We start from the raw sequence: 72,089 nt of genomic DNA on the forward strand, positions 1-72,089 counted from the left end.
ACAGTGACTTTTGTCAAATATTCAATGAAAATTGCAGGCCAATTTTACTCATAAACAAAGGTGAAAAAACCCTAAACCAAGTATGTTGATCCAACCAGACATGAGTCATTTATATGTCTATCTCAAGAATGAGAGCTTGATTTAACATTAAAAACAATGAAGCTAAACATTAAAAAGTTAAAGAAAACCTTTAGGTCATCTCAAAAGATAACCACTAACAAAAAAAATACTGTAACAATAAGCAGAATTAAATTTCCATAAATTGATAAATATACAGCAAACAAAACAATAGAGAAAAACAGAAAACATTCCCTCTTAAATCAAGGAGAATATAAGTGCCTAATACATTTCATCTGACACTGTATTAAATGTTTCAGCAAGTTCGCTATGCCAAGAAAAATAAAGATTTGTAACAACTGGAAAGGAAGGAACAAGCTTTCATTATATTCATATGACAGTTACATATGGTAAAAATACAAATAGAACCTCCTAATAATTTTTTTTAATATCAGGTTTTTTAAATACAAAAGCAATACATACAGATAAATTGTATTTATTAAGTAGCAATAAAATTTATATAGCTACTTTGCAGGAGAAAAGCAACGAAGCTTTGTATTGATGGTCATTCCCAGCTCATTCAAATTGTGAATATCCTACTATAGATGAAAGGACTGCTTTTTAAAAATTAGCCATGCTAGTGACATTCTGTAACATTTCTGACTTCTATTTCTTTGCCTCAATTTTTCACTTATGAATGATTCACGTGTGACGCTGCCTCTGTACTACAGAATCCTTTTTCTAAAATTCTTCTCAAAATAACGATTCCAATCGTGGTTTCACCTACATGTTTTCCGCCTAAAACATTGTTTTGTTTTCATTTTATAACAAGTTATTTACTCTTGGGATTAAATTTTCTTCAAAACATCTTTGCTTTCAGGGCTGGATAAAATGAAATTCTTAGTGTATTTCATTATTGAAGCAGAATCTACCAAATCCCCATAGTTTAAACTTGTTAGCAAGGGTGTAGTTTCATTCCGCTGCTGAGCTGTATAGCCCACCATCTCCAGCTGTGATTTGTTTTAATGCTAGCTTCTTCAAACCTTCAACCTTCTACTTGCTGATAAAATGTTAGTCACCATGTGGCTTTCTATATTCTTATTTTAGCAAGAAGAATTTTTTTTCCCAAATGACATGTGGTGTTCTGTTTTATTTTGTTTTGTTTCCTTTTTTGTGTTATTAAGGAAAAAACTGCAGACGGGTACTTTTAATATTTGTCATTAAGCTTTAGGTAATTTTGTAAAGAATAGAGTATTAAAATGGCTCTAAATATCACAAAAGAATCAGAAAGATTTATCTTCTTTTTCTGAATGCTTAACAGATAGATATCTTTCTTTGATGGTAATTTCATATTTTACTTATTAACTTCTCAAGACATCATATAAAGTTAAGTTGATATTCATGGTTCATTAAGTATTTGTAAATAAATACTTCAAGCAGTATTTCCTTTGGAATTTATGAAATTCCTCAATGCTTTTTCAGTTTTCACTTCGACTACTTGACAATCATTATTGCAATTTTATTTTTATCATTTGCTTGTTTTTAAAAGGTTAGTATTGTCTTTAATCTGTTCATTGTTTGAAGCAATCTGTGTAAAGTATTTATTCGTTTTGTGGGGGATAATTATGATCTGTGAATGTACTTAATTTGGTATCTGAGAGCTGTGAAATATCTCAGTCCCCTAAAAGCAAATTAGTACAATAGAGCAACACATTTTCAGAGTTCTCACTTTTCCCGGAAATTACCTGGGGCACTGTATCTGACAGGAGAACAACACATGACCATCTGATATAAGGAACTAATGAGAAAACCACCGTCAATCCATTTATATATTGATAAGTCTATAATTTATAAGTTAAAATAATTAAAGAAAGAAATACTAACTTTTCCCCCTTCCTTCCAAAATGTTATCTTGCAACCTCCACTTTGAAGACCAGCTTTCAAAAGATATTTTTAGGATTTCCCTCTGAGGGACTTCCACGGCAATTTTTGAATATCTTTAAAATAGCCTTTATTACAGTGTCACTTATCTCTCCTTTCCTCATCTAGTGGAGTTCCTGAGAACTGATGGTTTGACACATTTATTATTATAATATCTCTGGTTTGTAACTCTATAACAGGAATACAGTAAATGCTCAGTAACATGCATGGAATGAAGAAACGACCATAGAGTAGATTTCATAATGGGTCTAGCTAAAAAGTTAGGCTGGTTGCATTCAGGTAAAAGCTATAATTGCAATTAGCACTAGCTGTCTTCTGGGCTTAAACATTTAAACAAAAATATGTCTGCTTGATCCATAAACTTTAACAGTTCCCCAGATGGTGGAGCTAATCTCTGTAGGACAAGGTAGGACTAGATTATATGATTCTTGCCACTATAGTTTCATCTGTCTATGCAGACCGATTCTTAAAATGTTTCTGTCCATCCTAATAGTGATATAATTTTAAATATGTATGGCAGGTCTGCTTTTCTAATGGGAATCTCTTCTCTTTAAGGCATCTCTTTTTAGGACTGGACTTCAAGCTCATCCTCCCTCATCAGCACAAGTTTGGGCACATAGTGCTTGAGATATTAAATCAGTCCACAGTGAGTGTTCTGATGAATGAGGAGCAATTGTGGAGAAGGCCATCAATGTTTATTTCCTTGAATCCTAAAGGCAAGTACAAGAACCAGGGAAATGATTTCTGTGTATTGTCCTTCCTTCTATATTCTGGCCATCCTGCCCTCCAATTGTTCAAGCATAACTATGCATGACTGAGTTATTCATTGCAAAGTGATAGTCATTATTCAACATATACTTACTAGTTGTAAATACAATATGTCACAAAATATTGCCTAGTTCAGAAAAAGCAGGTAAACTTTGAAGTGACATTTACCAAATTTCAGAATTGTCGCATCACCACATCCATCTGTGAGTTGGGACTCACCTCTTTCAGCCTGCTCCTTCATATAGGAAAGGTATATCTAAGCATCTGACCCTAATAGTACTTAGTCAATGAATATTAGTTTCCTTTTTTCATTCAAGAACTCTTCATAGACACCGGAGGTAAAGGTATCTCCTTATATGTCAGCCATTCTTTTCTCTCTCTTACTGACTTTGTGGCAAGGGCACAGTTGTTAAGTGGGTTTGCTGGTTGGCTCTCACATTCAGACGGACACATTTTTGGAGGGGTAATTATGAGGATGCTGTTGAGGGTGGTGGAACTCTCACATGTGCAAGAGGGAGAGTTTTTTCTTTGCACTCCAGCCTTTTGAAGGCTGGAGCCTGTTAATGCACAACTTGGCGTGATGTGGTTGTAGCCGCAGTAACCAGAAAACATCATCTATGGAGTCAGAGGCAAAATTAATTAAAGGAAATCTATCTGCCTATATATTAACCTAAAAATTAGGAATATACTTAGTCCTGAGAAAACCCACTTCCATCTGAAAAAAGCGTTTAAACCTGTATTTTGTTGGGAGGATAGTTGATCTTATGCATCAAAAGATATTTAAAATTTGGTAATGGGCGGGCCACAGTGGCTCAGCAGGTAAGAGTGCTTGCCTGCCATTCCTGAGGACCTGGGTTCGATTCCTGGTGCCTGCCCATGTAAAAAAAAAAAAAAAATTTGGTAATAAATTTCTAAGATGTGTATGTATTTTACTTATTAGTTTATATTATATGATATTCCTGAATTGTAGATTTAAAAAACTATTTAATATTTGCATGTTAATCATATAATCTTTATAACATGGTTTCAATCTCTGTGAAGAAAAATAATTGAAATATATGAAAACTCTTGAAAAAAATAAATCTCAGACAGAATTTCATGTTCATTAGAATGTGGGTTACAGTCCACAATTTTTCTTTCAGAATAATGATTTCCCTACCCCTGTTTGGGTAAGACATTTCAAACATATTTTTAAATTTTATATGGCTTATTAACACTCATTTCCTTAGAAGAAGTATAAGCATATAATTTATTTTCCAATTTGGGATGCTTCTGAGAATAAAAGTTGTCAAGGTGGATAAAATTTCTAAGCTGGAACTAACTGTCCAGAGCAAACCTATCTACCAAGTGCTTTGTTTCTCAAACAGTTGAACAAAATCAGATTGATTCTGATTTTATCACTCGTGTAGCTAGAAGGAAGAGAAATACTGAATTAACTCAGGTGGGCTCCAATGAATTGACCGACGAGTATTTCTGTTTTCTATCAAATAGGGCCAGATATCCTAGTTTTAGCGCTTCATTTCCTTACATTTGTCATCACTTATTTTATTGCTTTTCTGTTTGTTTACATCTTCCCTGAGGATGCAACAACAAAAAAATGTGGCTGACAGTAATATGTTTGAACAAATATTAAAACTACTGAAAACCACTTCTTACTATGTTTCTTTCCAGATCTCAACATTATTAGGTTTATAATAAAATTTATTTTAAAATATCAGTGTAGGCACTCAGTTCAATTCAGCAATACAAGAAATATAAGAAAATAGAAATATCAGAAAATATATTTAATCCAATGAATTTAAAAACTTACATTTCTCATTTACAGAAAATGTATTGTTTTTGTTATACTCTATAACAAATGGCTATACCACAATACTCTAGTTTTCTTTCTACCTCTTGACTACTTTGAAGTTGGACTCTTTTACTGTTTCCTTTTCATCTCCTTAATCTTTCAACATTTGCGGGCTTTAGAAAGTAGTTCTGGGAGATCTTCCTTCCTTTTATTTTATTGTTTTCTACCTGCATGATCTGATCAATTTTCATGATCTTAAATATTGCCTAATGAATGACACCCCCTTGGACTTCAAAGTGTCCACCTGCCAAATTATATATCCACTTTGCATTGCCATCTTGAAATTATTAGATCCCAATCTAATCTGAGTTACTGACTGTCCATCCTCCATCCCAGTTCAAAGCCTTCTTTCCCCCCTCCTCACCCCACCTCAGGCTTCTTCATCTATATTAACAGCTCCTGCCTCTTTACACTGCTCAGGCTAAAAAAAACGTTGGTGTGAACCTCGCCTCCTTTCTTTTTCTCATACCCTGCATCCACTTTATCAGCAAATTCTGTTAATTCTATCTTTAGGTTTTGTCCAAAACTAGATCACTTCTCATCACCTCAAGCCACCACCCTGGTCCAAACTTCTATCTTCTCTCCCTAGTTATTGCAATAGTTTTCTAACTGATTTCTCAGCAAGATTGATAATACAAAATGGAAGATCATTTCACTATTGAGAGAGCTTTCATATCTTTCAGAATGAAAGCCAAAGCCTTCCTGTGGCCTCCAAGACTCCATGTGAGCATACGCTCTTTGGCTTCCCTGAGATTGCCTCTTAACCTTGGTGCTAACCTCCAACATCTCTCCTCGCTCCTTCTGCTACAGACACATTGACCAATGTGAGATGTGCAACCATCTCTAGGCTTTTGAACTTGCTATTTCCTTTTCCTGGAATACTTTTCCCCAGGTATACCCATTGCTCTCTCCAAAGCTTCCTTCAGAAGTAAACTTTTCAAAAGTGAGGCTTTCTCTGGCTAGCCTTTGCAACTCTTCACCTCCTCACAACACAATCAACTTCCCCACTCTATTTCAATTTTCAGTGCTTATCACTATCTAATATGTTATATATTTTCATATACTTATTTTGTCTTTACCTCTATGATAATGCTCCATGAATACCCCAAATTTTATCCATTTTGATCTCTGATGTAAATTGTAACTAGCATACAGTAGGTGCTTCATTATTATTTTTAAATTAATGAATGAATATGTGATCTTTGAAATACACTGTTATAGTAGAAAGAAATAGTTAAGCAGATCATACTTGCTGATCATTAAATTTAGCAAAACCTGCTCATTCTTAAAAGCAAACCATAGGACTTTTACTTTCAAGCTTTTTTTTTTTTGAAGGAGAACTTTTATTTTTGTGTTACAGAAAAGTCAATTGTGTACATTTAATCCAGTTTAGTGGCAAGTCTTTTAACTTTTGCCTTCTATAGCTTGGTGACATGAGTCACAGATTTTGAACCGAGGATTTTGCCTCCCCATTGATGGTGGAAACCATCATACCTGTCATTGTAACTGGTCCTCATAGCTTCCACCAACTTAGCTAGTACGCCTTTCTCTTCTGAGTTGACCTGTGTGAAGGCTGCAGAGCTGCAGGTCTTTCTGTGGACCAGGTGTCTTAGCCTGGCCTTTTCTCTTGATGATGTCATAGAGGACCCTGATTTTGTGACACAAGGAGAGCAGGAAGACGACCAGCTCCATGGGGTCTGTGTCATGTGCAATCACCACCAGCTGCGCCTTCTTGTTTTCCACCAATGTGCAGGCAGTGTTCATCCCTGCTCAAAACACAGGCAGCCCCTTAGTTGGGACATCCCCTTTACCAGCAGCTTTCTTCTCAGCCTGGGCCAACAGCTTCTGCTTCTTCTCTTGCCTTGTCTCTGGTCTGTACTTGTAGGCCAGCTTAAAAAGTTGAGTTGCTGTTTGGGGGCGGGGGGTCCAAGGCCTGGGTGAATGGTTGATGGGGCACTTTCAGCCACTTTGCCACTGCAGACAATGGAGTGAGGCCATTTGACAAAGTGGGTGAGATTCCTTTTGGGCTGGATGTCCTGTCCAATGACAAAATTCTTGGGACTTTTCTCGAACAGGGGTTTACCACCTTCTTAGCCTCCTGCTTCTTCATGACAGCAGGAGCCGAGGTGACCTTTTCCCCCGTTACCTTCTTTCCTTTGGGCCCAACTGCCTATGTGCCAGTCTGGGAGAATGCAGATTCACTCCTTAATTAAGTTTTAACTGCTGTCTTTGGAAATTCTGCTTTAAATCATATAAAAAATATCCTAGAGTCATTCATATATATATATATAGCTAATTCATTCTGAGCTTGACAATCCTGCTGCTATCATAGTGTCAGCAGAAAAAAAGCTGATGGTAATAAATTTGGTTGAAACTCATTGCCAATTTCTGATGAAACTGCTTTTATTGGACTGAATTGTAATACTAATAAGAATTAGCTAAGAACAAATACATGGCCAAAATGGATCAAAAATTGTTGCAAAAAGGTCCCACTAAAATATAAATTGTGTAGACACAAAAAATGTACATTTAGGTTATCATTAGATTAAAAAAAAAAAACTGATGCTGAAAGATTTCCCAAGTGGGGGGTTAATTTAATACAGTTCTGAGGCAGACTATGATAGAAGCTTAGAGGGGAAAACTAATTTTAACTAAGATTATAAATGACCCCGAGGTAAACAGTGTGTGTTCTGGACCTTTAGAATTTGGAGAAAGGGTTTGACTCATTCCATCCTTGATAAGGTATGACGCCCATTTTCAGCTTTTTAAAATCACTGCACGCATTTTATAAAGGATCAGTCATAAAAATTCAAATTACATAAGCATGACAGATGGCTGTGGCTTTGTACATTATAAATTATATTTAAAATATGCAACAAATACCATGAACAGTGCACAGCCGTCTCCTATGATTGCAGGACAAGGTGATTGGCTCACTGAAATCCACAAATAATCAGAAATCTCATTTGTACCAGACTTGTAAACTACTACTTCACCAAACCCTGTATTGGAGTAGCCACTATAAAAAACCAGACTTCCCTCTGGGGGTTCTGGTTCTCTTATAAAACCTTAGAGAAACAGAAACAGGGAGCCCAAATCTTCTGCAAACTGAGTAATTGAGAGTCGAAGCTTGTGTTGCGCTGTGCCGGAGGGTGCTGGTTTGTGACTCTCTCATCCACATTTCAGTGACCACATTTCAGAGTGGGACTATAAATGTGTCACAGTGTTTCCAGTAAAGCTAGTTATTAGCCTTCAGAGAAGCATGACAAGTACAAGAGATTTTGTTTTTCAATGAAACTGCAGCTATAGGGCTTTAGCTTTAAGTAATTTTTGCACATGTTCTCTGGTCAATATTTTTAAAAAATGGAGATATAACTATTTATTCAACATTAGTTTGCACTCATCCAAATGTAATTTTCTCAGCAAATAAGTAGTGCCTTAAAAAATTGGCAGTATAAAACTCTTTCCCTGTGAGGGTTTGACACTGTTTATATAATCCATATTCTTTGTTTTTCATAAGACATAAACATTTACTTATAGTTAAGGGACTGAAGTAGAAAAAGCGACAAAACAGATAATCAAAATGTAGCTCTTTCTCTATCAAAGACTTGAGTGGTTTACAATTTACAAAGGATATAAAAAAGTAACCTTTCATTTTCAACAGATTCTTTATCCCTCTTTCATAAGGACAAGGAATATTTGTCAAAACTTTGTTTAACCAAAGGTCTTTCCCTTTCTTGCCAGTTGCTCCACTTGAGACTTTATTCTTATTCAAAAGCTAAACACAGTGGACAAACAAAATTTCCATGCAATGTGCTCAAAGTATGAGGAAGTTATAAAATAGTTTGGGGCTGCATACTTCCTGTGATTGTGATGGCTTTGAGAAAAGTTTCAGGCAACCATCAATGTGATTATAACAACAATATCCTGGCCAGAATTTATACAACACTTTGTCAACTTTACAGTAAAATGGAAGTACACGTCTGTTGGCTTGAAAGGATTATATGCCCTTGAAAGCTATGTTTGAATCCTTATCATTCTTGTGAGAGCAATGGTTTCTTCTAATATCTATTTAGTATTATAGGTTTGAAGCTTGATTAGGTATCTCCATGGAGATGTCACTCAATCAAGTGTGGGTATTAAACTTGATTAGATGGAGACGTGTCCCCACCCATTCCATGTGTGTCTTGATTAGTTTACTGGAATCCTATAAAAGAAGAAGTATTTTGGAGAAAGCTTCAGAACGCCACAGAACCATGAAGCAGAGTCCAGCAGCCAGTGACTTTTGGAGATGAAGAAGCAAAATGCCTCCCAGGGAGCTTCATGAAGCAAAAGCCTGGAGAGAAAACTAGCATATGCAACCATTTTCACTATGTGAGCTTCCAGCTGAGAGACAAATGTTGAACATCACTGGCCTTCTTGAACCAAGGTATCTTTTCCTGGATGACTTAGATTGGACATTTCTATAGACTTGTTTTAATTGGGACATTCTCTTGGATTTAGAACTATAAACTAGCAACTTATTAAATTCCCCTTTTTAGAAGCCATTCTGTTTCTGGTATCTTGCATTCCAGCAGCTAGCAAACTAGAACAAATGAGAATGAAGTCTTTGTTTGGGATTACCTTAACACATGGTTGGCAGATAGATGCCATTTCTTGTATCAACTACATTCTATTAATAGGTATTGGAGCACTGCTGTGCCAGTTCCTGAGATTCTGACGTCCAGTCTTATCTATTGGTCTGCCAAGGTTGAAGACAAGTGTTGCATTCAGGTCTACTATGGGGAATCCAACAAAGCCCATGCTTACCTACAGTTACACATACCATACTCTGTGTATTGTCAGACCTAAAATTTCATGTGTTCTTTGGACATCTTAACTTGACAGACCTCAAGTGCTAGCAATGTGTGCCCCTGCTCTTGCCATATATGACCACCAAGCAGCAGGATGCAAGACTGACTCCCCACAAGGCTTGTCCCCCTATCTTCTGGACCACAACCTGGTCCTCAGCTTCACAGGTTTCACCTCCATGACTGCCCACATAATTATGCACATTTCTGTGGGAAGCAGGGTCACATCACCTCTCGTTACTCTGAAGCATAGTAACCTCCCACAGCTCCTACTTGTTGACTCTATTCCCAGGTGAGATCTTCATGTGGCCCTGAGTGGCATGCTGTGTCTTCCTCTGGGGATATGTTTGATTAATATAAGCTTCTCTTTGATGTCATCTGTCCAGTGTAGGTGTCCTGTTTTTTACTGTCTCCTAGTATTAAGAGCAATGGCTTTCCCCCTCATCAATAGAGGCGAATAGAAGGTGATCAGAACACCCTGTATAAAAAGTCATAGTTTAAAAAAGTTTGTGTGAATTTATTTCCTTCACTTCCTTCTACTGGGGAGTGAATTTAATTTCAAAGACACCTCCTTGGATAGATGGACATTAGATGGCAAATGCTTCAAAATTTTGTTTTGAAATAATCATTCTAATACAACTCTAATTTTCTGAAGACCTACAATTGTCCCATACTTTTATCCTTTTATTTTCCTTCAACATAGATAGGACTCATACTTGTTAAATCTCTCATGTACTCTAGAGGGAAATTATTTTTAGATTGTGGTTAAAATGCAAAATCTCTTTCTTGCTTACTAAAATTTTGGTGGTATCTAAAATACTAGACAAGAACTCTTAATCCAAAGACATATAAAGAGATGTCATTGTGAAGGTTAATTTTATGTTACCTTGGTGGGTTGTGGAGCCCAGTTGGACTTGGTCAAACACTGGCCTACTTTTTACTGTGGAGGCATTTCATAGATGAGATGTGAATCTGTAATCAATTGATTGCATCTACTATCAACAAAGGAGATAGCTTTCAGCATTGTGGAAAATATCCTAATTCAATCAGTCAGAGGTCTTAAAAGCCAGTAGTGAGGGTTTCAGAGGTCAGAAGAATATCTACCTCAGCTTCAGTGAACACTTGCTGGAATTTCCAGTCAGCCAGCTTTCCCTAGGAAATTCAGAGTAAATACTTCAATATTACCTTTATCAGCGTTTCCAGCCTGTGGCTACCCTGCAAACTTCAGACTTCCTGGACCCCATGGTCAGAAGCCATTTCTACCCTTATGTTTTTTTGTTTTGCTTTTTTGCTGGCTATCACCATTTTTATTTTTATCTCTCTTCTCCTTTACCCCCTACACAGAGGGATGTGAGAGTATTAATAAGGACTTTATCAGGAAACAAATGGAAAGAAACTAGTATCCAAGAGGAATTTGTTTATAAGGACCAAAACAAGAAGTAAAGGACAGCCATTAAGGAGCTATAGCATATTAATTTTAAAACGCAAAGATTTTACTAGCATATCAAGTTTAAAAAGTTCCATTTAAAATTCTTTTCCTTCATATGCCCTTACCCTGCAAAAAAATCATCCTGCAGTGGTCATGTTGATTCAGTTAGCCTCATCTATCCATGCCAAATGAAATCTCATTTTCTTTTACAAGTGAATGATCTGAGGAATGTCAAATGATTCTAGCTTTGGTTCATGAGGAGCAAGGACAATTTTGCTGTTAAGGAGTGCCTCAGACCTCAGAACATTTCTTGTTACTAGTAAGAGGCACGAAGAAGAGTTGACCCCTATTGTTTTCAGAACATTGGGACATCTGTATGTACAGCCGGAACTGCTGCAGTTGAATTTCCATCAACCTGGGGTTGAAGCTAAGCAATGAAAGTAGGCGAATCTAAGTGAATCATGACAATCAGGAGAGCCAGAATCCTGATGTACTGTACTTGCAGTCTTGCCTATCTGCAGACTTTTTAAATAATACATTTTCTAATGCCTTAAACCTATTTGAATAAGGCATTTCTATCACTTGCAGCTAAAGGCATCCAAAGCAATACCATTGCTTCTGGCTGATGCACTGCTGTTCATCTTTTAGGTTTATAGACTCTATTTATTTATTTATGTTCTAGTTCACCAGTATTCAGTGAGCTCTTCCACAGAAAAAGGCCATGCTTGCAAAATTGAGCTGGATATTCCAAGTCCTGGAATATTAGAAGACTAAGTTTAAATTTTTAGGAAATTGGGTATTTATCCTTCTCTATCAGTACATATGTAACTTTGAGAAGGGTGATTAATCTGATTGGGTACAATTATGATTTCTTTGAAGTTTCAAAATCTCTATTTTTATATTATTGTATTTTTTTTGTATCCAATGTGCAAACAGCAGATCAATTCCTCAGAGTCTTTAAAAAGTTGGTCTGACAGAAGAAAATGGTAGAGTACCATCAGCCTGGTACTTTATTCTCACATTCAAATTTCTTATTTGTTTGAAACAGGAGTACAGTTCTAGGATGCACTCTAATAAAATCTGGAGGGCAGAGAAGTCAAGTTTGCTTTTAGATAATGGGCTTTTCTTGCAGGTTTCCCTAGTGGTTCGAGTTACTCATAATTCAAAAAAGCCCATTGAGAACACGTAGACTGTGGAACTACCTTCAGGGTTTGGCCTTACTCAGAATAATCTAGAGAAGCTACTAAACTTCTCAACTAAAACGGATTCCAAAGCCCATTTGAAGCTGAGCCCAAATGTTTGCAGTAACAGTGACGCAGGTCAAAATTACCTGGAATTCTTTGTAGTACAGATGACCTGAATCTGGGTCAGAGAACTCTTTTGTCCAATCCAGGTTTAACTGAATTTACTTAGCATTCAAGCCTGTAATATTATCCTGCAGATATTAAAGTCATCTATTTTAGTTAATACTCTTACATGTCAGTCATGTTTTAGCAAGATTCTAATTTCCATGCAGATATTATTAGTCAGGGTTTTATAGGCAAAAATAAATCTTAGCACAAAGTTTGTTCAATCTTTATGGTTTATTTTCTCCTTTGATTTGTCTAATGGGGAGGGTTAAATTTTGAGATGTTTTAAAAATCAAATTCTCTATGAGGCATCAGTCTGCTGGGCAGAGATAGCATCTCTGCTCTGTCCCAAACTAAGAGCACGCTTCTTAGTGCTCAATAAATGTTAAATTATGAATAATAATAAATGCACATAAAGCCTGGGAGAAAAATGTTGCTGAATGCACGTTTATTTATTGATTCAATTTCCACAGCACTTTCTTGTTGAAGGATACTTTATAAACTTGACCTCAGATAATACCAATAAAATAAGTAAAGTGATAGAAAAGGTAAAGAATTCTGCAAGTGAAAGAAATAAATCCCATGAAAGCTCAATGCAGAAGAGTGCTTTTGGTAAAATTTTATGTGTATCCTAAAACTATGCAGTGAATGTATTAGGAAATTTGAGGAGAAAAAGATTCCCTAGTGAGTTTAAACTCACATAGAAAATTGTATATAAGAAGACTGGCTCTGTACAACTGAAGAGTTTTAGACCAAACAATCAAAATTATTAACACTAAGACTCTGAAGAAGATGTTAAAAAGCAATCAGGGGAAACTTCCCAGAGCCCTTTTTCAGTAAATTTAATTAAACACACATAATGTTTCTAGAATTGATGGAATCAACTCAGAATCAGAGTTTCCTTCAGGGTGGATTTAGTCTCCATGTCTTTTGAAGGTTTTATGAGATTGCATCTTGTAACAGGAAACATTGAAATGTATTGCAAACCCATATTATAAATAAATGAAAGTGAAGTTTTATTCTAGCTTTGCTTGTTTTTCAGGAAACACTTGCCTATGCACCCCCAAAATGGTAGTTCTGAAACTACTGGGAAAAAATACTGATGATAGAAAAGAAAATATCAAGTAGTGATTTGATTTAATGATAAAATGTTTTAGTAGTAGGGACCATTATGTTTATGTAACATATGAATATATTTGCGTGAACATATTCAACTCAAGTACTGTGGAGGAACTCTTATGGCTTTAACAAATTGAATTAAAGTTAATTTCTTTCTCTCTCCCTCCCTTCTTCCCTTACTGTCCTCCTCTTTCTCCCCACCCCTCCTTTTCACTCTCTCTCTCTCTCTTATTCTCTTTCTCTTTTTTCCTTAAATCACTAGGCTAAACAAAGCAATAAGGAAGCACAAGCAATATATCTCATCATAAAGTGGAGGTTTAGTTAGTGGTACCTCACTTCTTGCTGAAATCCTATTAAAATACAGAAAAGATGAAAAGCTATGTGTTTGGATGTCCTGAGACACAGTGAGAAATTAGAAAGGTAGAAGGATGCTGCAAACCTCTCACCTCCTCCCTTCTTCAGAGCCAGGTCTGTCACTGACCACAATGAGTCAGTCCCTGGCCATTTCTTTCATCTGAAATTCCAGTGGACACTGACAATGCACAGCCTTCAGAATGATGTCTTTCTGATAAGTAGAAAACAACAGGCTGTTGTAAATAAAAAAGACATACTCCCCTTTGCACATATTGTCAAGCAGGTGGCAAGGATTAGAGAAACTTTCTCAGGTTAGCACATTCAGAAAACACATGTCTGGTAGACTCTCAAAATCAGTCTTGGGGCTGAATGCAGCAACTTAGTTCCCCAGGTATTATAAAGAAGGGTTCCAATAGAAAACAAGAAGAGAGTAAGGAGAAATGTTGAAAGTTTAGCCACCCTGTTGAAACACAAACCTCAGGTCTCAACTAACTTCCAGATGAAGGATGCAAAAATATTTCCATAAACAAATACATAACTAAAGCAAATGAGCAATCAGATAAGATTTGTCATTATAAAATAAGAAAACCTTTGTTGAAAATTTAAAGAGAAGGCTTTAAAAAAGAATAACAAACAGATTTTTAAATAATCTGCTCCATTTTCTCAATTCATTTCACGAAACAAAGATTCTTATGTTGTGAGATAAGAGATGTTTGGGCAAAAGACTTTAGAAAGAGTTGACCAAGAAGCCAGCAGAGATCATAAAGGAGTTAGATTTAATAGGGAATAATGAAAAGAAATGAAAGGATATGTTGTTGTTAGAAGCTCTACGGTAAAGAGGATGACTGCTACTGGAAAAACAAAAACAATGAAATCGAGGACCATTCTTAGAGTCAAAGAATCGTGAAAAAGGGTGAAAATAATAAAGAAGAAGATGAAGATCCAAACTGTTATCAGCAGGAAAGCAAGCACAACAAAGCTGAATAGAAGTATTTGTTGAAGAAGAGAGTTATTTCCAGCTGAACAAATCCATGAGCCTGCCCACTAATTACCAACAAAAATATAATTAAATGAATAAATACCTAGATATAGCCAGATACATTTTTCTACTTCAAGGGCAAGAAAAATAGTTCTAGTAATATCACATCTGAAAAACAAAAGAGTCTATTTGAAATTCAAGTATTGCATACGAGTTAAAGGAAAAATATATCAGAATGATTTCACTATCCTTTTTTTTCCGTTAAGAAGAAAGACTGAAAATGAAAAAACTTCTGTCTAAAAGTAGAAGGATGTGCTTCTGGTTTTTTTCTTCCTTCCAAATGCAGAGAAAATTGCAGTTCTATGCCTGTTTTTAAACTTGACATGAAGTTGTGTTAATGATAAAATGAAAATAGATATACAGATATATGATTGTAGGCATAGATATAGGTGTAGATACAGAGTTATAGATAACTCCTTTAGGGCAGTGCTAGTCAAAATGTGTGCACAAAGAAGAGCTGGTCTGAGATAGGGTAAGGATAGCTATTAAGTGTAAATTGAGATTACATATATATAGACCTTTTATAGCAATTTGTCCTTGACATAAAATCCAAGCACATGATTATGTACTTTAATGAAATAAGTGTACAACAAATCGGAAGTTAAAAATGAACTAGTTCTTCACCCCAGATAGTTTGAGGAACATTATCATAACTGACAGTCAGGCTTAAAGATAAATCACTTAAAATGCAAAACTGAAACTAGACATTTCATGGAAGCAAAACCAGAAGAGAGAAACATAAAGATTGAGAACCTCATAGAGCTCTTTCTTGAAACATAAGATATGACACTGATAGAAGTTATCAATTGAATTGTTTCATTAAATAAACTGGAAAGCCCCCAGATTTTGACAATGCAAAAAAAAAAAAAAACCTTCCCTTTTCCCTTCATTTACAAGAATCTAGCAGATTCAGAGATTCCTTGGTCATTAGGACCTTGATATACACCTTATTTTCTTAAGGTCACCTCAAATTAAAAATATGGCTTTTGAATCTCACTAATATGCCAGCAGGGAAAGGAGAAAGAAGGTAAAGGCAAAAAAAAAAAATCCCCTCCTAGCTGAATCAGCCCCTTTAAATAATGCCCTGAAAATATGAAATGGTCATTTGTACAGTAGTATTTATGGTAGCATTATTCATGATTTGCAATGGATAGAGGTGGCTGAAGGGTACTTTGACTGATGAGCAGAAGGGTGAAATGTGGTGTATATATATGACAGAATAGTGAGCAACTGCAGGAAGGAATGAAGTCATGTAGCATGCAACAAGGAGAATGAACCTTGGGGACATTATGCAGAACCAGAAAAAAAATGTACAAATAATCTATTGTCTCACTTTTATAAATTAACTACAATGAGCAAACTCTGAGAATTGAATTTGAGTGCATGTGCTATCAGGGGATAGAAAGTGGGAAGATTAGGAAATAGATGATTAAGGAATGCAAATGTTCCAATTGGCTCATTATGAAGTTTCCTAGATTGTGGCCTCTTTCAGTAATCCTATCTATTCCTGAATTTTAACTGTATTTCTATATTCTGAGATGCTGTTCTCTGTATATAATCTGGTAGTTCCCTGGAACATTTGGTATCTGTGGGACACCTGAGACTCAGAATTAGAGTTCTTCAGTCCAAAAATCAACATTGTTCCATACAATAACTGTTAAAGAAGCTGAAAAAGTGATCAGACTCCAATTAGACATATGAATGAAATGGACCTGGTTAGGACTAAGGTAAATCAGAATAAGGGGTAAAGGATGATATTATCTACATTTTAAAACCTCAACCTCTATGGAAGACTAAAGGAAGTGATGGTTATGTGGTCCAAAATTTAAATTTTCTATAGCAGACTATCTAATTTAACCTGTCTGGTCAGTTTATTTAAAAACATGATTACATGGAACTTAGAAGAGGGAATGCGATCTTATTATTCTGTGCAGATTAATGTAATATGTGGATAAATTCCAGAGTATATTGAACAGAAAAAAAAACGTTTGCAAAGTCACCTTGAAGGACTGGAGAAAAAGGTAGAACTATTAAACTTCCTCACTTGGGGAATTCTCAGCTTGCTAAAGCTGCCAGAATGTAATATACCAGAAATGGGTTGGTTTTCTCAGTAGGGATTTATTAGGTTACAAATTTGCAGTTCTAAGGCTCTAATTTGAAAATGTTCAAATTAAGGCATCAAGAGGAAGATGCCACCTCTGAGGAAAGGCTATTGGCATCAGGGGTTCCTCTGTCACATGAGAAAGCACGTGGCAACATCTGCTGGTCCTTCTCTCCTGGTTCTGGTTTCAATGGCTGTCTCCAAATGTCTCTGGGAATTTCTCTCTAAGATCTCTTGGCTTTTACTATCTTTGATTCTCTTCACAAAGGACTCCAGTGGAGGATTAAGACTCCATTGCATGGGCTGGGTCACATCTCAATTGAAATAACCTAACCAAAACGTGTTACCCACAATAAGTCTTCCCACACAAGAATGGATTAAAAGAGCATAGTCTTTTCTTGGGTATGTAACAGATTCAAGCCAATGCCACTGGTATTCCCTCAAGCATTAGGGACACCCGATTTAGTAAACCAAGTACTCGATCATGAGACTTGCCCTTATGAAAATTATTTCTATAATGGTGAAGCTGATCTGCATGTAATTATGCCTAAGAGTCACCCCCCAAAGAGTGCCTTTTGTTGCTTAGATGTGACCTCTCTCTGTAAGCCACCTCTGCAAATAAACTCACTACCCTCATGGGACTTGACTCCCGGGGGTGTAAATCTCCCTGGCAATGTGAAACATAACTACTAGGGATTAGCCTGGTCCTGGCATCATGGGATTGAGAATAACCAAAAGGGGGAAATGAAATGGAACAAAACAATGTTTCAGTGGTTAAGAGATCTCAAATAGAGTTGAGAAGTCATTTGGGAGGTTATTTCTTATGCAAGATTTAGCTAGATATTTCAAACTAGTACAGTATGCCATGTCCCAAAAAACAGTATTCCTGAAAGCCCTGGAAGTGCTTTGGGCTGTATCTAAATCTCCATAAGATTTTTTCTTAATATGTTTATTTTTTCAGAAACTTAAGGCCCCCAGAATGATCCTAGGCCAGATAGGTCCTGAAATCAAGATGTACCAGTCTCTCCAAAATAATAACCAGGTTCATTCCTCTACCCCAGAAGGTCAACACCCCTTTCCTGCATGAAAAAGTTAAAATGGTCATTGTCCAGATATCCCTGAAGATTGAGAGTATGATCAAATGAGATAAAGGAGGTATAACTGAGAAATTAGGACTTGACAAATGACTCTGACTGCTGACTCATTATATAGATGTTTCTTTTTAGAGTCTTGTGTTTTGGAGTAGCCAGAAGGAAATACCTGAGGTTGTCAAATTGTAATCCAATAGACATGATTTTTGATAATGATTGTATAACTATATTGCAAAAAATAAAAAGCAAAAAAGGCAGTTGCCCGTGTTTGTATGGATCTACTTGTGTTTTGTTCCATTGGCTATGTTCAATACTATACTGTAGTAGTTAATCTACCTCTATCGTAAGTCTTAAAATTGGGTAGATTGCAATACTAGTGGTCAATAAGAGGTAGAGGTAGAGGGTATGGGATGTATGGAGTTTTTCTTTCTTCTTCTTATTTCTTTTTCTGGAATAATGCAAATGTTCAAAAATGATCATGGTGATGATTGCACAACTATGTGATGATATTGTGAACCACTGATTGTACACTTTGGATGGTGTGTGATGATATCTCAATAAAAATACATTAAAAATAATAATACCTGGAATCATCACCCCAAACTTCTCCTTATATCTCAATGGCCATAACTATCTAACAAGGAAACTGAGAAATGCACATTTTTAACTAATCACATCTGCGCCTGTGACTATAGTTGTACCTTGGAGATATTGCATGATCAATTCCACACCAGCGTAATAAAGTGAATATTGCAATAAAGCAAGTCACATGAACTTTTTGGTGTCCCAGTGCATATAAAAGTTATTTTCATACTAAATTGTAGTCTAATAAGTATGCACTAGCATTATGTCTACAAAAAGTCCATACCTTTATTGATAAAAAATGCTAACCATCATCTGAGCCTTCAGCAAATTGTAATCTTTTTGCCTGTGGAGGGACTTCCCTTGATGTTGATAACTGCTGACTGATCAGGATGGTGGTTTTTAAATATTGGGGTGACTGTGGCAATTTCTTAAAATAAGACAACATTGAAGTTGTCCTTGTCGCTGTCTCCCTGTCTATGCATTCCTGATGACTCTGAGCCTCCATCTGGAAATGGACATGCTAGGCTGTTTGCACTAGCTGGCCAGTCTCCGGTTCTCTGCATCTCAATTCTTCTGCTTTTTCAACCCAGTCTTCCCTATGTGTTGTAGAAGACCCTCCCAGGTCACTTACACCCTGGAATCACTCTCCAGTCTTTTTGTCCCCTCTCTAGCTGTTCTTTGGAGCAGGGTTGAACTCAACCCATCCTATTCTGCCATCTTCCCAGAAAGTTGTCTTGATTTTACCACAGATGTTCTTAATAGCATCTACAATGATGAATCCTTTCCAGAAGGTTTGCAATTTATTTTTCCCAGATCCATCAGAACAATCCCTCTATGATAACTGTACCCTTATACAGTTAAGTATTTCTTAACCACCAAAACTTGTAAGTCAAAATGATTCCTTGATCCATTAACTACAGAACGGATGTTGTGTTAGCGTACATGAATAAAACATTAATCTCATTACATCTCTATCAGCATTCTTGGGTGACCAGGCACATTGTCAACGAGCAGTCATGTTTTTTGAAAAGAATCTCTTCTTCTGATCTCAATAATGGCCTTAAAATATTTAATAAACCATGCTGTATAAAGATGTGCTGAGTAAGGTACGTGCATCTTAGTTCCTCCTCCAAAGCAACTACTAGGTGAACTGAAACAGTGCAGAACAGCTCCTGGGGCCACGGCAGGGAATGGATACACAGCGTACCCCAGTCTGGACTGGCTAGTCTGACTGCGAGACTCGGCTGCGGTGAGATCCCCGAGCGGCGCGCAATTTCCCGAGCAGCAGCAGCTGTGGCGGCCGGAGCTCCTCCCTCCCTCCTTCCCGGGACGGCTGAGAGTCTCAGAGAGGCAAGTTTCCCAAGCCGAGGCGGCCGGCACCCATCTTTTGCGGGCGGCTTCCTGGTCCGGCTACGAGTCTCGGATCAGAGGGCTACCCAAGCCGCAGTGGCCCTCCCCCACGAGCGGCTTTCTGGTCCGGTGGGGAATTCCACAGGCCGCGGCGGCCAGTGACCGACGCCCCTCCCCCTTGGGCGACTTCCTGGTCCGGTGGTGAATTCCCCGGGCCCACTGTGGCCGGCGACCAGCCACAGGGTCCCCTCAAGCCGCGGCGGCTGACGCCCCCACCACGTGTGGCCCCCCGAACCAACGGAGAGAATTGGATCGGAAATCCCCAGGCCGCGGAGATCGGTGACAGGGGGGATCCCTTCCAAACACGCGAGACAAACGTGTGCCACAAGCACCACCTACTGGGCAGGATAAGAAAAACAGAACCCAGAGATTTCACAGAAAAATCTTACAACCTTGTTGGGTCCGACACCCAGGGAAATCGGACTAAATGCCCAGACGCCAGCAGCAGAAGATAACGGTCCTCGCTCAGAAGATTGAGAATATGCCCCAGTCAAAGGAACAAACCAATAGTTCAAATGAGATACAAGAGCTGAGACAACTAATGCTGAATATACGAACAGAAATGGAAAACCTCTTCAAAAAGGAAATCGATAAATTGAGGGAGGACATGAAGAAGACATGGGCTGAACATAAAGAAGAAATAGAAAAACTGAAAAAACAAATCACAGAACTTATGGAAGTGAAGGATAAAGTAGAAAAGATGGAAAAAACAATGGATACCTACAATGATAGATTTAAAGAGACAGAAGATAGAATTAGTGATTTGGAGGATGGAACATCTGAATTCCAAAAAGAAACAGAAACTATCGGGAAAAGAATGGAAAAATTTGAACAGGGTATGAGGGAACTCAAGGACAATATGAACCGCACAAATATACGTGTTGTGGGTGTCCCAGAAGGAGAAGAGAAGGGAAAAGGAGGAGAAAAACTAATGGAAGAAATTATCACTGAAAATTTCCCAACTCTTATGAAAGACCTAAAATTACAGATCCAAGAAGTGCAGTGCACCCCAAAGAGATTAGACCCAAATAGGCGTTCTCCAAGACACTTACTAGTTAGAATGTCAGAGGTCAAAGAGAAAGAGAGGATCTTGAAAGCAGCAAGAGAAAAACAATCCATCACATACAAGGGAAACCCAATTAGACTATGTGTAGATTTCTCAGCAGAAACCATGGAAGCTAGAAGACAATGGGATGATATATTTAAATTATTAAAAGAGAAAAACTGCCAACCAAGACTCCTATATCCAGCAAAATTATCCTTCAAAAATGAGGGAGAAATTAAAACATTCTCAGACAAAAGTCACTGAGAGAATTTGTGACCAAGAGACCAGCTCTGCAAGAAATACTAAAGGGAGCACTAGAGTCAGATACAAAAAGACAGAACAGAGAGGTATGGAGAAGAGTGTAGAAAGAAGGAAAATCAGATATGATATATATAATACAAAAGGCAAAATGTTAGAGGAAAATATTATCCAAACAGTAATAACACTAAATGTCAATGGACTGAATTCCCCAATCAAAAGACATAGATTGGCAGAATGGATTAAAAAACAGGATCCTTCTATATGCTGTCTACAGGAAACACATCTTAGACCCAAAGATAAACATAGGTTGAAAGTGAAAGGTTGGGAAAAGATATTTCATGCAAATAACAACCAGAAAAGAGCAGGAGTGGCTATACTAATATCCAACAAATTAGACTTCAAATGTAAAACAGTTAAAAGAGACAAAGAAGGACACTATATACTAATAAAAGGAACAATTCAACAAGAAGACATAACAATCACAAATATTTACGCACCGAACCAGAATGCCCCAAAATACGTGAGGAATACACTGCAAACACTGAAAAGGGAAATAGACTCATATACCATAATAGTTGGAGACTTCAATTCACCACTCTCATCAATGGACAGAACATCTAGACAGAGGATCAATAAAGAAATAGAGAATCTGAATATTACTATAAATGAGCTTGACTTAACAGACATTTATAGGACATTACATCCCACAACAGCAGGATACACTTTTTTCTCAAGTGCTCATGGATCATTCTCAAAGATAGACCATATGCTGGGTCACAAAGCAAGTCTTAACAAATTTAAAAAGATTGAAATCATACACAACACTTTCTCGGATCATAAAGGAATGATGTTGGAAATCAATAATAGGCGGAGTGCCAGAAAATTCACAAATACGTGGAGGCTCAACAACACACTCCTAAACAACGAGTGGGTCAAAGAAGAAATTGCTAGAGAAATTAGCAAATACCTCGAGGCGAATGAAAATGAAAACACAACATATCAAAACTTATGGGACACAGCAAAGGCAGTGCTAAGAGGGAAATTTATTGCCCTAAATGCCTATATCAGAAAAGATGTGCTAGTATCCATGCTTTGTGTCTCCATTTACAGAGCATAGGCAGATTAGATTTGGCATAATTTTTAAGGCCCTAGGAATTCTGGAATGGCAAGTGAGCTTTGGTTTCAACTTAAAGTACCAGCTGCCTAGACCCTTACAAGAGAGTTCTTTGAAGCTTTCAAAACAGGTTTTGACTTCTCCTCTCTAGGTATGGAAGTCCTAGGTGGCATTTTCTTCCAATATGAAACTGTTTCATTCACATGAAAAATGTTGTTTAGTGTAACTATCTTCATCAATGATCTCAACTAGAGCTTCTGGATAAATTGCTGCAGCTTCTGTATCAGCACTTGCTGCTTCACCTTGCACTTTTTGTTGTGGAGATGGCTTCTTTCCTTAAACCTCATGAGCCAACTTCTGCTAGCATCAAACTTTTCTTCTGCAGCTTCTTCCCCTCTCAGCCTTCACAGAATTGAACAAAGTTAGGGTCTTGCTCGAAATTAAGTTTTGACTTAAGAGATTGTTGTGGCTGGTTTGATCTTCCATCCAGACTGCTGAAGCGTTATCCATATCAGCAATACGGCTGTTCTGTTTTCTTATCATTCTTGTGTTCACTGGGGTAGTACTTTTAATTTTCTTCAAAAACTTTTCCTTTGATTCACAACGTGGCTAACTGTTGGCCTATGGCTCAGCTTTTGGCTTGTCTTGGCTTTGAGCATGCCTTACTCACTAAACTTAATCATTTCTAGTTTTTGATTTAAAGTGAGAGACACGCAGCTCTTTCTTTCACTTGGACACTCAAATGCAATTGTAGGGTTATTACTTAGCCTATTTCAATATTGTTGATTCTCAGTGAACAGGGAAGTCTGAGGAGCGGGGAAGAAACAGGGGAACACCAGTTGGTAGAGCTACGAGAACACACCCAACATTTATCAATTAAGTGCACCGTCTTATATGGGCGCAGTTCCTGATGCCCCCAAACAATTGCAATAGTAACATCAAGGATCACTGATCACAGATCACCCTAACAATTATAAAAACAATGAAAGAGGTTGAATATGTAAGAATTACCAAAGCGTGCCACAGAGACACAGAGTGAGTACATGCTGTTGGAAAAATGGTGCAAAAAGACTTGCTCTATGCAGAGTTGCCACAAACCTTCTATTTGCAAAAAGTGCAATTAAGTGAAGGTCAATAAAGTGAGGTATGACTGTTTATAGAAGTAGGTTACTAAGGACGAGTAGGGAAGCGAATAAGGGATAGGGAACTTTTAGCCACATGGTAGGAGTGCACTGAATTCTAGTTGTATTTAGCACTTCCCTTTTCCTTATTCAACAAATAAGAAAAAAAAATATGGCTCTGAAAATGTATTCACAGCTGAGCCACACAGTATATATGATTCCTTATCCCCCTTTCTCCTACAGTTTGATAGTAGTTAAACTTGAATCAGAGTTAAAAAGTGTCTTGTCTACTTTGCTTAGTTCGCTGTGCACCTATTAGTTAGTCACACTCAAACTCTCTCTGTAAGTACTAATCTCTTCTCAAACATGCTGGGTATTCCGTCATTTTCATCTTCTTGCAGCTATTTCCCCCAGAGTCCTTTGATAGCCTCTTCTGCCAGAAAAATTTGCCCTGCAGTTCTGTGCATAGCTGTTGCCCTGAAATTTTGTTTTCCTGTAATATTCTTTCTCTTGTGTTGGATTCCTTATTTCCCAGATCTCATTTATTCCTATTTTTAGGGATATTTCCAAAATTTCCTGGGAAATGGTCCATGGAAATAAAATTTATGAAATCATGCTTGTCTGAAAAACCTCTTTTTTCTATTGTCATGTGTAAGTGATATTTATACTTGATAAAGGTGTCCAGAATGGAGATAAGCTTCCTTCAAAAATTTGAAGGGATTTTTTTTAAATTGACTTTAATCTTTCAGGGTCATAGATAGAAATTTGGATGATATTCTGTTTCAGAGCTTTTGTATATTACTTAATTACTTTTTATTTTTCTTTTTCTAAAATACTTTTAAAATACTATCTTTGCCCCCAGTGTTCCAACATTTCATGGTGGGTATTTCTAAAATTAATTGTGGTGAACATTTGATAAGCCCTTAAAATCAGAAAACTCAGTGGTCTATACATATCACTCACTTTTTTTGGGGGGGGGAGATTTTGTACAATTTAATAGAATTCTTACTACATTCAACCTGTAGAAATAATCTTGTTATTTTAAAACCTTTCATATTTATATTTTAAATCCCAATTTTATTTTGGAAGTTATTTCTTAAACTTTAATTTGTAGACCATCTATTGAGCTTTCAAATTATGGGAACTCTTTTTGGATCGCCAGATTTCTCTTTTAATAGCATCCTGTTCTTTTCTATGGATACAACGTTGTTCTTTTCTCTTTGTATTACTATTTTTTTAAGATATATTTATCTTTCCCTCTAATGCATCTTTTTACTCAAAGTTCGGTTAATTTAGTTGAGGACCCCAGTGCCAGATAATTGTGCCATATGCATTTTATATTCTTGGGTTGCTCAGAATCACCACAGAACATTCTTCTAATCTCCTGTCAGGAACTATCTGGAAGCTTAAGAGTGAGGATGAGCTATGAGATAGGAAATGGCTATTAATATTCAATACAGAGATTTACTTAATCCCCAGTTTTCAGTATATTTCACCTTAAGCTCTGCTAGATTTCCCCTACTCCAGGGTCCCTCTGGCATAACCTCATCAAAAACCAAGGCATCAAGCTTTTCCTTGGAGTGGGGAAGTCATCTGACTGTGAAGCGCAGATTCCAGGACCTGCTGAGTAAATAAATTCCCATCCAGTAACTCCTGGGTCTGAGAATATTTTAATATTTTTTTAGAGAATTGAGTAAAAATCTCTGATTAAGAAGTGTTCTCTTCTCATGCTGATACGGAGATGAATCATGATTCTATAATCAGTTATTTGGCTATATTTTATCTCCTGTGACAGAGAGAACAATGGACACCTCAAGATAGCTACCTCTTATTCCCTGAAACCTGTGCATTATGTTGTCCATATGACAAAAGGGACTTCATGGGTGTAACTAAGGTTAGGGACCTTGAATTGAAAAGATTATCCTGGATTATCACATACACTCTTAAATATAGAAAACGGAGGCAGAAGAGTGGATTAGAGATACTAATATATCTATTAATGAAAATGCATGATTCAAAACAATGTAGGAGAATTCTGTGTTCAGAATTAAAATTAATTTGTCTGTATTTTGCCCAGCCTAGGTCTTGCCTAGGTGATGCAATCTCTTCATGTTTTATCCAGTGAACTTATCTTTCCAAAAATGGCCAAACATTCTTTTACGCCTTAATATATTTACTTATGTCCTTAAAATGGTGGCAGTTGTGAATGCCTCTAGACATTATAGAGATTTATTATCTGCAATATATATCTTGTTTCTTCAAATCTTGTGACTAATAAAATGTCTGAATTTCCTTTTGATACAGTTAATCTTCAAATTTATGTATGCATATATAATGAGTACCATGAAATTCCTGAGTCACTTCTTTTCATTTTAGAAATCCAAAGCAAGAGCCATTATCATTGATGAATGTGGCCATTCATAAATAAAATTTCAGATTAGAAGGTAAACTAATGACTCTAATATTGAATTGTGTTTTATTTTTAAGAAAAAGTTTAAAATTTAATTTTTTATTTTTAGGTATGACAAAGCTGAGTTATAAATATTTCCATATTTTCATACTATCAAAATATTTGCAAGGTTGAAGTATCTTAAGAGACGTTCTGCCCTTTTAATGCTAGGGTAAAATTTAGGTCAAATTAGAGCCATATAGTTGTGCTATGTGCATAATTTTTAATATGTTGAGAACACATGCATTATGTATAAATGCGTGGCGTTTGTCCATGATTTACTGGACTTGTTATGTAATTTCACTATTTTTAATTATCATTGAGCTGCATGTAGAGTGCTACATCCTTATTCATTCTATATATTACTGATATTAACTATTATTTTTTCTTTGCCTTTAGCTGCAAATAGAATGTCCACTTATATTTTTCTTTTTGGAGGGTGAGATAGTCTTCTTTATGGTAACTTTATAATATTATGAACAATTATACCATTAAAAAATGCTATTGATGCATAATGCTGAATACAAAAGCTGTTATCAGTAATATAAATAGGAGAAGCTGTCTTAGAGCTTTATGTTACGTATTCTGACTTCTTTGCTCTTTTTATATTAAAATATGGTTCAGATTTCGATATTAAGGTATGAAACCTATCGAATTAAGTGCACCTTCTTCAACAAAAATACTGTTTATTTTACTATTGAGCATATTGAGAATCTTTGTCCATGATGATATTTTGATGTTTTGCCTCTGTTCTAGCTTTTATGTTTTAAGAATTTCTTAATTCTAGACTGCAATCATATTCATCAATTACAGGAATTAAATACATATTGAAAACCCCTTTCTATTGCTTCTTTTTCTTTTCCCCACAAGCTGTGTCTGGATTATCTGTAGTTTCTTTATAATTAAGAATTCAGCGAATGCTGGTATCCCAGATGCTACCACATATTCATGTTTCTGGGTATTTTTTGGAAGCATTCAAACATTGATAGGCTCCAGATGTCAGTTTTTGTGAACTCAGTTTCAACCACAATTCTGTTCTCTTTTGACTACCTGTCAAATGATATTGGTCCTTACATTTGTTTATCTTGTAGTTCATAATAATTTTCACATCCACTCTCAGCTGAGTCTTACAACAGTCATTTAAGATAGAAGAGCTGAGTTAATGTCTCCATTTAAGAAATGAGTAAATAGGTTTAGGGACATCAGAGGAATTCTGCAAATCTGTGTCTTTTTATTGAAACTGTAACATGGTACAGCATTATTGCATATAGGGATCAGGTTTTTTTGTTTCAGACAACAGAAACCACTTTCACTTAAGCACAAAGGGATTTAATAGAGGATAGAGATTGAAGAATCGTGTGAAGGGTGCAGAAGCAGACTCCAGGCAGAATTGGGACACCAAGGTAGCTGCACTCTTGCCTCTGCTGATTAAGAAGCAGGAGCATATCATGAAGTGGACTCACAGCTGCTAGGGCTGGAGACACATCCTCTCTCACAGGACCTGTGCCAGCCAAATGGGTCCTTGCTCTCACCATGTCACTCTGTTCTGAAGTAGAGCCTTGATCAAGCAGAACCCAAATTAATAGTAAACAAACCACTCTACAACACTGGCCCTTGAGCTACTCCACATACACGTTGTTTCTTGTATTTAATCTCACGAACTTCAATAGCCGCATGTCCCCACATAATATAACACGGGTAGCTCGCACCCAGATAAAAGTGGATTCACTGTCTTTCTGAAAGGGAAGACCTGAAGTCTCATCAGGAATTACATTTCTCTCTGGGAAATGTTAATTTTCTTCTCTTCATGTCTTATAAATTATTGACTACATTATAAAAGTTCATTATGACCAAAATACGTAATGTAAAATGGAAGAAATGGAGAAGGAAAAAAAGAATGTGGCTAATAATATACAACAGAGATCAAAAAGAAAATATGAATAGCTATTATCTTTCATACTTCTGCAACTGTTCAACAGGGTTTCATCAGTATTTATAACTTTATTCTCCATCTGTCCAACCAACATTCCATTTTTCTTCAACCTGCACCTCAGCAGGTGAGGGACCTTTCATGGCGAGGTGACCTACATATCTGGAGTCTCAAGACATCTCTTAGAGGACCCACTTACCTAGGTTTCTTCAATTTCTATCTCTTGGCAAAAGATGCTGTGGATTCCAGAGACATGGCAGCAGGTCTATATTTCCCTTTGATAGTCAGAATTAAGTACCTGGCCAACATCCTGCCATTTGCTATGATTGCAATTGTATTCTGGAGAACTTGGGAAATAAAACTGGAATTGCTTCCTGAGCCTCTGGATCCACTGTGAGACAGATTTAGGACAAAATTCCACCTATCACCTGATTTCCAAAAGACACATCTGCACAGCAGACCAAGAATTGACATTCTGAGTCCTGGGGGCTAGCATTATTCAGAGCCAGTGATCAATAACCATGGTAATAACAAGGGTATTTTGGTTTCCCCAGTGCGACGTGATTCTGATAGCAGTCCAGGTGACTTTAGGGAAGGCTAGAAGGAGAAACTACAAAATATACCAATAATGTTATCTTCAGAACCTTTCTCAAAGGTTCCCATGTTCTGATTCATTCAATGGGATCAGCGGGCTGTGAAATAACTCAGATGTAGGAATTAGGTGGAGGTTCATGACTCTCCAGACTCAGTCAGTTCACATCTCCCCTCCACACACATTATACCAAGAGTTTAATCAGTGTTCAAGAATAAGAAAGACCCTGGTGAGCTTCCCATCTGTTTGGTCTAGGGATACAGGGGTCAGTTGGCCTCAACCAAAGATTCTCAATGATCTAATCATCTTGTCCAGCTTTGATCAAGTAGAACAGCCCGATGACTTATTTTGTTAACTTCTCTTTCCTTGCTTGCTGGGCCTCTTCATGTCACTGAAATCAGGAAGCATATTCCAGTGGATCTTCTACTTGTCTTACCGGCTTGCAAGGGGCAACCACTGAAGTGCCCTGGAAGATGCTGATGCTTGGGTGTAAGTGTATTTCTCGGTGGCCTGGAGAAGAGGGAGGTTTATGGGGAGTGTATTAGTTAGGGTTCTCTAGAGAAACAGAACCAACAGGGAACACTTGCAAATATAAAATTTATGAAAGTGTCTCACGTGACCGTAGGAATGCAGAGTCCAAAATCCACAGGGCAGGCTGCAAAGCCGATGACTCCAATGGATGGCCTGGACGAACTCCACAGGAGAGGCTCACCAGCCAAAGCAGGAATGGAACCTGTCTCCTCTGAGTCCTCCTTAAAAGGCTTCCCATGATTGGATTTAGCATCACTAATTGCAGAAGACACTCCCCTTTGGCTGATTACAAATGGAATCAGCTGTGGATGTAGCTGACGTGATCATGACCTAATCCTATGAAATGTCCTCATTGCAACAGACAGGCCAGCGCTTGCCCAATCAGATGAACAGGTACCACAACTTGGCCAAGTTGACACCTGTCCCTAACCATGACAGTCCACCCCTTGTCAACTTGGCACACACACACACACACACACACACACATATATATATATATATATATATATATATATATATATATATATATCACCTTAGACCATACTTAATTTCCAAATGAAAACAAATAAGCACACATTTTTTCTTTTACCTGACAATACTCAACTGTCCTGCATATAACTGGAAACACATTAAATCTCTCCAGAATAGCGTGCAAATCCTTGGGCAACATTCATTCTTAAACTTGCTATCTTACAACTTAAATAGTATAACACAAACAAAACAGCATTACAGTCCTCGTTTCTGTAACTGATCACATGGTCGAAGTTCATATTTATCACTACCTTCTTCCACTACCCATTCCATGTTCCCTTTCCCCTCAGCAAGCACTTCAGCTGGCCGTGGTTCTTTGCCTGGTGGGGCGACCCAAACCTTCATTCCTGAAGTCTCAGAGCCATTAGTGGTCCTGCCTGGATTGTGTTGTTGCAGTTTTCCATTGATTTTAATCACAGGGCATGGTAGTACTAATAGACGCCCCAGGGGATCTCCTATATTCCAAGAAAACTCTTCTTTACCTCCATTATGTAGTTGCAGTCCTACTTCCTTCTGATAGTCAGGGTCAATTACCCCAGACAATAATGTAATCCCCTTCTTGGTGTGTTGATCCAGAGGCATAAGTAGCCCAAAGTGGCCAAGTGGCAACCTTAACTTCCAGTTCAGTGGTATCACTGTTGTTTCTCCTGGAGAAAGCACACCCCGTTTTGGAACTAAAACCTGTAGACCAGCAGAACTCAGGGTAGCAGGGACAGGAAGCAAAAATTTTCCTAGTGGATCACTAGGAGTAATAGTGAGTGGCACCACACCCATTTCCACCCCTTGGTTCCTGGACCCATGGATCCTGGCTATGGGAGAAACAGCACCATACAGTGGATGCTGATTCAGAGCATACACAGCTTCCTGGAGAACATTACCCCAGCCTTATATTCCTCCCACCATTATCCCACACTCTTAAAATCCATTGCCACACATATTCCCCTGATTTCTGTCTATATAAATTGGAAAACTCACACAGTTCTTTTGGAGTATAACGTACCTCCTCATGTGTGATACTTTGTACCTCACCTTTAGGGGCCTGTTGGGACTTGAGTCTAGTTATAGGTCTAGAAGAAATGAGGGGTGGTGGGGGTGGGTCATGAAAAGAATTAGAAATATCTCCCAAGCCATTTGCTTCAGGGCTTTCATTTGCAGTTTCATCTGGTGAAACAGGATTAATAACTCTAGGGCTAATCCCTTCAGGAGGAGGTTGGGTGGCCAATTCCTCAAGGCAGGCTGGAGGTGGGGCGGCTATGTCCTCAGGGCAGACTATTACAGGGTTATCTAAAGAAGGCTCAGCATGGTCTAGGGTTTCAACCTCACCCCCAACATCATTATCAATCCATATGTCACCATCCCATTTTTCAGGGTCCCACTCCTTTCCAATCAATGCCCTCACTTTAACGGCAGACACCATGCAAGACTGAGATTTCAGTTTACATTGTAAAGTTGCTACTCTAACAATAAGATTCTGAGTCTGATTTTCAGAGATCTCAAGTCTACGGCTACAGGAAATAAAATTTTCCTTCAGGATACTCAGAAACCTCTACATCTTTCAGACGGCACTTAAGCTTCTTGTTTGAAGCCTTAAGCCCATCCCTTTCACCCTTTAATGTAGACAGTGTATCTAACAACAACCAACCAACATCTCTATAACTCTTATTCCTACAAAACTCTGTAAAGGTGTCAAAAACATTATCCCCCAGAGTCTGGCTTCGTACAAGCGAAGCATTAGGAGAATCAAATGATGATATTTTGACTATCTCCTTTGCCAACTCAGTCCATGGATTGGGAGTGTCATTCTGATTACGGGAATCAGAGTCCTTAGTGTCTCTGAGCCCAGTCAGAGTAGAAAACCATTCATAAAAACCCATTTTTTAAGATTCTGTTCCTTAAGAACCACTCCCGGTACCAAGATGTATTAGTTAGGGTTCTCTAGAGAAACAGAACCAACAGGGAACACTTGCAAATATAAAATTTATGAAAGTGTCTCACGTGACCGTAGGAACGCAGAGTCCAAAATCCACAGGGCAGGCTGCGAAGCCGATGACTCCGATGGATGGCCTGGATGAACTCTACAGGAGAGGCTCACCAGCCAAAGCAGGAATGGAACCTGTCTCCTCTGAGTCCTCCTTAAAAGGTTTCCCATGATTGGATTTAGCATCACTAATTGCAGAAGACACTCCCCTTTGGCTGATTACAAATGGAATCAGCTGTGGATGTAGCTGACGTGATCATGACCTAATCCTATGAAATGTCCTCATTGCAACAGACAGGCCAGCGCTTGCCCAATCAGATGAACAGGTACCACAACTTGGCCAAGTTGACACCTGTCCCTAACCATGACAGGGAGAAAGGGGGCATGTGGCGATACATGACTAAGCCACATATAATAAATCCACTCCAACAAAGCTTTCTCCCTACACTTGTAGATTCCTTCTTTTACCATGTGCTAAGGGACTTCTGGCTCCTTAAAATCATTCATCCTAGTATACTACTGAGATTAAATTTCAATGGACCAACTAAGCAAATCATCTGAAACATCTTCTAGCTTTTTGAGCTAACAATTTAATTTCTGTGGGTTCCAAAATCTCTTGGAAGGGGGCCCACATCAATGAAGTCTGCCAATTTAAAATTATGTTTCTTTCTGGTTTAGTATCCACAGATCCAGTCCTACACATATGCTGTCTGTTTACTTTTTCAGTCTAAATTAGCAAGTCTTGCATGTGTTTATGTCAGGCACAGGAGGGCTAAGACATCTCTTGTCTTTGATTTTACAACTTGTTCCCAACCAGAAAAATTTAGTCACTTTTACTCCTATAGATAATTAAACTGCATGAGTACATTATAGGATCTTGTTTAAATTATGCTTAAAGTTGAATGTGTGCAAAGCATTACTCAATTCTCAAAGGTTTGTATTCTTTCTTCAGTTTTATGTTGCAAGTCTTTGAAGCAAAAACTTCTCCGATGGCCCATTTAACAATTTACATTCTAGATTACAAATAAATCACTAACTCTTGATACTCATCAGTATATTATGCCTTTAAAAGTTTTTAGAATTTCTCCTAAGTATGATGACCAACGTTATACTTAGATTTGCTACTTCAGCTTCATCTTTTACACAAACAACATGATTTGTTTGATGTAGCAAAAAAGTGTTCAACAACTACAACAGTTAAAATTTGTGTTTGTTCTACTTTTCACTCCATGTTGCTACCTGCTCTGGTAAGAATAAGACTTATTTGCACATTACCAGTTATAGTCGAAGAGATTCATGCAAGCAAAGCTGAGTTATCTGGCACAATATTTCTGATTTAGCTTTAGTAATATTTTAGTACACTTTATGATTGACACACAGCAAATTTACCTGGATGAGCAGTTTCTTACTCTGCAATAAAGGTGATTTAAAAGAAACACTTCAGGGATTTTAGAAATGAGAAAAGATGGATATAGGTCATGGGGAATTATGTAACTTAGATTCTGGATAGTGGAAGATTATTAAAAGTTGATTACTCTACTCAAGTCTATATAAAGCATCTAAGCAAATATAGTTTCAACATCCAATTGACCAACATATATTCGGAGGTTACATCCATTCTTCCAGATCATTCCCTAATGTTAGTTGCATATTCTTTCAAAAATACAGTGGGGGTTGGGCATGCTTAAGACTCAAGAGAGAAGAGCTATACTCCTTCAGTATAGATTAAGAATGTATACACCTCTCAGTCCCTTCATCTGGTTTTCTTCATACATGTTTATATTCTGTCTTGAATAAAAGTTTCACTCTGAACATGCCAAAGTGAGTTTGTGTGTGGTCATTGGAAAAAGACTGCGTGGCCAGTAGCCCTTTCTTATGATATCAGCAGGACGAGGGGTCCCTAGGACCAGCATGACTGTCCTAAAACAATGTGGCAATTTATCCTATCACTGTTTTTTAAAATATGGAGCCTTAGTTCAGTGATTCAGTATCTTTCTTAACCCACAGCCAGCATTTGGACAATTTTGCCCCTTAACATAAAAACTGCAATGAAATGTTCCCTCACTTTAAAAAATGTGGTTTGAAGTGTGAGAAAAGATCAATAAAGATTTTGTCTATTATTTTTTTGCCTGCAGTTTCTAATTTTTTCTATGATGTGAGAATCTGGGGTGGGGGTGGGGGGCAGGGTATAACAATAACCAAAATCACCCTGAAAAATATGATCCACGTTTTTCTGTTAGCATAAGGCAGTAAGTCTGCCACTGAAAATGATAAATACAGAGAATCATTCAATTGTACTCTTCAATGGGCATCTTTAATGGAATGTAAGTTATACTTCAAGAAAGTTGTTCAGACAAGCAAACAAATAAATACATAGATTACAAACAACAACAAGAGCAAATGAGGATAAACTCTGTGCCCCAACAATTCCAATTCTTGGACTCCACCTTGCATGAAAACGTTCACACACACACACACACACACGAGCACACACACACATACACGCACACACAAACAGCACTTGCTCTCTGCCAGTCACTATTTTACATGGCTCATCAATAACCCATTTAATCTTTTATTTCTTTATGGAGGATAGAAAAACTTCATTTATTCACCTTTTTCATCCAGTTCACAAATATTTATTGCAGGACTGCTGTGTGTTAGACAGCTTGTAAACTCATGATGATCTATAGTCCTTGGAAAGGCATTCTATGAAATTATAAATACATAAAGAATACAAAATTACAAATTTGGTAAATAAAAATTGATTAGGAAAGAGGCTAACAGGAGGTGGTCAAGAAAAATATCTCTAAGGAAATGCCATTTATCTTAGGAACTAAAAAACAGAATGAATAAAATTTATCCAGGGCAAGAGGTACAGTTATGGGGAGGGAGTTTGATTATCTTAAGCTAATTGTAAATTTTGAATATTTATGTATTGATGTCAAATCAGAGGCTTATTGTCTCTAATGAGAGAAAAGAATAAAGAAAAGTGGTATTGCATTGTTCAGGGTAAGGAAAGGAGATAAGATTGTGAGGTATCATTTAAGTGACAGTAATAATGAAAACATAAATTTCAAAATGTGACAGTGTTCATCTGAAAACGTTTGTGTACTTTGGACAGTTGAGAGAAATCTATCATGAATAAATAGCATTTGCTTAAGAAAAAAAGTTCACGTATCAGAAATAAGAGAGTGCACTGTTTGTGCAGACTTCAGCAGTATAATCTTTGCTTTAGTATTCACCCAATACATTGCATTATAATCAAGGTGCTAAATCTACTTCACACTTGTGAACCCTTTGCTGTTTCCTAATGGCTTACATTTCTCTAGTTTTTGTATCCTTCAAAAATAAAAGTATTGCAATAGTTCCTTTGTTCCAATAATCCTGAAAATCAAAATTTTAACAGAGATTTAGAGGAAACCACAAAATGATTATATTAATGCCATTTTTCTATCATGTGGATATCTAATCTACCAAAATCTTGATATAGTAATCCATATCCTATAAAAATGGGAAATTCATATACACTTTTTTCTATTATATATTTTCCTAAAACATATAATAAAGAATTATATTGAGAAGTTTCAAAACACTAATTTTGAAAGTGCTAAAGTACTATCTTAAATGCTTTCTAGAGTTTTCTGGCAAATGGCAATGCCTCAACCATGACACAGACAATTAACTGTCATGATAACTCTCAATTTTACAACACTCATTCACCGTTGGTGGAAGCCTAAATTCATAGAGTTTTGGAGGTTTTTTGACAGTGTTCATTAAAATCTTAGCAAGCACCTTCATCGCATCACGAGTTCCACTTTACTTTATCAAGCCCTGGAAAATAAATATGAACTTAAAAGAGTCATGTGCAAAGGGACTCATTACAGTATAATATGTACTAGAGACAAGCTGAAAACTTGTGAAATACCTATCTATAGAAACTGGTTAAATAAACCATGTTACCTCCATATATGTGAATGTTTTAATATCCATTTAAATTTATTTAAATTTAGAAGTTAAAAAGAAGTGCACTTCAGTTTGAAGTGCATTATATATATAAATTTAAAGCATAAAAACCACAATGACCTGTTTAAATTTTATGTGTAAATACCAATGTCATTTTGCATTTGGTATTTCATTTCCCTTAACTTTCCTAATATCATATAACATCTAATTCACTAAGATTTAAAAGCTGCCTGCAAAATTAGATGTAGGTTTTTGCACAAGACACTGTAGGATTTATTCATGATGATTCTGTCTAAATTATCATATTTAGAGCTGTGTTTTGTTACCATAAAAATAGCTATTAAGAACTATAAATGGGGGCAGGCCATGGTGGCTCAGCAGGCAGAGTTCTTGCCTGCCGTGCCGGAGACCTGGGTTCGATTCCTGGGGCCTGCCCATGCAAAAAAAAAAAAGAATGATAAGTGGGGTGAACCAAGTGTTGTTCAAATTTCCAAAAGAGCCTGCTACAGTTTGAACAATTTTTGTTGCTTTTAAGTGATGCTAGATATGCAAAGAAACACTAGAACAGACTACCTACCATGTCAGAAATTTTTATACCACTAATTCCTTTCAATCCCTCCAGCCCTCCTACTGATAAGCTAGGCCATTAAGTCATTCTTTTTTCTAAGAAAATGTTTGTAAGCTCTTACCAATTACAGCAGACAAAGTGCTGGGTGACAAGCTCCTTGATTATAACTTCACATGCAGCTGAGATCTCTGTCTAGGGCAAATTTTCAAATGTTAGGTGTTCTTGCCCAAAACAGTGCAGTTAAGCATCAGAGCACACTCAATAAAAATTCACCTGTGATCTTGCTGTACCCAAATTCAACTTATGGAATTAAAGCTTGTTTTTGAGATCCATTCTAAGCCTTCTACAAAGTTTAAGAAATGAATCATTTACATTTCCCCATGTCTGAGATTTCACCATGGAAACTTTTCTAAACTCAATTTTCTCTAAGACTGAAGATTGTCTTACTGCAGCCAATACTATTTTGGGAGTTATCATGACAGTTAATTGTCTGTGTCATGGTTGAGGCATTGCCATTTGCCAGAATTCCTCAGTTTCACTTGTGTGATTGCTCTACAGTATGGCTACTGTTCCACTCCAATCTTTATCAAACTTTTGAGACCTTTAATTGCCTCATATTTCATCTCTGCTATTATATTTCAATTTCAAACATCCTGAATTTTATTTACATTTGTTCTCATAATCTATCTCTCATCTTGGTAATCTTCACTGAAAAATTTCCTTTTTTATCTCTATTCTTTCTCTGATAATCTACATCAAGAAGAATTCTTCCTTCAATCCTAAAATAAAAGGGTATCTCTTAAGTAATAGTTAATAATAAAGAAAAATAAAATTTTCTGTGCATAGTTTTCTCTGAGATACACAGTAAATTTTATGAGATATGGTCATAAAAAATATTTAGATGAGAATTTATAGTATAACTTAATAGAGATGAGAATTCTTTTTTTTGTACTAGTGAAAAAATGAGTACAAAAAAATTTTTTGTACTAGTGAAAAAAGCACATCTTGACTGTGTGCTTTTTTCACACACAGTCAAGATGAGATATTAATGATAAAGAAACTAAACTCTCAACCTAAGAAATTACAAAAATAAATAAATCCAAAGAAAGCAGAAGTAAATGAGGAGAAAAATTAGAAGGTATTTAACTTAAACATAATGCAAATCAACAAAGAACATAAATAGTTAATAAACACCCAAAATTGATTGTGAAAATATCAATATAGAAAATGACACTATTGGAATATTTTAAGTTCGATTAAAAGAAAAAGATAGAAATGATAAAGAATGATAAAAATGGGACAGAATAAATATCTCTCTTTAGAGGGAGGATCTTCTGAAAGAAACACTATGCAGACTTTTAAAAATAGTAAAATGACAGAAATGTCCATTGCAGATTTCTTTAAAAAAATCCAATATATAGTATTTCCAAAGTTTGATAAGAACTATCTCTGAGAAACATACAAAAATATATACTTTATGTTGAACAATTAGAAGTATTCTCATTGTGTCAAGAAATCAACCAATAAAATGAAACAAAAAGGGATATTGATAAGGAAAAGGCAAACTGTTTTCACTTTCAGAGATTATGATATTATACCTAAAAATCCATGATGAATAATTGCAAACTAAGTAACATTAAAAAGAGAAGTCAAATAAATAGACATTTCTCTAAAAAAAGATATAACAAATGGTTCATAAGCACATGAAAAGAGGCCAAACATCATTAGCCATTAGGGAAATGCAGATCAAAACCACAGTGATATACTATTTCATACCCATTAGAATGGCTACTATTGAAAAAAGCAGAAAAAAAAAAGACCTATGAAAATATGTGTCGAAGGTTATCATAGAGTAGTTCAAGCCATTGTTGAAAATATAGACTATACAATAAATAATGATGGAGACGATTAAATACATATTGTGATTGTATGTCTACTAGAAGAAAAAACAATCCATACACCATATGAAGCCTAAAAATAAGCCTGATGACTCAGAGATAAATGAAAAAACAACAGCATAAAACGTGTTCATTACCTTTTGTGAATGAAGACTTTGATAAAACAAAAATGGGGAATTTATTTATAATTGATTGATTGAAAAATTGATACCCACAAATAAAAAGATTTTAGGAGGACAAAAGAAGGCTTAAGTAAAGCTAAGTCTACTGCTTGACTAAGAGCATGTAATTTTGATATACAGAGACAAAGATGAATACAAAAATTAATTTAAAAAGTTCTGCATATTTAAAGATGTGCAATTTCACCAGTAACCATGGAAATTCAAATTAAAGTTTTAAAAAACACACATTTTCTTCCATGTCACTAAAATAATTTTTCATGAAGGAGCTCTCAATTTTACAACACTCATTCACCGTTGGTGGAAGCCTAAATTCATAGAGTTTTGGAGGTTTTTTGACAGTGTTCATTAAAATCTTAGCAAGCACCTTCATCGCATCACGAGTTCCACTTTACTTTATCAAGCCCTGGAAAATAAATATGAACTTAAAAGAGTCATGTGCAAAGGGACTCATTACAGTATAATATGTACTAGAGACAAGCTGAAAACTTGTGAAATACCTATCTATAGAAACTGGTTAAATAAACCATGTTACCTCCATATATGTGAATGTTTTAATATCCATTTAAATTTATTTAAATTTAGAAGTTAAAAAGAATGAGGTAGACCTATAAGCACTGACAAGACTGTTCTCCAAGGTACTGTCAAGGAAAGAAAGCAAGCAGTGCAATAATAAATAAATTTTATTTGAATTAAATTTTACTTGGGAATGTTTGGGTATGCACATATATTGCACAAATGCACTGATAAGGGACTGGAGAGAATAAATACCAAAATTGCTAAAAGTATCTCTGTGTTGGAGAGTGAATGTGGGTTGAGGGGAAGGGTTTGAAATGGAATTTTCACCTTTTGTTCTGAATACTTATTTAAAAAAATATTTTGTTAATTATTTAATAAGATAACTTTAAAAGAAAGTGGTGACATGAGCAAGTGGTTGAAAGTTATATATCATGTTTTTCTTTAATATTTTAATTCATTTATATCAACCTTAGAGATTCTTTAACCTGATATAAGTATTATTTATTCTTAAATAATTCGAAATTTCTCTATTAGTGTGTGAACCCATCTCTCCTTGCCTGTGCAAAAGACTCCTTCAGTCAATGCACACAATTGTGTTTGAGAACACTCCAGTCTATTTCTTTATTTAATGCCAACTGTCAGCACTGAACTTGATAAATATAAAGTAATAGAAAATAAACCCTGAATGGAAGGCATTAGAAACTACAGATTTAACATAGTCTTTAAATATAACATTTTGAAGCCCAGATTAAATGACAAACTTTTCAGTTTCTGAAATACCTTTGGCTTGCCTGGATTCCATTCTGTTCAATTCAGTAAGTTATACCTGCTTAGAATCCTTCATTTCTGCCATTGCAGAAATATGCCATTCTGTAATGAGCAATGGCTATGTACATAAAATTAAAGTCATTACCTACAGTTATATAAATAGTGGAACTAATCAAACTAATGAAAAAAGATTCCTTTTAATCAGTTGGTGAATTATTTGATATGGAACACTCAATTTCAAAGTGAATTTGAAGAGCTGATTAAAGTCAATCTGTTATCATTTAGCATGTAAATAATTCAAAGGAGAATGTGTTGTTTAAGAAGTTTTCTTAAAATCCTTTGGAAATTTCACAAGCACTGGGTACAACAAATTCATTAGGCTGAGTCTAATGAATTCTTGGGGCTCGCCCCTATGAAAGCTTATTCCTGCTAAGGATAGACAAAGCCTACTGATAATTATGCCTAAGGGTCACCCTCAGAGAGCCTCTTTTGTTGCTGAGATGTGGCCTCACTCTCTAAGCCAACTTGGTAGGTGAACTCACTGCCCTCCCCAACCCACTGCCACTATATGGGGCATTACCCCCAGGGATCTCTTTGGTAACATGGGACCTGACTTGGCAACATGGGACTTGACTCCCAGGGATAAGATGGGACCTGGCATTATGACAATGAGATAACCTTCTTGACCAAAAGGGGAAGAGAGAAATGAGACAAAACAAAGTCTCAGTGACTAAGAGATTTCAAACAGAGTTGGCAGGTCATCCTAGAGGTTATTCAGAAGTGTTATATATATATCCCTTTCAGCTGACAGTGTATTGGAGTGGCTAGAGTGAAGTACCTGAAACTGTTGAACTGTGTTCCAGTAGCCTTGATTCTTGAGGAAGGCTGTATAACTAAATAGTTTTTATAGTATGACTGTGTGATTGTGAAAACCTGTGTCTGATGCCCCTTTTATCCAGGGTATGGGTAGATGAGTAAACAAACAAACAAACAAAAGGATAAACATGAATAAATAATAGGGGGAGATAAAGGATAAAAATCGGGTGGATTGAAATACTGTGGGTCAATCAAGAATTTCTGGTTCTACAGAATTCTGGTTCTTTGGAGTGCACTGCTTTTCCTTCAGCTCTACAAGTCCTTCTCTCACATTTCTTTTATGTATGTCAGTGGGTAGTAACCTCCATTCTCTCATTGTCGATCCTGGATCATTCTCAGGGATGATTCTCATGTCTTCCTAAAATCTCCACTAGGAATCTCATGTCAGTGTACCCAGTTACCCAACGACTCCTCATTTCTGCTCTTACCCACTTATTCTTGGTCAATTGCTCTCATTTTCTGTGAGTTTGGCTCCTGAATATCTGATTTTTATCTTTCTAAACACTTTCATCTCAATATACAAGTAAGTCGTCCATCAATCAAATTGGACAGAGTTCTTTGAACTCTCTATTCTAATGATTTTATCTGCATTGTGACTCAGCAACTTATTTCCTTTGTCATACTCTAGAGCTAACCATTACCAACATCTGTAACTTCTCTTTTATCTTAGTGGCAAGCATCTCACCTCCTAACCACCGCTTCCTAACTTTCCAACTTACTCTTTTCAGTATGGACTCCTACTTTCTTGAGTTCTTCTTCATCTTTATATTGTCTCTCACCTGCATAATGGCTCTCTACCCTCCTTACCCAACATGAAACTCCATGGGGTCAAAATTATAGTCATTTCCTTGCATAGAATCTCAATTCTCTGTCTTTTTCTAACTTTGTCGTATTCACCTGGAAAAACTGCAATCCTGATTAAATCCAATTCTGTATCTCCCCTGGGCCCATACTTTGGCAACTAAATGTGTCTGGAGAGAAATTTAAAATGTATACCCTAAATTCATGACCATTAATTTCAACTAGACCTGTAAAGCCAGCTATCATGGAAACAAGATATACTTCCCTGGTCCAATCTATCTCCCTCTCTTCTAGATGACTATTTTGTACCCTTTTTATTTCCTCAAACCCTTGTCATCTCTTTGCCTATCTTTCTTTTAAGCTGCAAAACTCGATTTCTGCTTCATTGAACAAATGAAGTAACCTGAAGTAAAATTCCACAGAATGGCACCACTATACTTGTACAGCTACCAGTATCTCTACATATATTCTTTGCCACACAGTTTATAGAAATTACCTCTTTGTCTTCTATTTAAAGGCAGTTCATTCACTGGGTGCTAGATCTCATTCTTTATTACTTATATAATGCCACAGAAACTCTCCCCTCTCTCACCTATCACATCAAATTTTCCCCATCCCAATGGAATCAGTCCTATTAGTGCATAAACTCTTTATTCTTACTGCCAAACAAAACAAAGCAAAATATAAACCCTCTTAGCCTCACTTCTGCAGTGACAATTACTGCTCCAATTTCTCTGCTCTCCTTTACAGGAAAATCTTCAAAAGAGTGGTCTATACTTAGTGTCTCCATTTCTTCTCATTCCATTCTCTGATAAACTCTCTCCAATCAAGCATCTACCCTGACCACTCTAGTGCACCTGGGCTTACCAGGTGTTCTGGCCCAAGGATCAGGCTCTCCGAGCCTGAATAACTTTATTCAACCACTCTGGGTTTCAGTTTCATAATTTATAAAAGTAAAAAAAAGTAAATGACAATAACAACACATCTCTCAGGAATACTGTTAGATATAACATATGAAAGCCATTAGCAAAGTAGTCAGTCTTCAAAAACATAATTTTTATAATAAGGAAGAGGTGGTGCACACATGTTTTAAAATTAACATCCTAAAAATCAAACTTTTAAAACTGTGCACATGATACAGATACTTCAGAAGGAAAAGGAGGAGAATGGATTTCCTGACCTCCAAAACACATGCTAAGGAAATTCAAATCAAGATCCCTAAGCAGATTCCCAGATAACTAGACCACCATTCCATTCTCCCAAATCTCTAACAACCATTTCTGTGGAGGTTATCAACCCTAAGTGGACGCTTCCTATTGCAGGAATTTCATCTGGATTCAAACCTCCAATAAGCATGGCTAGCAAACATGAAGCTAGTATTCAGTTGAACTATAATGAGATCTTTTACAAGTTTGGAAGTTTCTAAAGTCTTCACCCAGGTGAGAAACGAATATACTATGTGTTCCTTTATCATGAATAATCTAATCAAACAGTAGCCAATCTCCTAAATGTATATGCTGCAGCTATTTGATTCCTTGAATATAAATATTTCTAAACACAGAAACTATGTTAACTGCAGAATTTCTAAGAGTTATTAAAACTAGAAATATCTTATGCCAATTGATACAATGCTTTTTTATATCTGTCATATAAAAAAATCTCTACCACCTTCATACTACCTCATTTGCTGTGTCTCATGTATTTTCAGTTTCAAATACAAAGTGATCAATGATTCCAAGTGGGACTAAATGTAGGCAGTTTTATAGCAACTATGCATAATTTGATTTATTCCTGGTGAACCTTTATTTTAAAAAGTAATTATTATGTATTCAAGAACATGTAAATATCCTTGTTAGGTAACAGAGAGTGAATTTATTCACAACTCAGTAAATTAAAGAATGCCTGGGCTTAAAGATGTCCTACAGAGCTAACTCTTTCAAAGGTCTTGCTTCAGTTAAAATTATAGTTGGTAAAATTATTAGATAACACATGTTTTCCACTAGTGTTAACAGTTTCACTCATCTACTATATGATATGCCAAATTTTACTGAGTTCTGTGTGCACAGTGAGGTGAAAAGGACACCGTATGTTGCTTTTGTATTTAAGCATGATCTTGGCATGATCTTGGGATGCATTCACCCCAATATCTCCCTGCCATGCCTGCACAGCTGTTTACAGTACAGTGAATAAAAGAAAAAAAGCATATATGTGTAGCTGTACACTGAATCCCTTAAATAGGATGAAAGTTATATCCAATCCCAAAATGTGTACAACTTTTCAAGAGAAAAATGACCTAACAATATTTGCTTTAAAGTCTCTCTCTACAATTCTATGAACAACTGACAGAATATAACAGTAACGACAATTACAATAGTGATCATTTAAATGTTACTAAGTGCCTGCCATAGTAAAAAAATGTTACATTAATGAAGTCATGTAACCCTCACCATAACTCTTTGAAGAAGTCCCCGTTATTTTTCATAGTCTACAGAGGAGAACTTGAGAGCTAAGAAGTGACCAAGCTGCAAAATTATTCTACTATACTTTGGCTAGCAATCGTATCCCCAAGAAGTTTAATATTTGCAGCCTAGGAAAGAAAGTGGCAATTTGTTTGTCTGGTAACTTCTATTTAAGGTTTTAATTTTAATTCAGGTTTTGGGAGATAGGGTTTACAATGTTTTTTTTTAGATGAACAAAAGAATTGAAAATGTTTTCTTTTAAATCAGTCATTGTGGTAGAGGTATAGATAGAGATGTAGGTATAGAGATACGTTTGTTTTCTCGTTACAAAGTCTTCTTTAGAGGGTGTATGGGTGGTTCAGTGATAAAACACTCGCCTTTCATGCAGGAGATTCAGATTGGATTCCCAGACCATGCACTGCTCCCCTCCAAAAAAAAGTTTTCTTTAGTTCCTGATGTGATTAAATAATATAATTATCAAAAAAAACTAGTTTTAAATAAATGGTGATTATGTGGGGACAATTTGGATAAGAAGTGGTTTCTAGACAATGAAAAGTCAAGCTGATTTATGAAATTCACCCTTATATAACAAATAATATATAATATTACTATGAGAAAAGCATTCACATTTAAATGTCAAAAAATCTAAGATCATTACAATATTGTTCATCTGAATCTCAACAACTGGTTTGAAATAAAAATTATTCTTGTGTGTTAAATTTGTTTATAATTTTCTTTAAATAGGATGCATTTTGATTTGGTTATGTGGGTGAAACATGAAACACTTCCATGGCATTCACATTATATGCAAAACTCAAAGAAAAAAAGAAGTTAGAGAATAAAAAAAGAAAACTAAAATAGAGGACTCCAGGGAAGTAATGAACTCCTGTTTTATGTACTTTTCAGTTCTTTGCTGAGAGGTAGCACATAAATTCAAAGTTATTATAATCAACTATAAGTGACCCACGGTGAGAATATCGACTTATACTTTATTGTACCTGAGATAGTTGATAAACAAGTCAGTGACAGCCACAAAATTATTTATAGGAAACAAAAGAAGGATATGTTATCTATTCTGAGTTGCCAAAAAATTGGAAAAATGCATGAAAACAATCACATTTTTATAACAGCTATCACGTTCTCTTTATTATAAAAAGAATACATGCTTATTGTGGGAAATTTAGGAAATAGAGCAGAACATCAAAATAAAACAATTAAGTATTCATAATTCCCTGACCAACAAAAATACACTATTAATATTTTGGTGAAGTGAAACATTATAAAATAGATAATAAATATTTAGAACTTGTTTCTCCACTTAACATTTCATCCTGAGAATTCTTCATAGAAATGGATTTATCATAATTAGTTATCATTTTAATAACACTGGACATTTAGTTTTCTTAGTGATTGCAATTAAAAATACACTTCAAATAAACCTCGGGTTGTTTTCATTGCTGTTTTGTATCTATGTGTTTTATTACTCATGTTATGAGTGAATTTGTAAAGTCACTATCTTGATATTAATCCTTAAATGAAAAATTATTATAACCAGTACGTGATAGTAATGTACATAATTATTAACATACATACCATACATTTTATTTTTATTTGGGATGTAAATCCTAAGAATGATTTTATAACTTCACACAATATATCTGGTAGAAATGGCATGAATTGATGCATAATATAGTTATGTATATTTTCACACACACACGTATTTATACTTACATTATATAGATATAATTCTGAATTTTGGAATTTTGGAATTTCCCTGTTCATTTTTTTATGTTACATGCATTAATACATAAAAACATGTAATAATTTTTTTGTAAGTGTTAAGTGACTCAGAAGTTAACTGTTTTCTTATCCTCTACACAAATCTAACAATTTTATTATCCTCTACATCCTTAAAAATCCCCCTTAAAGTGGCCAAGCACAAAAGTAATTTTTATCTCAAATGAGCAAAACAACATGTACTTAAGGTGATGATACAATTTTTAAATGAAATAAATAACCTGAAAATTTCCCCACCACAAATAACTTGAAACAACAGATATGATAAAACAAGCATTGAAAGAAAAAAAAAGTGCAACTGAACTCACTGGAAAATAAGGGAAGTCACCTGGGCCAGAAATTAAGAGGAAACTGAAGAACAGAGCAGAAATCACATAAGCTAACACCCTCAGTCTGTGGGGAAGGTACAGTCATAACAGATTCTCGTGTCAAGCCAGGAATCTCTGTATTTGTTTCCTAAGACAGCTGGAACAAAGTACCACAAAACTGGGTGGCTTAAAACAGCAGAAATTTATTCTCTTACAATTCTTGAGGGTAGAAGTTCAAAATCAAGGTGTCAACAGGGCCATACTTCCTCTGAAACTCGTAGGAGAGAAAACTTCCTATTCTCTTCTTTCTTCTGGTGTTTGCAGGCAATCCTTAGCATTTCTTGGCTGGTAGGTGTACTTCTTTCTCTACGCTGTCTCCATCTTCACTAGGCTGTTTTCTCTGTGTCTGTGTCACGTCCTCTTAAAAGAATGCTAGTTATATTGGATTAAAGGTTAATTCCTTTAAAGAGTAACACTCCAGTATAAACTCATCTTAACTAGTTGATATTGTTGCAAATATAATATATATTATTATTAAGGAAATATTCAGATTGCAATTTGAATATCCCCAAATCTAAGATTTGTACAATACTATTATCCTGTAACTTAATAGCTGATTTAAAATCAGAAAAATGTTTTTAAAAATAATTTTTTAGTAAATTGTTTTATTCCAATTAAAATCACGTTCTGATGTATGGGGGGGGGGGTGGCTAGAAGATCTACATATATCTTGGGCTACACAATTCAACCCATACCCTCATCATTGAAATATGGTTGCAGAAAAAAATTCCTCCAGTTTGTTGGTCTTGACAAAGATCTTGGGTGGAAAAAAAATGGATCCCCCTAAAATGTATGTCATTTAAACTTTGTGAGAACCCAAGGTAAAAACTTAATGCAAAATTGTTTTTTGTTTTTTAAATACAGGTAAAAGCTTATTGCAGCAGTAGGAAATAGTCTTAGCACAGGTTTCCTGCATTCCAATATATAAATCCCATTTATAAAGCTACTGAAACAGAACTCAAACTCCTAAATAATATGAATATGAGGAAACAATGTACCATGTAAGGCAGTCTGCAGAAGCAAAGATCTAAAAGTTGAGTTAACAGAATTCTCACACATGACTATAAAAATACAATATAAAATAATTAAAGACATAAAAGGAAAGGGAAATCATAATAGAAAATCAGGCAACAGTATAAAGAAATATATAATTTTAAAAATGAAATAGCAATAAACTTTTTGAAAGAATATTATAAACAGCTGAAGAAGGAATACGCATACTGTAAAGTCAATCTGAAGACATTACAAAGGGAAAGAAAGGGATATAGGAAATGTCAAAGTCAGTTAGAAAGACATAGAAGAAAGCATGATAAATCGAACAAATAACTCATTGGAATTGCAAAAGAAAAGAAAGAGAAGAGGAGGGAGGCAATATTTAAAGACATAACGACAAATAGTCTTCCAGATTTTATGAAAGAGATAGTGTTTCATATTTTAAAAGCACAATATTCCCTGAATGTGATAATTAAAAGTAAGTCTCACCTGGATAGATCATAATGAGACTGTAGAATTTCAAAACCAAAGAGGATCTTTTCAAAGCAAGCATAGAGAAAAGACATTACTAACAGAAATGACAGCAATGCAGACAAGAGATTTCTCAGCAATAAAAAGAAAAGCCAAAAGACATTGGAAAAATGTTTTCATGTGTTGAGAGGAAGCAACCTGGAAATTTAGAGCCAGCTAAGTTACTATTCAAGAATGATAAAAATATAAAAGTTTGATCAAAAGTTTGAAAAATGTTACCAGTAATAAATTTTCCCTGAAAAGGCTTTCTTAAGGAATGAGAAAATTGAAACCTAAAGCAATGGTTGAGACCAGAAAAAAGAATGATGAACGAATATATTGTAAACTCATGGTTAAAATCCAAACAAGCACAGGATTACATTAAACAATTAAAAATGTTATATTTAGAGCTGTTAAAAGAGATTGGGACTGTGATAATGGACAACAAATATGTAAGAAGAGAGGACAGATGATTAGATTTAAAGTTATGTAGGGTCTTGGGAAGTTTGCGAGAAGGTTAGAGACTGAACAGTTAGTTCTACAGATTGTTTTATAAAATGTGGATATTGTGATTTTAAAAATTCAAGCAATAGAGAGGGAAATAACACTGACACTTTAAAAACATTCTTCAATAAAAATATAGAAAACACTACCAAATCATATTACATGAAACAGACATAATTACCAATTACCGATGCCTTAGATTTTAAAAGAAAGTATGGTAATAATATTAATAACTAAGATTTAAATGGCTCTGCTTAAATGTGTCAAGCACTTTCTAAGCACTACACATGCATTAACTCATGTAATAGTTAATAAAGACAGTATGAATTATGTTAAACCAATGGATTAGAAAAGAATGTTTTAAATCCATGTTTACTTGTTTTTTTCCAAAATGACAGAACTCACTAAAACTGTCCCAAGAAGAAGTGGAAAGTCTGCACAAATCCTAAATATTAAATAAATTTAATTCTTGGGATTGGGGGTTGGAGGAGAGAATTTCATTGCAGCATGGTTGAAGGATGTAGTTGGAGACAATACAATCATGCTGGTTTGTATCCTTAATGAAGTCATACTTAATAAATTGGGTACATCTGTGTATACAATCAAACATGACTGGAAATGATAAATTCAAGCACAGAACAGTGACTAAATCTTTGAAGGGAGGGAGTAAAGTCTCCTTAGAACATTTACCAAGGTTTCAGTGTGAACACTACACTATATGCTTGTACAGTGCACAATCAAAAAAATTATTGTGTTGTTTTATTACAAAATATTTATATACTAAGACAAATAGAAGGACCCTTTAAGTTGGGAGCACAGGTATTTTTTAAATAAAATTCTCTAGTCTCTTTTACATGCTTTAGTCAATCTGAAAGACTATAAGTTTTCAATATAAAAAACAACACACTCATGAATTGTTTCTACGGCAGAAAGAAGTACCAATGTTTCCTTTAATTTCTAAAAGATGTGACACTTTAATAAAGAACTATTTGGATATAAATAACATTATAAAGACTCTGTTAATGAAGCAAATAAAAGAATGATAGTTAATTTTTAAACTTTTGGTTAAGTCATTAATTTTTTACTCTATTAATAACAGTAGACCTCAATTTCCTTAGTTAAATTCAGGAGTTTAGATTTGTTGGTCTCCTACATTCTATTTAAATTAAACCTGTACAGTTTTATGATTTGTAATTCAAAACTTATGACTGCAGTTTATATAAGTATAGTGCATTTGCATTAATTTCTTGAGCAATAACAAGATCTTGACTTATCACAAGTTCCTATGTAATTTAACAAGATATATCTATTCCTTTTATAAATATTACCAATAAAAAGAAACCACAAATGCTTCTTTGAGAATTTGTAAAAACATTTTCAGAGGATATTTGAATCAACGTTCTTGTCACATTCTGAAAACTCAGTATGACTTTATCAATTACAAATCTCGTAGTTTTAACTGAGAGATTTTCTATTAGGTCATTTTGTTTAACTTCAAACATTGTAAGTTCTTTTGTAGGAAGGGAATAAAAGCAGTTTTCTTTTAAAGTGACCTGAAGCACAGTTGGAAAAAATGGTTCTTTTTTCTGACTATAATCCATTGTTTCAGTTAGAGTGGAATCACACACAGAACAGAATATGAAAGGACTCCATGAAATTATTTTGACAAGAAAACTTGCCAAAACAATAGTTTAAAAGTGTTCCTTCTTTTTTAAGAGTGACCTGAACAAACACTAAACTAATTTGACATTTTCGCGTCTGAAACATGAAGTATTGTAAATCCAATATAGTTGAGTACCATATGCGTTCCTAGTAAAATTAAAATCATTCCTACTTAAATAGCCTCACTGTCATTGGAGTTTATCCATATTAAGTATTTTTGGCTGACTTTCAATTGTACATTCTTTTCATTTTTCCACAGAAGTACAGTGTTCTAATATTTGGTAAAGATTATTATAAATTGTAGCATGAAGTGAAAATAAAAGGGGAAAAACTTGCTTTATTTCCATCATAACCATATTATGGTGCAGAAAACAACTTATCACAGAAGATATTTAATGTTATGCTGTGAATTTTTCTAGTTGCTGTAGGTGTAAATCAGAATTTTTAACATTATGAAATGATCCTCTTCTTAATGCTGTGTACATTAAAACTCACTTTGTCCAATGCTAACATCTTGCATAGTATTTCTTAATTCATTCATTTGCTTTCAATCTGCAGTACTTAAATAATATGCAAGAGCCAGCGTGACTGCAGAGGAGTCAAAGAGGAGAAGAATGTTGAGGAATGAGGTCAAGGACCATATTATGTAGAGCTTTGTAGCCAAAATAAGGATTTTGGCTTTTATTCTGAGTGAGATAGGAACTCCTTGGAGGTTTTGAGCAGAAGAATGACTTAATATTATCCGGGTCTTAAACGGATCACTATACTGAAAATAGAATAAAGGGGAAAGCAGAAACCTGACAGGAAGCTCTTGCAGTGATGCGTGTGGGAGTTGAGGGTGGCTTTATCAGTGTGGCAGCAGAAAGAATGGTGCAGAGTGATATGAGAAAGTTTGAATATATTTTGAAAACCAGCAGGTCTTGCTACAGGAGCTAATGAATCTTGCTGAATAATATGTGTGGTGTGAAAAATATAGAGCCAAAGATGAATTCAAAATTTTTGATGTGAACAATTGAAAGGATGGAATCCCTATAAAGAGCATTAGGAAAACAGTCACTGCAGCAGGTTTGGAGAAACCTATCAGGAAATCAGTTGTGCACTTGTTAAGTTTAGGAGGCTATTAGGAATTCAAGTGCTGATATTGAGCAATCAGTTGGATATGAGACTAGGAATTCAAAAGACTGGTCAAAGCTGTGGGTATAAATTGAGAGTCTTCAGCACAGATGAAATAGTATTCATTCGGTGGACTTTCAGAGGTCAATAGAAAAAGATGTCCAAGGACTGTGTTTTGGTGACTGTATAGAGATAAAAGGAGATTAAAAAATAAACAAAGTGGACATGGTTCTTGGTATCAAGGAGAAGTGCCTATCTTTCATCAGATGATGCTAATCTGTAGATATGAGGTCCAGAAGCAATGATTTCATTCATAGTAGAACTTGATGAGGGAAGTGTATAAGTGAGGGGGTTCAAGGACAGGGAAGTAAAATGGAAATAATTTCTTTTTTTTTTAGATTGAAGAAATAACAGCATGGTTATACACTAAAAACTGTGATCCAGTAGGAAAAAGAAAATGGTGATACATAAAAGAGAGTGGCTCAATGCCCAACCAACGTCCCTGGGTAGGGGAGGGGGTAGGTGCAGAGAACAATGGGGTGACCAGGAGCACAAATAGGTCATCCTATTTGTCCTGCAGTAGCAGGAGAGAAGGTAAAACACACTTTGTTCTGCTTCTTTTTTTAATGCAAATGATCTTATAATCAAATAGTAAATAGGGAATGATTCAGTATAACAAGACTTTGCATTGGTTCACAAAGTTATTTTTTCCAGGAATTTAATGATAGGAAGGAACCAAGGTCAGGCTTTATAAAAATTAAAGGGAAAAAAAGCCAGAGAAATGATGTATACCAAAAGAAAAAGTGAATCTGCCATAAAAGTTCCTTCTAATAATGCAATTCATGTACTTCCTCAAGAATGACTTTAATTTCACAGATAGTAAGACATCTGGATAAACTGTCAGTGATAACTGAAGATGCTCTGAAGGCATATCATATGGTGCTTAAAATAAAGATTGATGTAGGATGATATATAAGACTGGTCTCTATTATAAATGAATAACCACAGGGATTTACACCTCTAAGGAAGAAGTTTAAGCCCCATAGTTTAATGCTGCAAAGGATCCGCAGCTATGCTCAGCCCAAATCCTGCAGAGATTTAACTATAACAGTACTTTTAATAGGATTGTTATGGCTTTTATTTCTTATGCTTTGCTAACAAAATTCATTAAGGGTTTACGGGCATAACCCAAACTGATATTCCACATTAGCCCCATGTTTTCAGTACATGATTTTGAAAAGCCAGGAAAATTTTTAGAAAAGCTTGTATGGCCATCTAGGAGAAATGCCTTACATATTATATATAGAAAAAAGCAGAGTTGGTGGATAAATGTGGTGTTGTGAGCTTGTGAAGAATATTTTTCTAATTTCTCCTGTCTTCTCAGAAGAAAAACAAGCAAGATTAATATCTTAAAGTGAGGAGAATAAGGGTGTATTTGCAAGTTTTAGGAAAGAAGAGAAAGTATGAAATAGTTGTTTAAGAGGGTGGGAGAATGGTTGGGCAGGGGAGATGTAATATGATTCAAAGTCAGCTTTAATGGGTGACTTCCAGTTAGTGATGATAGACACAAAAGGTGACAAGTTTAAGAATTTGGGTACAAGCATTTGGGAAATGGCATAGAGAGAGATGGATATATGAAGTTTTCTATAGATATTTACACAGGCATTTTTCTGGTTAAGGAAGTTTATTCTCTTTCAAATTTCCAAATATCAATTTTGTTTTTTCCATGAATGAGTATTGAATGTACACACACTTTTTCTATATAACTTAGACAATTGTGTTGCTTTTATACTTTAATTTTTTAATATGGTAAATTACAGTAATTATCTTTTCTGTTACTGTATGGGATGAAAGCTATTTCTGCCATGATTATTTTTACGTAAGTCATTACTGTAAATCAGTTGATAGTGTTGATTTAGCTGTTTGCATTTATTTTCTAAAATGAAATCGGTTTTAAATTTTTTGTTGGATTACTGTCCTTGTCTACTGTTAGGGTCAAAATTACTTAACATCATTAAATGATTCAGCTGAACATCGTGGTACCCAACCCTTTTTGCATTGATAACCTGTCGTAAGCAGTAGTGTCATTTTTGATTCCTGACTTTGTGCTGGATCAAGGCCATAGTCTTAAATGACCATTGAAGCGTTACAAACCAAATTCTATGGATTCTAATACCAGCAATTCTCTCTGGGAATCCTTAGCTAGAGACTATTTTACATTCTCAATTTAGCTTTCTCTTCTTCTCTGCCACCCTCCTTGATTTTTTAATGCTTCCTTCAAATATCACAAACACATTTAAGAGGAGTTTCCTAAGTGTTTATTAACATTTTTAGCTTTGTAAATGCTCAGTTTCTAGATAATATTGATTATAACATTCCTAAAGGGAGAAATACAAAGAAAAAAAGGAATTTATAGATATCTACCTACCATGTGATCCAAATTTATAAAGAAACTCCTGAGTTTGTGTGCTTTTGTGTGAGTGGAATTGTTTTCAAGGAGAAAGCATAAGCAGAAGAATGAAGACAAAAATTGGAGAGCTAGAAGTTTCTGGAAAAGTAAATACGAAATGTTATTTTATTATGTAGGAACATCATTATTTATTATTGTAAATATTTTTGTTCCCAATTATCAGAAGGGGAAATACGTTAGTGAACAAAATAAGCATGACCTCCATATGCATGAACTTACAGAACAGTAGAATAAAAAGCGAATATAAAACAAATATTTCAGTCATGGGAAACAGACTTGAAAGGATGGTAATTCTTGAGACAAAAGAAACACAGAAAGTAAATCCCATGTGCACTGCGGTTTTGCAAACTCAGTGTTGAGAAGAGGAAGCCATATAGAACACAACAGTCCTACCTAGTTAAGAAAGCAGAAATTGAAGTTCATTGCTGCTGAAAGAGCTGGAATTTACAAGGCAGGGTATCCAGAAAGAAGGATCTACGTATCATGTGGTCCCCAGAATTCTTCAAGAACAACGACTGGGCTATGCATGCACAGGTGAAACTCCATGAAGAGTTCTATAGAGGACAGACCCTGAAAAGCTGAGAGCTAAATAAAGAGAGTAGTGACAAAACAGGACAGTGAGACATTTGAGTTACAAAGCAGCCAGAGTAAAGAGACTGCCCCAACCACCTTCAATTTGTTAAGACTCCAGAAAGACCCCAACTCTGAAATAAGAATTATGTATTTGAATAAAGGGCATGTCCCCAGTTCTAAAAAGAAAAACAAGAGAGATCACTTCTAACCAGAAGAACAATCAACTAACAAACCAAACAAGTCTGACAAGATCAAGGAAATCCAGTGATCATTTATGAATCTGTCAAAGGAAATCTCAAACCCATTTTAGGATAAACAGTATCATCTAAGGTTTTACAATATATTATCCACAAGAGTCAGCAAACAAAAAAAAAATTTGCTAAGCATGTGAAGAATCAGAAAAGAGTGACTCAAAATCAAGAAGAAAATTTAGTCAATAGAAACAGACAATGAAATGCCTAGAATGTTGGAATTAGCAGAGAACTTTAAAGTAGCTTTCGTTAGTCTGTTCAAGAACAAAGAAAATTAAGCATATAATGAGTGACCATATAGTGACTCAGAAAGAGAAATGAAAGCTATAAAAAAGAACCAAACAGAAACTGTGAAACCAAATCAATGAAATATCGAGTGAAAAATGTACTGGCTACACTTAACAGAATATTGGAGATGAAAGAAGATGAGTGGTTAAATATGAAGACATATCTCTAGCAATTATCCAATCTGAACAACAGAAAGGAAAAAAAATTGAAAAGAAAATTTATAAGAATACCTGTGGCAAAATATCAAATATACACATAGTTGGAATAAAAAAATAAGAGGGGCTAGAGAATATAGAAAGAATATTTAGAAATCTAATGGTCAGATTTTTCCCAAATATTGTCAAAATTGTTTTTATAAAACATAAATCTAGAGATCACAGACAAAAAGTGAATGTCAAGCAATATAATTGCAAAGAAAATACTAACTGAGCATGTTACACTCAAACTGGAGAAAACCAGAGATAAAGAGAAACATCTTCAAAGTGGCCAGACAAAAAATACATTGAATCTAAGGAGACAATGATATAAATTATTTCTGGCTTCCTATCAGAAAAAAAACAGAGCTCAGAAAACAAAGTATTATTTTTAAAATACTTTTAAAACACAGCAAAAGCCAACTAACACACCATCACCAAGAATTCTATATCTAGTGAAAATAACTGGCAAAGATAAGGGTGAAAAACAAATTATCAGGTAAAAAAGATTTGGAAGAAAGGATCTGCTTGGTGATTACCTCCATGGCTATCTAGTTATTTAATAAACAGATGGACAAAACAAACTTCACACAAATTCCTGACTCGTAAAGAAAATTTTACATTAACATGGAGCACAAGCTTGGCTTGATTTCTACATTAACCTTCTACAAATTGCTGCTCCAAGAAAAATCAACCTACTCAGAGATGTGTGTTGTTAAAGGAAGGAACACATGATCTTAAATAAGCTACAAAAACAACAAAAGAAACACAACATGAAAAAAATCAGTTACAGAAAGAAGATAATTTCTCACAACTGTTGCTATAGATTAGACCATACATGTTACTGAACAATTGACCATGAATTGATTAAAAAGAAAACAACAACAATAACTTCCATAGATATGCATAGTGATTAAACGTGAGCCACCAGATCCCGGAAATTATTAAAGAAAAACATCATGTTATGTAAATGATGACAAAATTGGCAAAGACATAAGGAAGATAAGACACGGTTTCCATGGAGATGTTTGTAAAAGCTGCCAGAATGCAATATATCAGAAATGCAATGGCTTTTAAAAGGAGAATTTATTAAATTGCAAGTTTACAGTTTTAAGGCCATGAAAATGTCCAAATTAAGGCATTGAAGGGAAAGGTATCTTAATTCCAAAGAAAGGGCCGATGAAGTTCAGGGTTTCTCTCTCAGGTGGGCAGGCGCATGACAACGTCTGCTAGCTTTCTCTCTTCATTTTATAGGGCTTCCCTGGGGGCATTTTCCTTCTTAAAAAAGATCTGGGCTCTGTTAGTTCTGGTGGCTCTAAAGCTTTTTTCAAAATGGTTCCCACTTAAAAAACTCCCATAAGCAACTCTACCTTGAATAGGTGGAGACACATCTCCATGGAAACCATGTAATCAAAGGTTACTACCCACAATTGGGTGGGTCACATCTGCATGGAAACAATCAAAAGCTCTGACCTAGCAATACTGAATGAGGATTAAAGAATTTGGATTTTTTAGAGTGTGTGGCATATTTCTCAGGGACTGGAGCCTAGCCATGCTTAAAATTTTTTAATCCTTCTCTCCCTCTCTACATTCACTCTCTGCCCTCTGTACCTGTAACCCCCCTCTCTGTTCCCCCCTTCCCCCTCTTGTTGTAGACCGCCCATTTCCGTAGCTCACCACTAAACCGCAAGCCTTCCTGTTATTCTCTTCACTCCTCTATACCTAACCTAAGCCCTCAGCCTAGCAACTGCCTCCTGCCTTGTGTGATTGGCTGTCCCTTCCTGACGTGTGCGCCCAAGACTCCACCCCTCCCTGAGAGTACTTAAGCCCCACGCTTACCCCGCTCTGGGTCGTCCGAGCCCCGGGGTCTTCGGACCCCAGACGTCTCACTCCTCGGGTTCCCGGGTGGCCCATCCCGGTGTGTATCAATAAAAGCGTTAACCCGAATCTGGCCTGAGTGAAGACTTGTCTCGCGACCGCCGGCTGGGGAAAGCGCCGGCTCCAGCTTACCCAGGTTAATTCCCTGCGAGCTCGCCCCAAACCCACCCAGTGTACTGGTCACGCGGCCCGGCTGAAGCTATCAGCGGCAATTGGCGCCCGAACAGGGACCCTCTACACTTCCGTCGCTGACTGGACACTGGAGATCCTAGGACCTCTCTTCTGAACCAAGGTAAGCCTACTAGACTCTCCTGCTAAATAAACGCAGTCCTAGGTTCTACAAGCAGTGAGTAGTCCCCTCTAAATTCTAGTATGGGTCAATCTCTCTCTAAAAGCCAGGTCCCCCAGGTGCGCGCCCTAGCCGCACTCTTGGATCCAAGTCTGTAAATGCGGCCGCTGGGGAAGCCTCTCCCTCGAATTACTCGAGAGGCACCCGCCCTTGCGGGACCATGGTGAACATACTAATGGCGGACAAACAAATTCCACCCTTCCGCCTTCTTCTCCACTACCCAAACCGGAAGACAGCCACAACCTTTACCCCGCCCTCCCTAAGAGCGCGGAGGCAAAACATCCTAAGCCCTCCCCTGCCCCTTCAGCCCCTCCCTCCGCTACCCCCCCTTCTTCCTTTAGCTGCACTAACCCTTTTGTCCCGGAGGCGCAGCCGCCATCTTATGTTCCCCCACCGCCATCTTACGCAGGGCTGTGCCCGGGGCAACCGCCATCTTGCCCACCCCGGCCGCCCTGCTACAATCCCACTAACAATAACCCCTCCCCGGGACCTGGACAGCTCTGGCCCTTGGTCCGACCGCTGCCACTGACACAGGCAGCGCTCTTCCCCATTAATCTCACCCCATCCCCGCAGTGCCCATTCCCGTGGATTCCCCACAGTGAGGAAAATATAAAGCGACTGCGCAAAGCAGTCAAAGAGGATGGGCTTACTGGTCCCTACGCTACCCAGCAACAGTTGCTCCAAAGGATTGGAGCCTCTTCGAAAGAATCCTACTTGCCATAATTTTCCTGTGCATCATCGCGTGTTTTAACCTGCTCATTTTCTTCCTCTAGGTGCTAACCTGCTTATTATTTTCAGGTAAAATGTTCTCCCTAGCACGCCCCTCCAGAATTCCCACCTGGCGACTCCTCCCTGTAACACTTCTAATTTTCTCCACAGCCACTTCTGCAAAACCTCCTGAAAGCGAAGTGTGGGCCGCAGTCCAATATCCCCCAGGATTACTGTTCCTCACCCCCGATTCCCCCACATTCCCACAACTTTTTGTTGATAATTACTTACTAGATCTCCCGTGCGATCCCAATGTCCTCCCCGCTAGTGCGCCTCTCAACCTATCATCATTCCCTAATTTCTGCCCCCCTCCCGAAGCCCCTAGCGATTAACCTTACCTTCTTGCAGAATTAGTCAATGCAAGCCATCCCCGAAGTCCCCTCGCCAAACAGCAAACTACTAAACCTCACGTTCGCTAATCTTTCAGGACAAGCAAAAAACGGGCTCCCGTGTTCTCCTCAATGGCCCAATTGCATCCACCTTATCTACTCCCGAACCATAAGCGCCGGAGTACTCAATAAAAACTCCCATAACGCCCCCACTGAAGCCCTCCTTTTCACAGGAACCTGGGCAGCTAGAGGAACTGCACCCGGATATAACCAAACTCGTCCACACCCACCGGCACGGCCCCCAGTTCCCCTCTGCTCACCTAGCAGCTTTACACCCTCAACCTCCTTCGCAGAAATCCCATGGCTTCCGTGTCATTCTCCCCCTCGAACTTTCAACTCTTCCAAATATAACTTCTTCGTTCCCTATAACCCCCCCTTTCTTTATGGTACCAGCAGTTTCACCCATCTCTCTCTCTGTGGAAACCTCAGCTGCCTAGACCTACGTCCCTTCCTCGGAGCAGTAGAATCCCAATGGCGCCTAGTCACCTTCAACAGCACCCAGAAACCCCCGACTGTAGGTAACAAGGTTATAGGTTCGGGCTACTATGCGTTCAATGTTCTTGGCAGCGAAAACCTCACCTCCACAGTCTTCTTAAGCCCTCCGTTCTATTTCCTTTCCTGCTCAAACTATAGTCACCCTAACACATGTCACCTACTTAACTACCTTAATACCTGTTTCTCAGTAGTTTTCATAGTACTTCAACCTAGACTCCTGTAGATCCCGCTCAACGCGACCAGGTGGGTCGCTCCTGCACTGCCCATGGACAGCTCTGTCACTCAGCTCAGTCCACACGCGAAGCGAGACTTCAGGATCACCGCCGCCATCTCTGCAGCCATCATCGCCTCCGTTGCAGCTTCAGTCACGGCAGCCATCGTGCTCACCCAGACCTCCACCTCCGCTTCTGTCATAAATAACCTTACCAGTTCCACCGCCTCGGCCCTGTCCTTACAGGCAAGACTCAATTCCCTAACCCACCAAGCCCTGTTTAACCTACAGCAGCAAATTGACTTGCTAGCCTTAAATATTGAAGTCCTGTATGAAGTAGCCACCGCCACTTGTGATGGACGCTACCCTTTCTCTCATCTCTGTATCACCCCTGTACTTGTCAACACCTCTCGTCCTCGCCTCACCCTGCGCGATTGGATGTTTTCTGCTTATAATAACTCATTCTGAAACTATACTCATAGCCTTCAAACTCAAATCCTAGCTATAGAAAATTTATCTGTACCTAAACTCTCTAGCTCTCTCCTTTCGGACCTCCTCCATAAATTCTCTTCCCTTTTCCAACCTTCCAGCTTTATCTTCTACAGTGTCCTCCTACTAATTTTAATTGTTATCCTTTTCTTACTTAAGTGCCTCTTTTCAAAAATCTCTCGCTGGAAGATGGCGGCTTAGTAAGACGCGCGGATCTTAGTTTCTTCTCCAGGACACCTACTAGGGGAGTAGAAACGATACAGAAAGCGCCCAAAGCCACAACAGAGATAAAAAAGACAGCGTACCCCATCCTGGAACGGCTGGCTGGCTGAGAGAAGCAGCTCGGGTGAGATCGCCGAGGCGCGCGGGCCTTACCGGGCGGGGTGGCAAGCGGCCAGAGTTACTCCCTTCCCCCTTCCCGGGCCGGCTGGGAGAATTGGAGAGGCGGTCCCCTGAAACAAAGACGGCTGGCGCCCACACCACGCGCAGCCCCCGGACCAACTGAGAGAATTGGATCGGAAACCCCCAGGCCGCGGAGAACGGTGACGGGTGGGGGAGGCCCCTTCCAAACCCGTGACTCCCGGGGAACGTGCACTCTCTCGGGCGGGCCGCTGCCACTGGCGCCCTCCCGCCACGCTTGTTGCCCAGGGCCGACTAGGAAATTCGGACGGGCTCTTTCCCTGGCTGCGGCGACCAGCAACCCTCCCTGCGTTCGGACTCCGGGCCGGCTCAAGTCGTTTCGGCTAGCGAACCCCCCGGACGGCGAGAGTTTTCCAAAGTTTAAGGTCCCACAGCACCTTTTACTGGTGGGACCCGCAGACAAACGTGTGCCACGAGCGCCACCTACTGGGCAGGATAAGAAAAACAGAACCCAGAGATTTCACAGAAAAATATTACAACCTTGCTGTGTCCAACACCAAGAGAAATCTGAATAAATGCCCAGACGCCAGCAGCAGAAGATAACTGTCCACGCTCAAAAGATTGAGAATATGGCCCAGTCAAAGGAACAAACCAATAGCTCAAATGAGACACAAGAGCTGAGACAACTAATCCTGAATATACGAACAGAAATGGAAAACCTCTTCAAAAATGAAATCGATAAATTGAGGGAGGACATGAAGAGGACATGGGCTGAACATAAAGAAGAAATAGAAAAACTGAAAAAACAAATCGCAGAACTTATGGAAGTGAAGGATAAAGTAGCAAACATAGAAAAAATAATGGATAGCTACAATGATAGATTTAAAGAGACAGAAGATAGAATTAGTGATTTGGAGGATGGAACATCTGAATCCCAAAAAGAAACAGAAACTATCGGGAAAAGAATGGAAAAATTTGAACAGGGTATCAGGGAACTCAAGGACAATATGAACCGCACAAATATACGTGTTGTGGGTGTCCCAGAAGGAGAAGAGAAGGGAAAAGGAGGAGAAAAACTAATGGAAGAAATTTTCACTGAAAATTTCCCAACTCTTATGAAAGACCTAAAATTACAGATCCAAGAAGTGCAGCGCACCCCAAAGAGATTAGACCCAAATAGGCATTCTCCAAGACACTTACTAGTTAGAATGTCAGAGGTCAAAGAGAAAGAGAAGATCTTGAAAGCAGCAAGAGAAAAACAATCCATTACATACAAGGGAAACCCAATAAGACTTTGTGTAGATTTCTCAGCAGAAACCATGGAAGCTAGAAGACAGTGGGATGATATATTTAAAATACTAAAAGAGAAAAACTGCCAACCAAGACTCCTATATCCAGCAAAATTATCCTTCAAAAATGAGGGAGAAATTAAAACATTCTCAGACAAAAAGTCACTGAAAGAATTTGTGACCAAGAGACCAGCTCTGCAAGAAATACTAAAGGGAGCACTAGAGTCAGATACAAAAAGACAGAAGAGAGAGATATGGAAAAGAGTGTAGAAAGAAGGAAAATCAGATATGATATATATAATACAAAAGGCAAAATGTTAGAGGAAAATATTATCCAAACAGTAATAACACTAAATGTCAATGGACTGAATTCCCCAATCAAAAGACATAGATTGGCAGAATGGATTAAAAAACAGGATCCTTCTATATGCTGTCTACAGGAAACACATCTTAGACCCAAAGATAAACATAGGTTGAAAGTGAAAGGCTGGGAAAAGATATTTCATGCAAATAACAACCAGAAAAGAGCAGGAGTGGCTATACTAATATCCAACAAATTAGACTTCAAATGTAAAACAGTTAAAAGAGACAAAGAAGGACACTATATACTAATAAAAGGAACAATTAAACAAGAAGACATAACAATCATAAATATTTACGCACCGAATCAGAATGCCCCAAAATACGTGAGGAATATACTGCAAACACTGAAAGGGGAAATAGACTCATATACCATAATAGTTGGAGACTTCAACTCACCACTCTCATCAAGGGACAGAACATCTAGACAGAGGATCAACAAAGAAATAGAGAATCTGAATATTACTATAAATGAACTAGACTTAATAGACATTTATAGGACATTACATCCCACAACAGCAGGATACACCTTTTTCTCAAGTGCTCATGGATCATTCTCAAAGATAGACCATATGCTGGGTCACAAAGCAAGTCTTAACAAATTTAAAAAGATTGAAATCTTACACAACACTTTCTCGGACCATAAAGGAATGAAGTTGGAAATCAATAATAGGCAGAGTGCCAGAAAATTCACAAATACGTGGAGGCTCAACAACACACTCCTAAACAACGACTGGGTCAAAGAAGAAATTGCAAGAGAAATTAGCAAATACCTCGAGGCGAATGAAAATGAAAACACAACATATCAAAACTTATGGGACGCAGCAAAGGCAGTGCTAAGAGGGAAATTTATTGCTCTAAATGCCTATATCAGAAAAGAAGAAAAGGCAAAAATTCAGGAATTAACTATCCATTTGGAAGAACTGGAGAAAGAACAGCAAGCTAACCCCAAAGCAAGCAAAAGGAAAGAAATAACAAAGATTAGAGCACAAATAAATGAAATTGAAAACATGAAAACAATAGAGAAAATCAATAAGGCCAGAAGTTGGTTCTATGAGAAAATCAATAAGATTGATGGGCCCTTAGCAAGATTGACAAAAAGAAGAAGAGAGAGGATGCAAATAAATAAGATCAGAAATGGAAGAGGAGACATAACTACTGACCTCACAGAAATAAAGGAGGTAATAACAGGATACTATGAACAACTTTACGCTAATAAATACAACAATTTAGAGGAAATGGACGGGTTCCTGGAAAGACATGAACAACCAACTTTGACTCAAGAAGACATAGATGACCTCAACAAACCAATCACAAGTAAAGAAATTGAATTAGTCATTCAAAAGCTTCCTAAAAAGAAAAGTCCAGGACCAGATGGCTTCACATGTGAATTCTACCAAACGTTCCAGAAAGAATTAGTACCAATTCTCTTCAAACTCTTCAAAAAAATCGAAGTGGAGGGAAAACTACCTAATTCATTCTATGAAGCCAACATCACCCTCATACCAAAACCAGGCAAAGATATTACAAAAAAAGAAAACTACAGACCAATCTCTCTAATGAATACAGATGCAAAAATCCTCAATAAAATTCTAGCAAATCGTATCCAACAACACATTAAAAGAATTATACATCATGACCAAGTAGGATTCATCCCAGGTATGCAAGGATGGTTCAACATAAGAAAATCAATTAATGTAATACACCATATCAACAAATTAAAGCAGAAAAATCACATGATCATCTCAATTGATGCAGAGAAGGCATTCGACAAGATTCAACATCCTTTCCTGTTGAAAACACTTCAAAAGATAGGAATACAAGGGAACTTCCTTAAAATGATAGAGGGAATATATGAAAAACCCACAGCTAATATCATCCTCAATGGGGAAAAACTGAAAACTTTCCCCCTAAGATCAGGAACAAGACAAGGATGTCCACTATCACCACTATTATTCAACATTGTGTTGGAGGTTCTAGCCAGAGCAATTAGACAAGAAAAAGAAATACAAGGCATCAAAATTGGAAAGGAAGAAGTAAAACTATCACTGTTTGCAGACGATATGATACTATACGTCGAAAACCCGGAAAAATCCACAACAAAACTACTAGAGCTAATAAATGAGTACAGCAAAGTAGCAGGTTACAAGATCAACATTCAAAAATCTGTAGCATTTCTATACACTAGTAAGGAACAAGCTGAGGGGGAAATCAAGAAACGAATCCCATTCACAATTGCAACTAAAAGAATAAAATACCTAGGAATAAATTTAACTAAAGAGACAAAAAACCTATATAAAGAAAACTACAAAAAACTGCTAAAAGAAATCACAGAAGACCTAAATAGATGGAAGGGCATACCGTGTTCATGGATTGGAAGACTAAATATAGTTAAGATGTCAATCCTACCTAAATTGATTTACAGATTCAATGCAATACCAATCAAAATCCCAACAACTTATTTTTCAGAAATAGAAAAACCAATAAGCAAATTTATCTGGAAGGGCAGGGTGCCCCGAATTGCTAAAAACATCTTGAGGAAAAAAAACGAAGCTGGAGGTCTCGCGCTGCCTGACTTTAAGGCATATTATGAAGCCACAGTGGTCAAAACAGCATGGTATTGGCATAAAGATAGATATATCGACCAATGGAATCGAATAGAGTGCTCAGATATAGACCCTCTCATCTATGGACATTTGATCTTTGATAAGGCAGTCAAGCCAACTCACCTGGGACAGAACAGTCTCTTCAATAAATGGTGCCTAGAGAACTGGATATCCATATGCAAAAGAATGAAAGAAGACCCATCTCTCACACCCTATACAAAAGTTAACTCAAAATGGATCAAAGATCTAAACATTAGGTCTAAGACCATAAAACAGTTAGAGGAAAATGTAGGGAGATATCTTATGGATCTTACAACTGGAGGCGGTTTTATGGACCTTAAACCTAAAGCAAGAGCACTGAAGAAGGAAATAAATAAATGGGAACTCCTCAAAATTAAACACTTTTGTGCATCAAAGAACTTCATCAAGAAAGTAGAAAGACAGCCTTCACAATGGGAGACAATATTTGGAAATGATATATCAGATAAAGGTCTAGTATCCAGAATTTATAAAGAGATTGTTCATCTCAACAACAAAAAGACAGCCAACCCAATTACAAAATGGGAAAAAGACTTGAACAGACACCTCTCAGAAGAGGAAATACGGATGGCCAAGAGGCACATGAAGAGATGCTCAATGTCCCTGGCCATTAGAGAAATGCAAATCAAAACCACAATGAGATATCATCTCACACCCACCAGAATGGCCATTATCAACAAAACAGAAAATGACAAGTGCTGGAGAGGATGCGGAGAAAGAGGCACACTTATCCACTGTTGGTGGGAATGTCAAAGGGTGCAACCACTGTGGAAGGCAGTTTGGCGGTTCCTCAAAAAGCTGAATATAGAATTGCCATACGACCCAGCAATACCATTGCTAGGTATCTACTCAAAGGACTTAAGGGCAAAGACACAAACGGACATTTGCACACCAATGTTTATAGCAGCATTATTTACAATTGCAAAGAGATGGAAACAGCCAAAATCTCCATCAACAGAAGAGTGGCTAAACAAACTGTGGTATATACATACGATGGAATATTATGCAGCTTTAAGACAAGATAAACTTATGAACCATGTAATAACATGGATGGACCTAGAGAATATTATGCTGAGTGAATCCAGCCAAAAACTAAAGGACAAATACTGTATGGTCCCACTGATGTGAACGGACATTCGAGAATAAACTTGAAATATGTCATTGGTATCAGAGTTCAGCAGGAGTTAGAAACAGGGTAAGACAATGGGTAATTGAAGCTGAAGGGATACAGACTGTGCAACAGGACTAGATACAAAAACTCAAAAATGGACAGCACAATAATACCTAATTGTAAAGTAATCATGTTAAAACACTGAATGAAGCTGCATCTGAGCTATAGGTTTTTGTTTTGTTTTGTGTTGTTTTGTTTTGATTTTACTATTATTACTTTTATTTTTTTCTCTATATTAACATTCTATATCTTTTTCGGTTATGTTGCTAGTTCTTCTAAACCAATGCAAATGTACTAAGAAATGATGATCATGCATCTATGTGATGATGTTAAGAATTAATGATTGCATGTGTAGAATGGTATGATCTCTAAATGTTGGGTTAATTTCTTTTTTTCTGTTAATTAAAAAAAAAAAAGAGAAGGGATAATTGGAGATGAAGGGATACAGACTGTACAACGGGACTGGATATAAAAACTCAGAAATGGACAGCACAATACTACCCAATTGTAATGCAATTATGTTAAAACACTGAATGAAGCTGCATGTGAGGTATAGGTTTTTTGTTTTTGTTTTTTTTGTTTTTTTTTTCTTTCTATTATTGTTTTAATTCTTATTCTGTTGTCTTTTTATTTCTTTTTCTAAATCGATGCAAATGTACTAAGAAATGATGAATATGCAACTATGTGATGTTATTAAGAATTACTGATTGTACATGTACATTGAAATGATTTCTAATTGTTTTGTTAATTCTTTTTTTAATTAATAAAAAAAAAAAAAAAAAAAATCTCTCGTCACAAATGAAATACGAAACTCTTAGCTCTTGCTGCGCTAGAGCTCCACAATCCCTTCGCCGACGCGGACAACTGTCGGCAGGCTCAGGTATGGCTCGCTAGTGTTGCTCACCCCCAGGACTGATCACCCTGAGGTTGGTGTCGCTCTCAAGACTGGCCATCTTGTGCAGTCGGCACTGTGCTGCTGCGGCTCTGGCCTTGCCTGCCTATGCCTGCACCACTCCCTGCCTCTCTCCATTCCCCTACGGGGGCTGCACGTCACCAGAGAGCGTGCATCTGGGGCCGCCGCACGGCTACCAGATGGGTACCGCTGGGTGCAACACAAAGTAGCCGCAGAAGAGGGCCATTCTAACAGGCCTCCTCTGGCTCTTCTGGGGCACATGAGATTTGCATAAGGGTCGGCTCAGCACACACCCTTCCCCTGAAATTCTGAGCCTCAAGTACAAGGGGAATCTCATCCCTACCCCTCCCAGCAAAGGTTCATGCCCACCACTTGTCACACAAGTGTGCTCTTTTAAAAGAAAAAGGAGAGGAATTGTGGCATATTTCTCAGGGACTGGAGCCTAGCCATGCTTAAAATTTTTTAATCCTTCTCTCCCTCTCTACATTCACTCTCTGCCCTCTGTACCTGTAACCCCCCTCTCTGTTCCCCCCTTCCCCCTCTTGTTGTAGACCGCCCATTTCCGTAGCTCACCACTAAACCGCAAGCCTTCCTGTTATTCTCTTCACTCCTCTATACCTAACCTAAGCCCTCAGCCTAGCAACTGCCTCCTGCCTTGTGTGATTGGCTGTCCCTTCCTGACGTGTGCGCCCAAGACTCCACCCCTCCCCGAGAGTACTTAAGCCCCACGCTTACCCCGCTCTGGGTCGTCCGAGCCCCGGGGTCTTCGGACCCCAGATGTCTCACTCCTCGGGTTCCCGGGTGGCCCATCCCGGTGTGTATCAATAAAAGCGTTAACCCGAATCTGGCCTGAGTGAAGACTTGTCTCGCGACCGCCGGCTGGGGAAAGCGCCGGCTCCAGCTTACCCAGGTTAATTCCCTGCGAGCTCGCCCCAAACCCACCCAGTGTACCGGTCGCGCGGCCCGGCTAAAGCTATCAGCGGCAAGAGTGCATAACAGATTCAAACCGATACATAGAGGATCAAAATATATCACTTAAAACTCATAATTTGATTATTAGAACTAAGAGTAAATTAAGAAACATAATTTTAAAAATTGGGTGAAGGAGGGTAGAAGGAAGAAAGATGAATTATGCTAACTTCATCACTGTTCATGTTCTGAAATTAATAAACAGTATATGAAATGTGGTGTTTAAGTATTATATATTATAGCTGACTAGGGAAACTCTCAAAAAAATAGAATTCTTCCTAATTATCAAAGAAAATAAAAAGAAACAAAGCAAATAAAAATAAATTACATAGTTATTTAAGAGGAAAGACATGACAAATGAAATACCAAATTTGATGATAATTATTATAAACTGGCTAAACTTGTCTAGTCAAAGAAAAAGATGTCAAAACTGGATTGCAAAGCAAAACCCAATGCAATGCTGTACACAAGATAAATAAAGTTTTCCGAAAGGCTGAAATAGAAAAGAGGGCAGCAATAAAACAAATAAAATGTAAATGCAGATCACAATCTTAATAAACACAAATTGATTGCAGACCTTACAAGCGGAAATGCATTTTGTTACAAAGATGCAAGAGCTGTTAATATTTATGCATCAACAACTTAGCATGAATTTTCATAAATCAAAAATACATGTAATTCAGTTCCAACACAAATATCATGAAGATACAATGCATATCAAAAGAAAATATCAAAGGTTTTTAAGCATTTATCTATCAAATTTTTAAATGCACACCCAGTTTAACAGAGAAATTCCATTACCAGAAATGAACCCAACTGGTATGCAAGTGCATGGTCACAAAAGGTATTCACTGTAACTTTTTTGTGGTGATTGTGGTGATCTGGAGCAATGCCTTCTAGAAAAAGGTGTTTAAACTTAATCCATTCTCGTGGGTGTGAACTCATTGTAAGTAGGACCTTGAGAGCAGGTTATTCTGTTAAAGTGTGACCCACCTTAATTAGGATGGGTCTTAATCTTATTAGTGGAGTCCTTTAGGAGCAGAATGACATTCAGATATATAGTGAAAACCACAGAGAGAACAGCCAGAAGCTGAAAGTCAATAGAACCCAGAAGAGAAGGGTGGGGTCAGGAGAGGTCGCCTTGTGCAATGCCAAGTTACAGAAAAACTAAGGACAGAGGATTGCTGGCAGCCAGCCCCAGAATGTCAGTCTTCTGGGAGAAAGCATTGCCTTGATGATGCCTTGATTTTGGACTTTTCTTAGCCTCAAAACCATGAGCCAGTAAATGCTCATTGTTTCAGCCAGCCCATTGCACAGTATTTGTGTTGGCAGCCAGGAGACTGAAATAGTGGCAACAGATTAGAAACAACACAGATGTCTGAAGTGCAGGACTTTGTAAGTAAATACAGCACTTCCATACAATAGGACATTTTACAGCCTTTAAAATTAGAGCTTCACGTACTAATACAAAACAAGCTCCAGAACTTTTTAATTTTTTCCCCCACAAAAAAAGAGTGAGGTGCAAGTGGCTAGTGCTCAATATATTTGTTTTTTGGACCCATGAAAGGCTACATTTCTCAGGAAAACCACTTTGACCAGCCATTTTTCAGTTGGGCAGGGTCATGTGGCTAGTTCTGGCTGGTGGGTTGTAAGTATAACAGACAAAGGTCGCCTTCACATGAAGGACTTAATTGCTCCTACCCTCCCCTCCACAGTGAATGAGAAGCCATGTGTTCCTGATGGTGCAGAAGACAAATATGGAGACCATTGGTCCAGGCCCTAAGAAACAGCATAGAGAAGAGAGTCAGAGCACATCCCTGCTGTTAATCAGGTTATAACTGAAATCAAGACATAGTGATGCACGGTTAATTTCTTAGTGCAGCTTAGTATTCTAATATGGTACAAGGGAGTACAGATAAAATCTTTGTACAAAAAAGGAATGTCTATTAACAATTGCATATGTATGAATAGTGCCAATGGGAAGAGAAAATGTAAGACTGGAGAACAGGGGACAGCTAGGGTTTTTTTTATGAATTTGTACTATCTGAACTATCGTTTAAACATTCAAATATATGCTTGTGGGATATATGTGTGTGTGTGTGTGTGTGTGTGTGTGTGTGTGTGTGTATAAATTATGTATTTCTTCCCAAAAGAGGAAAGAAAAAGAGAATCTGATAATCTGTTAGCTGAAAGACATCACTATGGACTCTAAAATAAAATATCTTTGTATGTATATTTGTGTGAGGTTTACATATGTGTTGAGTATGATATTACCAAAAAGAACTAAGATATTTCATTCAAATTGAAGGGGAATTTAATGTTACATCATTGTCTCTAGCTTCAGAACCAATGAAAGAAAATTTTCTTTTGATATTGCAGTCAAAAGTAAATTTTTTTAGTCCACAGTAGTTTCAAAGCCTCTCTCATGTTCACAGATGCATAGCACTAAGATGTTGTTTAGTGCACAATATATAAAGTGGACATAAAGTTTTAATATTTGTGCTGATGTGAAGCTATTATGTACCCCAGAAAAGTCATGTCCTTTAATCCTTATTCAATATTGCTGGGTGGTATCTTTTTATTGTTTCCATGGGGATATGACCCACCCAATTATCGGTGGTAATTTTTTATTAGATGATTTCCATGGAGATGTGTCTCCACCCATTCAAGGAGAAGTTGCTTACTGGAGCCCTTTAAGAGGGAACCATTTTGGAAAAAGCTTTAAAGCCATCAGAGCCCACATAGCCAGAGACCTTTGGAGACACATAAAGAAAATGCCCCTAGGGAATTGAAGAATCCTGAAGAGAAAGCTAGCAGAGGTCACTGTGTGGCATTCCAGCTGAAAGAAAAACTCCAAATATCATCAGCCTTCTTCAACCGAGGCATCTTTACCTGAATGCCTTAGTTTGGACATTTTTATAGCCTTGCCTTAATTTGGACATTTTCACAGCCTTAGAACTGTACTTGCAACTTAAAAAATCACCCTTTTTAAAACCATTCCATTTCTGGTATATTGCATTCTGGCAGCTTTTGCAAACTTAAACAATGCTAAAGCAAAAATGTCAAAGAAGATGCACCAAAGAGTATGCCCATAGGTACCACGCACAGAGCCATTTATCTATACTGGCCATATTAGGGAAACAAAGCATCCTCACCATGACTGAGAGTTCATACCACCAGTGGTAGTGGGCCTAGTTGCACAGAATTTTGGTTGGGTTCTGCTTGGAGATTCTCTAGTAGTCTCCATTGAAAAGATTTTCTGATCTCAACCACTGTCAGTATTTCATGGATTTATACATTTTATAACTCTTTTAAATTAAGGAATTAATCTTTACTTCAAGGTGTAACTGGTGATCTTGGTTTGGGTATATCTTAAAACTTTACTTTTTGTGGTTTTGCAATATTATAATGATAGCCATAGTTGTTTAAACTTTTATAACAATAGTAACTACCCTTCTTACCAGAAACACCAGCAGGCTAACCAAAATGATAATAATGATGATGATACTAATAAGATTAAATCTTTAGCATTCCTCTAATACACCAATCTTGTTTCCACATCAAGACTTTTAAATTCCATCAGCTGCCCTGCATGGAACGTTCATTCCCTTATCTCTGTATGACTGGTTCCTTCTCAACAAGCAGATCTGTGGAGCAAATGTCACTTTTCCCAAGAAGTCTTCCTGGTTGTCCTATCAAACATAGCATCTCCTAGTCACCTCTATCAGAACACTTCTTTATGTTCTTTGATGAACATAGCACTTCTCAAATGATGTTATTATTTTACTTGGTGTGCTTGTTTGAAATGATGTATGTACCCTAGAAAAGCCATGTTTTAATCCTAATTCCATTTTGTAAAGGCAGCGGTTTCTTCTAATTCCTATTCAGTATTGTGTTTGAAACTGTAATTAGATCATCTCCCTGGAGATGTGATTTAATCAAGAGTGGTTGTTAAGATGGATTAGGCAGAGGCATGTCTCCACCCATTTGGGTGGGTCTTGATTAGTTTCTGGATTCTGATATAAGAGGAAACATTTTGGAGAAAGAAAGAGATTCAGAGATTGCAGAGCAGAACGACAGAGCCACTAGAAGTAGAGTCCACCAGCCAGCGACCTTTGGAGATGAAGAAGGAAAATGTCTTCCGGGGAGCTTCATGAAACAGGAAGTCAGGAGAAAAAGCTAGCTGATGATGCTATGTTTGCCATGTGCCCTTCCAGATGAGAGAGGAACCCTGGCTGTGTTCACCATGTGCCCTTCCACTTGAGAGAGAAACCCTGAACTTCATCAGCCTTCTTGAACCAAGGTATCTTTCCCTGGATGCCTTAGATTGGCCATTTCTATAGACTTGTTTTAAGTGGAACATTTTCTCAGCCTTGGAACTGTAGACTACCAACTGATTAAATTCCCCTTTTTAAAAGCCATTCTGTTTCTGGTATATTGCATTCCAGCAGCTAGCAAACTAGAACACTTGGCTACATGTTCATTACTTGCCTTTTACACTACCTGGACTATGAGAGCAGAATCCTTGTCTGGAAGGTTTACTTTATACCTGAAGCCTCCATAACAGTGCTTGAAAAATAATATGCTCTTAGTCAATATTTTTTAATGGGATTGAATGAATGCAGGCATCTAGAGATTGAATGAATATAGGCATCTAGAGATAAATATATTATCATTTCATTCTTTGGTAAAATTTTAGGGGTCAGAATCCTGGACTTTAGAGTAACACTACCTGAGTTTGGATCCTGAACCAACATTGACTACTTGTATGGCCTTCAATTTTCTAAATTCCAACTAGAGAAAAAGGAAAAGAACTACTTTATAGGATTGAATTCCAATGACATCAGAGTAAATCTGGGTAAGTTGTTATCATTGAACCTGGCACAAAAAAAACCTCAATAAATGTTATTGTGGTTAACCATAAAAAATTAACCACAAAAAGTCAAACCATTTTATAGATATGTTAATATCTGAAGCATTTGCCAGATGGTCAGTAAAATAAAAAAATAAAAGAATTGAGTTTACACTGTGATCCTATTATTCACCAAACACATTAGAAATGACATATTCTAAATTAGCTATAAAAGGCAAAGCATATGTAGAAAATAAAATCAATCTATAATGCCCTTGAACTTCAGAAAACAAAAGAATTCTAAACAAAACTGGGAATCCAGCCAGCCATCTCAATGCAGCATTTGTCATCTACTTGTGAAATTATACTGTAAAGAAAGCAAGATTATACATATTCATATAATGCTTCAGTGGAGATGATAAATGAAACAGCCACAAAATCATTCATTGGATAGACATGATTGCATTTATTTCCATACTTATTTTGACAACAAAATTACTATGTAAAATTCTTATATATGCTTCTATGAGAAAAAAGTCTAAATTTCTGAATAGAGGCAAAAAGTGTAAACTAAATTTAAAAAACTGTCAAATATTATAGGGTTTTAAAGAGTTTTTCTGCTTTTTAATTAAGAAAACCAGAATGAAGCACAAAAATCTTACAAGATGGGTGACTAAAGATTTTCAGGAACTTGGTT

The 72,089-nt window shown here is 37.0% G+C and overlaps 1 pseudogene; it reads right to left on the bottom strand.

The window, feature by feature from the left end:
* Positions 1-5,997: 5,997 nt before the first annotated feature.
* On the bottom strand, positions 5,998-38,481 carry LOC143669628 (large ribosomal subunit protein eL8 pseudogene; annotated as a pseudogene).
* Between the last annotated feature and the right edge of the window lie 33,608 nt (positions 38,482-72,089).

This window comes from Tamandua tetradactyla, chromosome 26, assembly GCF_023851605.1.
Source record: "Tamandua tetradactyla isolate mTamTet1 chromosome 26, mTamTet1.pri, whole genome shotgun sequence".
In the NCBI taxonomy this organism is placed as follows: domain Eukaryota; kingdom Metazoa; phylum Chordata; class Mammalia; order Pilosa; family Myrmecophagidae; genus Tamandua; species Tamandua tetradactyla.